The 66,003-nt window shown below is 63.0% G+C and overlaps 4 protein-coding genes across 6 annotated transcripts in view; 2 read left to right on the top strand and 2 right to left on the bottom strand.

Annotated features, from left to right (window-relative positions):
* Nucleotides 1–10,966, top strand: part of DDX54 (DEAD-box helicase 54) — a 12,776-nt gene extending 1,810 nt beyond the window's left edge. Inside the window, exons 2-20 of one of the 2 annotated variants that reach the window (XM_056107243.1) lie at nt 711–840; nt 1,293–1,363; nt 1,592–1,780; nt 1,854–1,903; nt 2,345–2,386; nt 2,478–2,573; nt 3,408–3,529; nt 3,632–3,693; nt 3,775–3,906; nt 4,824–5,034; nt 5,206–5,340; nt 6,083–6,310; nt 6,406–6,479; nt 6,970–7,191; nt 7,808–7,950; nt 8,020–8,133; nt 8,462–8,566; nt 8,762–8,874; nt 10,459–10,966. In XM_056107243.1, the coding sequence (XP_055963218.1) occupies nt 711–840; nt 1,293–1,363; nt 1,592–1,780; nt 1,854–1,903; nt 2,345–2,386; nt 2,478–2,573; nt 3,408–3,529; nt 3,632–3,693; nt 3,775–3,906; nt 4,824–5,034; nt 5,206–5,340; nt 6,083–6,310; nt 6,406–6,479; nt 6,970–7,191; nt 7,808–7,950; nt 8,020–8,133; nt 8,462–8,566; nt 8,762–8,874; nt 10,459–10,694 (2,475 nt within the window). In that variant the 3' untranslated portion in view covers nt 10,695–10,966. Of the gene's footprint in view, nt 1–710; nt 841–1,292; nt 1,364–1,591; nt 1,781–1,853; nt 1,904–2,344; nt 2,387–2,477; nt 2,574–3,407; nt 3,530–3,631; nt 3,694–3,774; nt 3,907–4,823; nt 5,035–5,205; nt 5,341–6,082; nt 6,311–6,405; nt 6,480–6,969; nt 7,198–7,807; nt 7,951–8,019; nt 8,134–8,461; nt 8,567–8,761; nt 8,875–10,458 lie in introns of both variants that reach the window. The other variant, XM_056107241.1, reaches the window with a different exon arrangement.
* A 668-nt stretch (nt 10,967–11,634) lies between these two features.
* CFAP73 (cilia and flagella associated protein 73) lies at nt 11,635–17,010 on the bottom strand. Its single transcript, XM_056107248.1, has 7 exons — nt 16,936–17,010; nt 16,064–16,169; nt 15,147–15,251; nt 14,527–14,727; nt 13,941–14,162; nt 13,067–13,225; nt 11,635–11,738 (listed from the first exon to the last, which is right to left on the bottom strand). Exons 1-7 carry the CDS (start codon nt 16,989–16,991, stop codon nt 11,655–11,657), a joined length of 933 nt encoding a protein of 310 aa, XP_055963223.1. The 5' UTR covers nt 16,992–17,010; the 3' UTR covers nt 11,635–11,654.
* A 9,488-nt stretch (nt 17,011–26,498) lies between these two features.
* Nucleotides 26,499–53,479, top strand: RASAL1 (RAS protein activator like 1). Its single transcript, XM_056107150.1, has 21 exons — nt 26,499–26,611; nt 29,418–29,474; nt 31,545–31,658; nt 31,777–31,838; nt 38,108–38,237; nt 40,043–40,124; nt 40,221–40,352; nt 41,744–41,832; nt 42,780–42,897; nt 43,002–43,155; nt 43,480–43,544; nt 43,642–43,754; nt 44,422–44,614; nt 48,285–48,422; nt 49,189–49,333; nt 50,153–50,325; nt 51,455–51,592; nt 51,669–51,804; nt 52,540–52,660; nt 53,074–53,120; nt 53,281–53,479. Exons 1-21 carry the CDS (start codon nt 26,547–26,549, stop codon nt 53,436–53,438), a joined length of 2,430 nt encoding a protein of 809 aa, XP_055963125.1. The 5' UTR covers nt 26,499–26,546; the 3' UTR covers nt 53,439–53,479.
* A 2,445-nt stretch (nt 53,480–55,924) lies between these two features.
* DTX1 (deltex E3 ubiquitin ligase 1) overlaps nt 55,925–66,003 on the bottom strand; it is a 29,569-nt gene continuing 19,490 nt past the window's right edge. Inside the window, exons 3-9 of one of the 2 annotated variants that reach the window (XM_056107140.1) lie at nt 59,189–59,250; nt 58,538–58,699; nt 58,264–58,325; nt 57,743–57,901; nt 57,488–57,664; nt 57,307–57,396; nt 55,925–56,471 (exon numbers count right to left, since the gene is read on the bottom strand). In XM_056107140.1, the coding sequence (XP_055963115.1) occupies nt 56,247–56,471; nt 57,307–57,396; nt 57,488–57,664; nt 57,743–57,901; nt 58,264–58,325; nt 58,538–58,699; nt 59,189–59,250 (937 nt within the window). In that variant the 3' untranslated portion in view covers nt 55,925–56,246. The remainder of the gene's footprint in view (nt 56,472–57,306; nt 57,397–57,487; nt 57,665–57,742; nt 57,902–58,263; nt 58,326–58,537; nt 58,700–59,188; nt 59,251–66,003) is intronic. The other variant, XM_056107141.1, reaches the window with a different exon arrangement.

Here is a 66,003-nt window from a genome sequence, read left to right as displayed (position 1 = left end):
CCCGGAGGAGGTGTTGGGATTTATCCGTCAGTTCTACAGAGGAGAGGACCAAGGGGAGCGGAGGACCAAGAGAGCCCAGAGTTTTGGGGGGGGGGGGGAATGTGTCAGAAAGGAGATGGGGTCTGGGGGTGTGGCTTAGTAGTCGAGCCCTTGCCTTTCATTTCCGAGGCCCCGGGTTTGGTACCCCAGCACCACCACAACAAAAGGAAGAGGAAACGAAAGGAAAGGGGGTGGGGGCCGGGGCGGGGCCATGACGGTTTGGAAAGGCCTCGCTTTTCGCGTGGGGTAGAGCCGGGTAGCAGCGCTGGTGCTGATGATGAGGAGGATGGCGTTGCTGGTGGTGATGGGGATGAAGGTGATGGGGATGATGGGGATGATGGGGGTGGAGGTGATGGGGATGATGGGGGTGGAGGTGATGGGGATGATGGGGGTGGAGGTGATGGGGTGTCCCCACCATGATGAGGATGACGGTGATGGGAGCCGAAATGGCGGTGCCTTCCGGCTCCTCTGGTCCTCCCCTGGCCCACAGGGCAAGGCCCTCGTCACGCCGTTCCAGCTGTGCCGATGCAGGCTGCAGGAGATGCAGGCCCGGGGCTCGGCTGGGCTGAGACCTGGCGGTCTGGGGGCAGCGCCTGCTGGCCTCTGGGGAGCCTGGCCGCGGTCAGCCAGGAGACCCGTGTCCCGGAGTGACCCAGGCCTTCCTCCCGCAGCCGGGCCCCGGGCGGCCCCTGCCCTCCTTCCCCTCCTCGGAGTGCACCTCGGACGTGGAGCCGGACACGCGGGAGATGGTGCGGGCCCAGAACAAGAAGAAGAAGAAGTCTGGGGGCTTCCAGTCCATGGGTGGGTGAACTGGGCCCGGGGTCCCACGCCCGCACGGCTGGTCCCCCGCCCCTGGGACCTGACAGGACAGGAAGTGAAGGGCACGGGGTGACATGGGGCAGGAGCGGGCATAGATAGTCGGGAATGGACAGTCGCTGAGAGGCGTGTGGGGCTGTGGCAGAGGGTTGGGGTGGGCGGGGGGTGGGGAGGGACAGCCACACGCTTGCTCTCGTGAAGCGGCTCCTGGAGCGGGAGAGGGCTGTGTCCACGGGGGCCGTGTCCAGCCCAGGAGCCGGCGTCTGTCCCTGACCCGGCCAGCCTGCACTTGGGCCCCGGAGAGAAGGGAGGGACGTGGGTCAGGGCACGTTGCTGCCACCTTTGCCGTGTGCCTCGGGCAGAGGGCCGCCGTCTGCCCCACTCGCGGTGGGGGGCTCAGGGGCGCCCCCAGCCCCAGCCAGCCTGTGTCTCCCCAGGCCTGAGCTACCCCGTGTTCAAGGGCATCATGAAGAAGGGCTACAAGGTGCCGACACCCATCCAGAGGAAGGTACTGGCACGGCGCGAGGGGAGACGCTGCTTCTCTGGCTCTCTTCTGACGCCCCCGCGCAGGGCTCGGGGACTCTCCCAGCCCTGTGCTCGGGGGGGACACAGCGGGGCCAGGCTCCGAGCCCTGCCCCGGGGAGGGTCGCCAGCAGCTCGTCCCTCCGGCCAGGGGTCCGGGCTGGGCGGCCCTTTCCCCTCCCCAGCGCCCCCTCCCTCCCTCCCTCCCCTGCAGACCATCCCCGTCATCCTGGACGGCAAGGACGTGGTGGCCATGGCCCGGACGGGCAGCGGCAAGACGGCCTGCTTCCTCATCCCCCTGTTCGAGCGGCTCAAGGCCCACAGCGCCCAGAGCGGGGCCCGCGCCCTGGTCCTCTCGCCCACCCGCGAGCTGGCGCTGCAGACCATGAAATTCACCAAAGAGGTGAGGGGGGCCGGGGCCGGGGAGGGGGTGTAGGGGGAGCCGTGGCTGAGGCCTCTCCCGCTGTCCCCCACAGCTGGGCAAGTTCACAGGCCTCAAGACCGCCCTGATCCTCGGTGGGGACAGGTAAGAGACCAGCCCTGGGCCTGCACCCTCAGGCTGGCCCAGCCTCTCCTCCCGGCAGGAGGGAGAGACCCCGGCATGTCCCACCCTGGCCAGGCCCCTCCCCCTCCCCCCAGCTGCCCTACCCTGCAGTGCTCAGGGGCCGTTCCAGGCTAGAGGCGAGACCGTGGGTTCCTTCGGGCCCTGGTCACGCCCCAGCGGATGCCCTGAATTCTGGCCCCTGCAGCTGTCCCCAGGGTGATCCAGAGGACAGCCGGGGTAGGGGCCTGTGCCCCAGCCTCTGCCCAGCCTGGCCTGTGCACGCTGCCTGCAGTTCCAGGATGGGCACTAGGTGGCGCCGCGAGTCCATCCTCCCTCTCAGGGCAGCCTGGTCCCTCAGCTGCGGGTGTGGGGTGGGAGGGGGCCCCAAGGCCACGTGTGCCCGCCACTGTCTCCTCTCCCTAGGATGGAAGACCAGTTTGCGGCGCTCCATGAGAACCCGGACATGTGAGCTGGGGGGGCTGCAGGAGGGGGGTGGCGTCACCTGCCGGCGGCCCTGGCGCTGGCCTGGAGTGACCCGGCCACGCCCCCCTTCCAGAATCATCGCCACCCCCGGGCGCCTGGTGCACGTGGCCGTGGAGATGAACCTCAAGCTGCAGAGTGTGGAGTACGTGGTGTTCGACGAGGCGGACAGGTGAGGCTGCCAGGGCGCTGGCGGGCAGGTGGGCACCAGACTGGCCCCTGATCGGCCTGGTGGGGTTTGGCTTCCCCGAGCCCGGGCCCCACGGTGCCCGGCGCCAGCCTGCCCGCAGCCCCTCCTGTAGCGTTCCTTCGGTAGCTGCTGTCAGGGACAGCGAGAGGACGCTCAGGGGACTGCTGGCAGAGAACTTGCTCAGGTTCCAGCTCCGGCCCCCCCCCCCCCCCCCCAGGGTCCCTTGAGCACTGAGCCAGGAATGAGCCCTGAGCACTGCCGGGTGTGGCCTCCAAACAGAAAAAAAAAACAGACCCTGAACGCTTGGTTCCCTGCGGTGGGCGGGGCCTTGATGGCTCCACCCACTTTCCCCAAATCTGGGTTTTTGTTTTTTGTTTTTTTTTTTTCTTTTTTCTGTATTTTTGGCTTTTTGGATCTCATCTGGCGATGCTCAGGAATTCTTCTGGGTGTTGCTCAGGGGACCCTATTGGATGCCGGGGTTGCCTGGGTTGCCACGTGCAAGACATACACCCTCTGCACCGGGCTGTTGCTCTGGCCTTATTCCCCTGCCCCCAACCTCTGGGCGGCCCTGAGGTTTGGTGGCCATCCAGGGAAAGTGGGGGTGGGAGAGGCACCCGCCCATCTCCAGGGCTGATATCCGTGGACCCCTTGGGCCAGGGCTTAGCACCCAGAGGGTATCCGGGTCTCCCTCCCTCTCCAGCGGCCTCTCCCTCTGCCTGGGGGGTTCGCCAGCCGGGAGGAGGTGAGCCGATTGCGGGGGACTCAGGCTCTCGGGGAGCGAGGCCCCGCTGGCCCTGACCTGCCCCCCACCCCCAGGCTCTTCGAAATGGGCTTTGCAGAGCAGCTGCAGGAAATCATCGGGCGCCTGCCCGGGGGCCAGCAGACGGTGCTCTTCTCCGCCACGCTGCCCAAGCTGCTGGTGGAGTTCGCCCGCGCAGGTCAGTGGTCCTGGGGGGGCCGCAGTCCCCGGGGGAGGGTTTCTGTTGGGTGCCTGGGGGCTGCCTCCTCTCAGACCCACACCCCCACCACCCCTTTTGCAGGCCTCACGGAGCCTGTGCTCATCCGGCTGGACGTGGACTCCAAGCTCAACGAACAACTCAAGGTGAGGCCTGACCCAGCCCCTCCTGGCCGCTGCAGTGACCGGGGCCCCCCAAGCCGCCACGCATGACCCCTCTCCCCACAGACCTCCTTCTTCCTGGTGCGCGAGGACGCCAAGGCCGCCGTGCTCCTGCACCTGCTGCGCAGCGTGCTACGGCCCCAGGACCAGACGGTGGTCTTCGTGGCCACCAAGCACCATGCGGAGTACCTCAGCGAGGTGAGGCCCCCTCCCCCCCCACCTGCAAGGCAGGCGCGGAGCCGCAGGTCCACGTGCGGCCACCAGAGGGCGGCACACGCCCGCAGTACACAAGCCCGGTTTTTCTGAAAATATTTTGAGATGAGTAAATAACGAAAGAGCCAGGCGCTGGGCAGAGAGTTCTGTGGGCTCAGTGGGTGCTTTGCACGGGGAGGTCCAGTTCCCGCTGCTGGCAACCCCTGCTCCCTTGCATGCCACAGAGAGTGCTCCCTGAGCACCCCCAGGTGTGCCTCCACCCACCAAAGAAGTAAATGGTAAAAATCTCAAGCAGATACTGAAGCCAGAAGCAGCACCTCGAGCTCCCAGGGGCTCCCCCTGCATTGGGGGCGACATTTGAAGGGTCCTAGCCAGCACCCCCCCACCCCGCTTTCCATGGGTTTGCCCGGCTGCTCCCCACCGGACATGACAGATCTCACACACACACACGCTGGGCATGAGCAGGCGGATGCAGCCAGGCCTGGACCCCCGGGGGCCTCTTCTCAGCAGCCCGCCCAGCCCTGGCGTCCCTGACACGAGTCCCCGAGTCTCCTTCCGCCCTGGCACTGCCTCGCACAGCTGCAGGCCCAGGCTGCCGGCCCCTCTGGGCTCCCTGTGTGTGTTCTGGGTCTGCTTGGACCCCGGGGCCCCCTGAGCTGCAGGCCAGCCTGGGAGGGCGGTTAGGGCTGAGGCAGGGTCTGGGCACCCCTGCCAGGCCTTCTGGTACCAGGTGTTCTGCAGAGGTGGGAGGTAAAACCACACCCCCCTCCACCCCCCCCCCCCCCCCGGCCCCAGCCAGCTGGGTTTCACGTGGGTGTGGACCCCAGGGCCCTGGGCCTCCCCATCAGCTGTCCCCCTGCCCTCACCTTCTCACTCGTGCCCCCTCCCCTCCACTCCGGCAGCTGCTGACGACCCAGGGGGTGAGCTGCACCCACATTTACAGCGCCCTGGACCAGACAGCCCGCAAGATCAACCTCGCCAAGTTCACACACAGCAAGTGCTCTGTGCTCCTTGTCACCGACCTGGCGGCCCGGGGCCTGGACATCCCGCTGCTGGACAACGTGGTCAACTACAGCTTCCCCGCCAAGGGCAAGCTCTTCCTGCACCGCGTGGGTGAGCCTGGCCCCTGCGAGTGCCGGTGTCCTGTCCTGCCTTGCCGTGGCTCCGCGCGGGCTTCGGCCTGCAGAAGGGGGCGGGGGGGTGGCGGGGGTGGTGGACTTTGACAGGAGAGGCCGCTCGGCCAGCATGCCGGGCACTGGGTCCAGCTCACTGTCCTCCCCACAGGCCGCGTGGCCCGGGCCGGCCGGAGCGGCACTGCCTACTCTCTGGTGGCCCCTGACGAGCTCCCCTACCTGCTGGACCTGCACCTGTTCCTGGGCCGCGCCCTCAGCCTCGCCTGCCCCGGGGACGCGCCCTCGGGTGAGTGGGCCGTGGGCTGCCAGGGGGGCTCGATCCCAGGAAGATCCTGCGCTTTAACTGGCCTTTCACCTGCAGGTCCTGCTGCCTGGGGGAGTGGTCGGGTGGGGGAGGGGCCCCGGAAGGTGGGGCTCCTGTTAAGAGTGGCCCCCCTTTCCAAATTTGTGTGACCCGCCCAGGCCCTGGGTGCTGGGGGGGTGCAGGGAGGGAGAGGGGCGCGTCCACAGGACTCCCCAGCTCGGGCAGGACGGCCTCAGCCAGGTCCTGCAGGCAGGGTCCGCGTGTCTGTCTGTCTTTGTGTGTGTGTCTGTCGGGGCAGGCTTTGCACATCCATCCTGTGTGTGTGTGTGTGTCCGTCCATGCAGGGTCTGCCTGTCTGTCATGCAGGATCTGTGTATCCATCTATGCAGGGTCCATGTGTCTGTTGTGCATGTGGGGTCCGTGTGTCCATCCATATAGCATCTGCATGTCTGTCTGTGCAGGGTCTGTCTGTCCGTCAGTCTGCAGCCCGGCAAAGGGTTTTTCCCACAGGCCTCCCTCTGCCAGTGACCCGAGGCCCCGGGGAGGGCGGGACTGTGTGGCCGGGCCCCCAGGAGAACCGGCTGCGGGTCCCTCGGCCCCCCAGGTCGTACCCAGACATCTGCCCCAGGCTGGCAGGGTCCCGAGGCCCGCCCTGCCCGGGACGGCGGGAATCACCCAACACGGCTGCTGTGGTGCTGACCAGGGCTCGGGGGCCATCCCACAGCGGGGGGCGCAGACGGCGTGCTGGGCCGGGTGCCGCAGACTGTGGTGGACGACGAGGACGGCGGCCTGCGGACCGCGCTGGAGGCCTCGCAGGAGCTGCAGGGCCTGGGCCGCGTGGCCGGCAACGCGCAGCAGCAGTACGTGCGCTCGCGGCCCGCGCCCTCGCCAGAGTCCATCAAGAGGGCCAAGGAGCTGGACGTGGCCGGGCTGGGCCTGCACCCGCTCTTCAGTGAGTCCCCGTCCCCCGGGCGGGCGGGGCGCTGATGGGGGGCGGGGCAAGGGGCTGGGGGGGGGCCTGGCCTCGCTCAACGCCCCTGCCCGCAGGCTCACGCTGCGAGGAGCAGGAGCTGCAGCGCCAGCAGCTGGTGGACAGGATCCGGGGCTACCGGGCGCGGGCGGTAAGTGGCCGTCCCCAAGACAGAGCAACTCGCCGGTGCCCGAGCCCAGCTTGGAGAAGCTTGGGAAGCCGGAGGGCTCTGGAAGGCTCGAGAAGGCAGCCCTGGGGAGTGGCAGGATGCAGGGTCCTGGGGCCATGATGGTGGCGCGGACTGGAAGCCCAGCTTGGCCTGGCCACCGGGCCTGGGCTGTTGGGTTTCAAGTTTTGGTTTTTGGGGTCATACCTGGTGATGCTCAGGGCTTACTCCTGGCTCACCGCACTCCTGGTCACCCTGATGGGCTCGGGGGACCCCGTGGGATGTTGGGAATCGAACCCAGGTTGGCCGCATGCAGGGCAAACGCCCTCCCTGCTGCACGATCGCTCCGGCCCCTGGACAGTGGGAGCCCACTCTGGTCACCCCTGGGAGGGCAGATGAGTGTCCTCCACCCCGCGGAGTGGAGGGCCCAGAGCGGAGTGGAGGGCCCAGAGGTGACCCTCGCCCCCACACACAGACCATCTTCGAGATCGGCGCCTCCAGCCGTGACCCGGGCGGCGAGGTCATGCGCGCCAAGCGGCAGCGGCACTGCGGGGCCATCGCCAGCTTCCAGCGGGACCTGCAGGCGCGGCAGCGGGAGCAGCGGCGGCGGGAGGCGCCCGTGGGCCCGGCAGCACGGGAGGAACAGCCGCAGCCGCGGGAGGAGGAGGAAGGAGAGGAAGAGGAGGGTGGTCCGAGCGTGGAGGTGCGGCCCAGGGACCCTGAAGGCCGGGAGGGCTGGGGGTGGGGCTGTCCTGGGGGCTCTCCCCTGGGGTCTCAGTCTCCTTGCCTGCAGAGTGGGGACGAGGCCCCCCCCACCCTAGTGCCAGCCAGGACCAGAGCCGGCAGGACCGAGAACCGAAATCGGGGTCTGAGCGGTCACTGCCTGTCCGCGTGCCAGGGCTCCCTGGTGGGCCTGGCTGCGTGGCCGCTGTGTGGCCTTAGGAAAGCCCCTTGGCAGGCGGGTTCAGGCGTGGGTGGATCCAGCCCCGCGGTGGCTCATGTCAGCATCTGCGTCTGTCCCTCGAGGTCCGAGACAGGCAGACGTGGCCGAGCACATCGCTGGGCTGCTTTGGGGTGCTCCCACCCGCTCCCTCCGTCCATGGGGTGTCCTGGGTTTGGTGTGTGTGTCCCCCTCCCCCCCGCCCCTGTGTTTCCTGTGGGTGAGTCCAGCCTGAGCCAAGAGCCCGGGACTGGGTGTCACGTGCGGCCCGTGGCGTCTGCCCCACACCGGCGCTGTCTGTCCTGCGTCTGCTCGTGCTGCGGGGTTGGTGGGCTCCCAGGCAGCGGTGTGACGCTGGCCCTGGGTCTCTCAGGACGTCTTCACCGAGGTGGTGGGCCGGAAGAGGTGGCAGCCGGGACCCGGCGGCAGAGCCAAGAGGCGGCGGGGGGAGGCGCAGCCGCGGGACCCGCAGTTCTACGTGCCCTACAGACCCAAGGACTTCGACAGCGAGCGGGGGTGAGCGGCTGGCCTGGCTGTGGGGGCGGCGGGGGACCACAGCCCCCTCACCTCTCCTGCCCCCTGCAGCCTGAGCGTCGGTGGGGACGGTGGTGCCTTCGAGCAGCAGGCGGCCGGCGCCGTCCTGGACCTAATGGGGGACGAAGCCCAGAACCTCACCCGCGGCCGGCAGCAGCTCAAATGGTGAGTGGGTGCGTGGGGCTCTTCCTGTCTGCCCGTGGCCCCTGTGCCCCCGAGAGCAGGGCCTTTGCCCCCCCCCATGGTCCTGCCCGCGTGTGGCCGGGGGTCCCGGGTGCCCACAGTCTGGGCCTCGTGCCATCGGTGGAGCGCCGTGGCTTTCCCCCGGAGAGGGCCGGCGGGACTGGACCCCTCCCTCCCTGGAAGGGCTTCACCCGGCAGGTGGGGGCGCGCCTGATCCAAACGGGTCAGAGCGTCATGGTGTGGGGGGTGGGGGGGGACCCGCCTGCCCAGGCCATCTCCCTCCATGGCAACCCAACCCCATGCCCTGCAGGGACCGCAAGAAGAAGCGCTTTGTGGGACAGACGGGACAGGAAGACAAGAAGAAAATCAAAACGGAGAGTGGGCGCTACATCAGCAGTTCCTACAAGAGAGACCTGGATCCTTGGAGGCGGGGCCGGGGCCTGGGTGGGCGTGGCCACAGGCAGGCTGGGGGTGGGGGGCGGGAGCAGCCTCCCCTCCCATCTCACAGCGCCCCCCATCCCCATCGGATGGCCCTGTCTGCTGAGGTGGGGACCAGGGCCCTGGCCTGATTTCTCCAGCCGTGCGCAGCTTCCTTGACACAGTGTCCTAGCTACCAGAAGTGGAAGCAGAAGCAGAAGATCGATGACCGGGACTCGGAGGACGAAGGACCCTCTGACCGGCGAGCCCCCGAGCACAGGGGAGGAAGGCGGGGCCGAGGCCAAGGTGAGAGCCGCCCCCGGGCTTCCCCCAGAGCCCGCCCAGAAAGCGAGCGGGGCCTTTGGTCTTCGGAGGACCTGCAGGACCTGCAGGTGACCGGGTCCTCACCCCAGTCCCTCTGCCTGTGGGGTGCCGCAGCTGAGCATGCAGCCAGGGAGGGGTGTCGGGACAGGCTGGACGCTGAGCACCTTCGGGGGGAAACTGACTGCCCAGTCTATGGTCAGGGATGGCCCGGGGCACCCAGCCACTGGCGCATACCCTGCCCCAGTGTGCTGGTCCCCCCTCTGCGGGGCTGGTTGCTGCCTCTTCTGTGGCTGAGTCTGTCCAGCAACCTGTCCCTTGCCTGCCCTCGCCCCACTCTGCTCCATTCCGCTCACTCGTCCAGCCACGTCCCTCTGCCCTCCTGACCCCATCCCTCCATCCTCCTGGCCCCGCCTCTCTGCCTCCTGGCCCCGCCCCTCCACCCTCCTGGCTCCGCCTTTCTGCCTCCTGGCCCCACCCCTCCACCCTTCTGGCTCCACCCCTGACCCCGCCTCTCCGCCCCTGACCCCCCCACCCCTGGCTCTGCCCTTCTGACCCCGCCTCTCTGCCTCCTGACCCCGCCCCTCCGCCCTCCTGGCTCCGCCCCTTCACCCTCCTGGCCTCTCTCCCACCGAGACCCATCCGGGCCCTGTGTGTCGGCTTCACCCCCATTTGCTCCGTTGGGGTTTTCTCTGCGTGTTTGCGTTTTCGACACTTTCCAGGCCGCTCTCTCTGGGTCTGTTTCCCACCTCTCACGCTGGCCCTGTCCCACCCTCCTGTATCTCCCCTCTGATCACTTCCTGCCTCTGCCCCTCTGCGTCGGCTCTCAGACATGATGCACACCATGCACACGAGTTCACACACACATGTGCTCACAGATTCTCCTGGTTTGCCCCGGGCTGCTGGCGAGGGCAGCGGGGACAGCAGCTGTGTGTCCTGTGCTGTCCTTGCCGGGGGTAGTGGACCCGTCACTCAGGCTGCCGTGGACACACTGGGGCCGCCTTAATGACCAGCTGTGCCAGACAGACAAAGTCACTTGCTGAGGGTGGGGAGGGGAGCATGGAAGGGGGGCCACGGTGCACAGGGCAGGCAGGAAATGCTGTCCAGCCCAGGGATGGCAGGCAGGACAGGGCCTTCCCCTCCTGCTTGCTGCTGACCGGAGCTGACTGGCCCGTGGGACGGGAACTGATCTCTCTGGTGCTCAGGTACCCAGGGCCAGCCTCAGAGGAGGTGCTCATCAAACCACACTGAGTGACGTGACCCTCACAGTCACTCCTGGGTGGGCCTGCTGGTGGCCAGGCCGTTAGGGCTGGCACGGGAGGTCCATCACTCAGTCAGGGGGCGGGCAAACAGAATGAGAAGTCAGTGACTGGCCCAGGGTCCGAGAGGCCGCAGCTTATCTTCCGGCTCTCGGCCCCATGTGCTGACCACTGCTCTGGGCTGCCTGGGCTTTATTAAGCACCTACTGTGTGCAGCTGTTGGGGCTGGCGCTGTGAACCCAGCCAGGCTGCAGGGAGGAGGAGACTCAGGCATCATGCCCAAGGCTTGACCCCGCTCCCATCCCGGCAGGTGCCTCTCAGCCCCGCACCCCAGGGCCCCCTGCCGGCCGCGTGCGTTCCGAGCTGAAGACCAAGCAGCAGATCCTGAAACAACGACGCCGCGCGCAGAAGATGCGCTTCCTGCAGCGCGGAGGCCTCAAGCAGCTCTCGGCCCGCAACTGCCGCCGGGTGCAGGAGCTGAAGAAGGGCGCCTTCGGCCGGGGCGGCCCCTTCAACAAGAAGGGCAAGATGAGGAAGAAGATGTGAGGGAGGCGGCTGGACCTCCTGAAGTGCGCCCTGCAGGACCTTTGTCCTTGGCAAGCAACACTGCACAGCCGGTCAGAGACAGTCTGCAGAGATGGGAGCATTTGAGCAGGGTCTTGAAGGATGCATGGGAGTGTGCCAGGCAGGCCACGACCCGAGTTGGTGATTTGCTGCTGCTTCCCGATGTTTGGGGTTCTGAGGTCGTTGCCCACCCGGTCTGAGCCCCGAATGTCTAAGGCCCGATGGAGTCTTTTTAATAAACCTTATCAGTCACACCTCCTGTCCCCCGAGTGCACTCTCCAACTAGGGCTTCGAGGGGCTGGGCAGTGTCTCGACCCATCTTAGTTGCCGGTGATGGGCACCGTGTGAGGGAGTCCCACGTGACCCACAGGCCCCTTGAGGGTGGCTTCCACACTCCTTCCTACAGAGGAGAAGGGGGGCTCACACGTGACACATGCCTGAACCCAGAACCCACCTCCCTGGTTCTGCTCCATCACTTGGCACAGTGCACAGTGGGGGGGTGTGGCAGCGGGTGCCACGGGAGGATCTGCCACGTGGCCCCCTCACCACTACTATTCATCTTCTTGCCCTCCGGAAGTCACGGTGCTGGGCTTGCTTCCAAGCACCTGCAGTCCCTGGGGACGTCGACCCCGCTGCCAGGAGGGCTGGGGCCGGGGTGGGTGTGAGATCAGGGCCCCCCATGTTTCCTGAGCACAGGTCGGCCTGGAGCAAGTACGGGTCTGAACTGCACCCGGGTAATTTTCGCTCCCAGGGTCCCCAGGGCGAACCACAACACTCAAGAAACGCAGATAGTCCGCTGGGGTGGGAGACAGGTGGCACGCTGGACCCATTACGTTCACAGTTCCACTGCCCTTGATGGCCCTCACACAGACCCCGGCAGCCTCCCAGCCTCACGTCCACATGGTACCCCCTCTCTGGGGCCCCTGTCCACACTCACCGTGGTCAATGCGGGGCGGTGGGGGTCGCAGGCTCAGCCTGGTGAAGGCCGCGCAGTGTGGCGCCGAGGTCCAAGATGAACAGCCTCACCTGTGGGAACCGCAGGCCAGTCGCCTCCCTGCCCCTGCACCCCAGCTCCTGGGGGGCTAGGAAACCCGCTTAAAAGGCAACAAAAATACGGGTTCCCAGGACAGCGTGTCCAGGCCTCTCACCAAACAGTCTCCAGCCCCTCAAGGCCTCTGAATCAGACCAGCCTCTCCACTCCCCGGTCCGGCGTGTTTAGTTTCCTCCTAATTGGATCCGTCACTCCCCGGTGGAGGACCTATTCGCGTCCTCACTGTGGGGGGCCTTCCCTATTTTGTTTGAATTAACTGAATATTGACATGAACTTGAATGCCTCATGGGTCCACTGCCAAGCACGCAAACCTTGGGCATCGGGGGTCGTGGGAAACCCACAGCGCAGTGAGGCGGAACAGCTGTCTCTGGGCAGTGGGGAGTGAGTCCCAGATAGGAGGGGGCAGCTACTGGCTGAGTTGCCCCCTGCAGCACCTCAGGAGGCTCATCTAATAGCTTCTATCAAAGGGTACTATCCTGTGTCCTTCTAGAGTCATCCACGGTCTCAGGGTCTGCAGCCACACTGGGGCTCCAGGGGCCCATTTCCTGGCACTGGGTGGAATCATGACTGTTGCATGCAGGAGGGGAGTGGATTGGTGGGGTGTGTGTGTGGGGGGGGGGGGGGAATCTCCCTTTGTCTCTGCTTCTGAAAGGGGCCACTGAAGCTACAGGACTGTCACAAGTCCAGCCCCCTCTGGAGCCTGAAGCACAGTGAGCCTGGCTCACAGGGTCACTGAGCAGGGCCATGATCAGGGACCACCGCCTGCCCTTCGGAAGGAAGCCAGGCCTGTCCGTGGGGTCAGAGGTTATTACAAGGACCCTCCACCTACTGGATCCTTATCAGTACTTGCCACTTGGGGCCCCAGAAGATAGTACAGCAGGTAGGATGATTGCCCTGCGCGCTGCCAACCTGGGTTCTATCCCCAGCACCCCAAACAGTCCTCAGAGCACTGCCAAGAGTGACCCCTGGCCCTGAGCACAGAGCCAGGAGTGACCCTTGAGGACTTCTGGGTGTGGCCCCAAAACAAAATACCTGTCAACTTGTGCTTGATCAAGGAGCAAGACCAGACACATGGGGGCGGCCAGCACTCACCCTGGCCCTCAGGAGAGCCTCTTCCGCCGGCCACTTAGCAGATGCCAGTCAGGGCTGAGGCCAGTCCAGGACTCCCAAGCAGGGTGCCTGCCCCCGAGCAGCAATGGAGTCCAGACCCTGGGGGCGAGGGTCAACCCACAGAAGGCAGGATCTCCCGCAGCTGGAGTGTCCCTGGGTTTGGTGGGCGGGATGACGTCAAGAGAGGGCTCACCTGCTCCAGCTGCCCCTCCGTGTCACAGATGTCCAGGATCGGAGGCTGCTTCCGGTGCTGGCACACCAGCTGGAACATGTTGAGCACTGACATCCGGGTGCGGCCCAGAAGCAGCGTCTTCTCAGACGCCGTGTTCTGGATCTGGACCCACTGGGATTCCTGGAGGACACCCCGCTTCCGGATTAGTGTGCAGGAGGTGTCCAGACCCGTCCACCTGCCAGTCAGGTGTGCAGAAGCACTCCCGAGGACTCAGAACAGGCGCCAAGTTCTGATCAGTGCCCAAAGGTGCCTTCCGGTGCCGGAAATCCCTGGGGCGGGGCGCAGTCACCTCTCTCGGGTGAGCAACTCTGGGTGAATTCCCGAGACCCCGGCAAGGGGGCGGGGCGTAAACTCGATGGGCGGGGCCTTTGGGCGTGGTCTCGGTGGGTGGGTGTGTCCTTGGTGGGCGGAGCCTGAACCAGGCCTGGTCCCCGTGGGCGGGGCGAGGTGTGGTCTCGGTGGGCGGGGCTCGGCTGAGCGATGGAGCGGGCGTGGGTTCGGTGGGCGGGGCGTGTGGCCCGTTGGCGGGGAGGAACTTCGGTGGGTGGGGCCCTGTGGGGCGGGGCATGCTATCGGTGGGCTGGGCGGGGTCTGGGGCGAGGTGTGGTCTCTGGAGGGCGCGGACATGGTGGGCAGTGTGTTTTGTGGGGTGGGGACTGGGCGGGGCGGGATATCTGTGGGCGGGACGAGGTCTCGGCGGGCGGGGTCTGGGCGGGGCTATGTCTCGGCGGGCGGGGACTGGGCGGGGCGCCGTCTCGGTGGGCGGGGACTGGGCGGGGCGCCGTCTCGGTGGGCGGGGACTGGGCGGGGCGCCGTCTCGGTGGGCGGGGCGTACCCGGCGCAGCGTCTCCTCCCGGGCCGCCTCCAGGCGCTCCAGCAGCTCCGCTCGCCGCTGGCCCTGCCGCAGCAGCTCGTCCTGCTCCGCTTCCCGGAGCCGCTTCAGCCCCGCGCGCGCCTCCTCCAGCCGGGCGCCCTGCTGGCGCTCCGTGAGCTGCAACTCTGCCAGCGTGTCGGCCAGGCAGCCGTAGCGCGCCACCAGCTCGGAGACCTCCTGGAACTGGGAGGGGGTCGCCGCGTGGTCGGAGACTTGGGGGGCACTCTCCGGAGATGCCGTCTCTGCCCTCCCCAAGACCCTTGGCCCTCGGCTCCTCCGCCGCAGTCAGCCCCACTGTGAAATGGGGGCGTCGTGCAGACAGCCCCTGTCGACAGGGAACTTCCTCCCGCCCTTCTCCTCCCCGGCAAGCCTAGCTCCAGTCCCTATTGGTCCACTGTTTCAATCAGCTTATTTATTGTGTGCCCGCATCTCCCCGGTCCGCGTCCCGGAGGCAGCCTCAGTTTCCCCAACAGAGCAGAGCCCGTCCGTGGCACGCAGCCTGCGCGCAGGCCGCGACCCTGCCCGGTTCCCTGCGCGGGGCGCTCACCTCGGGCCGCTGCTCCAGCACCCGGCCCAGCAGGCGCGCGCAGGGCTCCAGGCGCTGCAGCCGGCGCCGCAGCCGCGCGCGCTCCTCCTGCAGCCCGGCCAGCTGGGCCCGCAGCCGCTGCGCCTCGGCCTCCTGGCGCTGGGCGCGGCGCCGCTCCTCGGCCGCCCTCCGCAGGGTGCGGCTGCGCCGGGCCTCGGCGTCCTGGGCACGGAGAGAAGCGACCACCCGGGACACACCCAACACTCCCACCCGCCAGGGGCCGCAGGCTCAGGGACACCTCGCTCCTCTCCACCCACCCCTCCAAACCCCAACTTGGAATTTTTTTGGTTCTTGGGCCACACGTGACGATGCTCAGGGCTTGCTCCTGGCTCTGCGCTCAGGAATCACTCCTGGGATGGAACCCGGGTTGGCGGTGTGCAAGACAAGCGCCCTACCCACTGTACTATCATGCCAGCCTCTCCAAACCCGAACTTCTAAGACTCAGTCCTGAGACTCAGTGAGTGCCTGCCTATCCCCCGCCAACCCCTTTGGTACTTGTGAACTTTTTGAAACTTTCCCTGAAGCCGTTAGGTGTGAATTGTCCAGGCAGGTCATCCACGGCCTGGGCGACTTCCAGGTACCTGCAAGAACTTGTCAAAGCACACGAAGGACCCCTTCAGCGCCTGCTCCTTCCGAGCCAGCTCCTGCCAGCGCTGCCTCAGGGCGGCCATGGTCGCCTGGAATGCCTGCAGGGACAGACACTGGCCTTCAGTTCACCCAGCACCTTCCCGTCCACTCTTACTAGCTCTTCTTTTTTTTTTTTTCCTTTTGGGTCACACCCAGCAATGCTCAGGGTTTACTCCTGGCTTTGCACTGAGGAATTAACTCCTGGCAGTGCTCAGGGGACCATATGGGATGCCGAGGATCGAACCTGGCTTGGCCGTGTGCAAGGCAAATGCCCAACCCGCTGTGCTATAGCTCCGGTTCCCTTAGAAACTCTTTGACCTGGTCTTGTCCAGGGACTTCTGCTTAGCTCGTTCCCTGCCCCTCACCCCCTCCGACCCTGATTCCCAGAGCTCCTGCTCGCCAATTCCCCGCCCTGCCACTGGGCCTCCTGGTACCCTCTGGCTTCCCAACACATCACCGCTATCTTCCTTGCCTTCCAGTCTGTTTATGCGGGTGCTCAGGTTTTGTTTATGCGGGTACGTCCATTTCTCCCTCCTTGCCCTGTCCCGCCTTGGCTGGGAAAGCTGACCTGCCCTCCAGTTAGGACCTCGCTTCCTCCGGGAAGTCCTTCCTGACCACCCCAGGTAGAGGGGTGGGCTTCCTCTGGGTCCCTGCTCTGGGCAGCTCCACCTGAGCCTTGGCATCTTCTAAGCCCCCTAGATTGCAAGGCCCTGCATCAGGGGTCGTGGTGGAACTCTGTCTCTCATCTAACCCCCGTCTCACAGAAGGAGAGACCAAGTCGAGAGCAGCGAATCGGCCTGTCTCTGACCTGGTGGGCCTCTCTCTCCCAGCACCTATGTCTGGGGGCCCCTGAAGTCCCGGTGGGCCTCACCTTCTTCTGATCCTGCAGGCCCCGATCTGCATCTTCCACCTCCTGCTTCTTCTCCAGGAGGCTCAGCACAGGGGGTGAACGGTCCCCAGCTGGCCTTGGGGCCCTCCTGTGGGGACTCAAGGAGACAGTGTCCGTCAAGAGTCAGGGTCTGCCTTGGGGCTGGAGCGATAGCACAGCGGGAGGGCATTTGCCTTGCACACGCCCAACCCAGGTTTGATTCCCGGATCCCATATAGTCCCCGGAGCACCGCCAGGAATGATTCTTGAGTGCAGAGCCAGGAGGAACCCCTGAGCAGTCGGGGGTGGCCCTCGCCAAAAAAGAGTCAGGGCTGAGGCCGGAGTGATGATAGTACAGCAGGAAGGGCGTTTGCCTTACACACAGCCAGCCCAAGTTCGATCCCCGGCATCTCAGATGGTCCCCCGAGCACCGCCAGGGGTGATTCCTGAGTGCAAAGCCCGGAGAAACCCCTGAGCATTGCTAGGTGTGACCCAAAAAGAAAAATAAAAGAGCATCAGGGCCCCCCAACTCCTCACTGGGACTCTTCCCCCTCCCCTGCCCCCGAACTATAGAACTCAGGGGTGGGAGTGGGGATGGGACCTGGACTGAGCAGAGAAGAAATCCCAGGACAAGACCCACAAATCAGACCTAGGTCAGCCACATTCAACGCCTCCCAGCGGCTGGGGCTGCAGAGCTGGCCAGGGACCCACACTGCCTGAGCTAGCCTGGCTGCGGCGTCTCTCTGAGCCTCAGTCCCTCCATCTATGACGTGGGTGCAGGAAGTCCCCCGCCCCCTCCAGGAGCTGCCTCTGGTCAGGCAGGGTCCCAACGGGTCTTCCTTCCCCCCCGCCCTCCGGGCCACGCCGGCCACGCACCGGGGCAGCTTCTCCCGCCGTGCCAGTCGGAAGTTGCCCTCCCAGGGCGTCGCCATGCTCGGGGCTCTGCTTCTCCTTCTTCCCCACCAGCTGGGGTTTTGCACAGATCTAGGGGGCCCCCGGGGGGCTCTGCTGGAGGGAGGCACAGCTTTCTCCCTGCTCCCGTGGCAGCGAGGCTCGGCACGCAGACCTCGGTTGTCTGGGCAACCACCAACACAACATTCCAGTGCCTGGCAGAGCCCGAATCTATCCGCTCCAGAGGGGGCTGGGTGGGGAGGTTTTAATGCCTTTCTAAAAGGAAAGAAATCTGTTTTCTTATTGAGTTATTTCTCGGGGGGGGGGGGCGCAGCATAAGGGGCCCTGGGATCCCCCTCCCGTGTTCTCTCTGATGATCATTTATTCAGACCTGATGATGCAGAGCTGGGACTTAGCTCTGCAAGGCCTGGGCTCTGTTTGTTTGCCTCCACCTGACTAACACTATTTTTTTAGAGTCACACCTGGCAGGAGTTGGGAGCTACTCCCGCCACAGTGCTCTGGGGTTGCTCCCAGTGGAGCCCGGGATTAAACTGGGGGTGGCCACAAGCTTAACCCCAGATTACTTCTCAGGTCCCCGCGAGCTGTGTTTCCAAAAATTAGCTGTAGTTCCTCCGGTGCCAGAAGCCTCCTCAGCGCTTTGTCAGAACATCATGAGGAGAGGAAGTAGGGCGGAAGCTAGATCTGTCTCTAAACGCTTTCATGCAGTCGCACACACCAGCTTTCCACATCCATTGAGAGGGCGTTCCAAGAAACTCGGGCAAAGTGTTTCTGGATGTGAAAACACTGATCAAGACCTAATTTGCATCAAGTGCAATTAATTTGCCTCACATCCAGTTCTGTGGGTGTGGCAGCGCGTTCGTGAGGTGGTATGGGCCAGTCAGCCCATTCTTCATCACTGACTACACGACTTGTGCGCTGTAATTTGTACGTTCCTTCTCCCATTGTGATTCCAGTTCTGGGAAATTTCCAAAATCTGCTCTGTGTGTGTGTGTGTGTGTGTGTGTGTGTGTGTGTGTGTGTGTGTGTAAGTTTAGAAGTAATAATTCAGGGGCCGGACTGGTACTACAGCAGGGAAGGTGTTTGCCTTGCACGCAGCCAATCTGGGTTTGATCCCCAGCATCCCATATGATCTCCCAAGTATCTTCAGGAGTAATTCCTGAGTGCAGAGCCAGGAATAAGCCCTGAGCATCATCGGATGTGCCCCCAAAAGAAAAAATTTCAAATCATATCTTGCGGGACTTTGGATAACACCTCACGGTGCTAATAGTTGAGGTTGTTGCTGGCTCTGTGCTCAGGAGTTACTCTTGGTGGTGCTCAGGGGACCGTGTGTGGTCCCAGGGACTTAGGCAGCCAGCCTACGTGCAAGGCCAGCACCCTCTCCTGCCGTCCTGCCTCCCCAGCTCCCTGTGCAGGCTTTTGGACGGCTCTCAGCTTCCGCTTGGCCTGAGTCAGTGCATGGGTTCAGGATGGCTGAGCGGGGCAGTAAGCAGGTTTGACCACGTCCAACCCCAACCTGGCTTCTTAGGCAGGTTTGAATCTCAGATGAGCCACTTCCAGTTGCTCTGTGTCTGTGCTGACTGCTGATGCTGCCAGCTTTTTAAAAATCATCCCCCCGGCTGGAACAATAGTCCAGCAGGTAGGGCATGTGCCTTGCACGTGGCCGATCCGGGTTTCATCCCCGGCATCCTATATGGTCCCCTGAACCCCACCAGGAGCAATTTCTGACAGCAGAGGCTGGAGTAACCCCTGAGCACCAGGTGTGGCCCCAAATTAAAACAAAACAGAAATCATTCCAAGAGATGTGGAGTTGTATGGATTTCGCTTCACAAATCTTCTGTGTGTGTGTCCGTGTGTGTGCATGGGTGTGCGTGTGTGTGAACTTGTGTGCATGTGTGGGTGCATGTGTGAGTGAATGCATGTGTGCACCTGCATGCATTCACGTACACGTGCATGCATGTGCACGATGTGCATGCATGCGTGTGTGTGCCGTGTGTGTACGTGTGTGTGAGTGCATGTACCCAGGCGTCATACATGCCTGACTTGCGTCCTGCTCTGAGCTGCAACCCCAGCCTGGAAGAACTCCTCCTGCTCAGGAGATCATAGTAGACTCGTACACACTCTAAGAGCCAGCACCTCCCTGCTCTCCCGGCGGCATTGTCCCCAGCGATGAACGTAGCAGGTATTCCAGCTGGGAAACGGGCACAGGCACAACCCGCAGATGCAACCCACGGACCGTGTTCAGCTCTCAGCGACGCTTGCGCTCACACAAACAAGCGCTTGTGGGGCTGGAGCGACAGCACAGCGGGGAGGGCGTCTGCCTTGCATGCGGCCGACCCGGGTTCGATTCCCCGCATCCCATATGGTCCCCTGAGCACCGCCAGGGGTGATTCCTGAGTGCAGGGCCAGGAGGAACCCCTGAGCATGGCTGGGTGTGACCCAAAAAGCAAAACAAACAACAACAACAACAAAAACAAGCTTGTGCACTCAGCTGGGTTTCATCATGAGGTTTCCCGTGCCCGCAGCCAAGATGCAGCACACACCCCACAAGGGTGCTCTGTGCCACCTTGTCCGAACCACGACCCACCTGCCTTTCGCCTCCCTAAGCCCCTGCAGTCACTCCTCTATCCTCGTGGTGAGTTTGGTGGCACGAGCCTCTGCATCCGGATCCCTGGCCTCTAACCTTTGGGGTCAGTTGGTTTCCCTCTGCCTCGTCCACCTGAGAGCTGTAACACGTACCGGTCACTGGGCTTTGGCACACAGACGATCCAGGATCCTAGCTGACCCCAGTTGAACCATCTGGGTTCAAGGACATTCGGGTTGTTTCCTGCTCTGGGCTTTTATGAATAAAGCCTCTGTGAAAGGCACGTCCTGGTTTTAAGCCCTTCATTCCGTAGGGCTGATGGAAGTTCATACTCAGGTGTTTGGGGATGGGATCGAACCCAAGGGCTCTCGTATGCCAGGCATGTGCCCCAGCCCTGGTAAGAAAGGGCTGTTTTCTGGAGGATGAGGACAAATTAAAGTGCTCGTCTGGCGCGAGGCTGACCCTGGTTTGATTCCTGGCATCCTGAGCACTGTTCAGTGCCGTCCCTGAGCACAGAGTCAGGAGTAATCCCTGAGCACTTCTGTCCCATCAGAGAAAGAGAGGAGAGAGAGAGAGAGAGAGAGAGAGAGAGAGAGAGAGAGAGAGAGAGAGAGAGAGGAGAGAGAAAGATAGGGAGAGTCAGAAAGGGCTTTTCCCGGCACAATTGGACTGTTTGCCCCCAGCATGCCTGAGTGACCCACCCTCCTCACGGCCCCTGGCCTGGCTTGAGCCCCCGAGAGGTGGGTGTGCCCCTGCCAGCCCTCACTTGGGTCTCTGGACCCCACAGCTCACTCTTTTCCTCTGGCTCTGTTTGGGAACTGTTCTGAGTTTTTTATTCCCGAGCTAGGGGTCGAGTGGGGCTAGCTGGTCCTTGGGGGGCGCCCCCAGCCTGTCTCGCCTCCCCCTCTGTCAGGCACCAGCACAGGCTCACAGGGCCGTGCGGCTCGAACCCTCTGGGTGCGGCATTTGCCGTCTCGCCAGGTGCTCTGGAGAGAGCTGAGAGGTCTTGGTGCTGTCTTGGGGGGGGTGCACCCCTGTCCCTGGCTCTCCCTGAAGCAGAATTGGGGGGGAAGGGTTCTGCCAACACTGACTCAGCATCTGAGGCGGCATCATCCGTGCTGAAGACGAAGCCTGTCCTGGAGGAGCTGCCAGCCCCCTGGTCTTTGGTACCCCCGGAGATGGGGACATGCTTGGTAGGGTGGGGAGGAGAGGCTGGTTGGTTTGCCTTTCTGCTGACACGCCCAGTGATGCTGGGTTGACTCCTGGCGGTGCCCAGGGAACCCAACGGCCTCCCAGGAATAGAACCCCTAGCTCAGGTGAACCGAGTGGAAGGCCAGCGGGGGCGTCCCCGCAGGGCTGTCTCAGTGACGGAGGGGAGGTCTGAGGAGCAGGGCAGGGAGGACGAGGAGGGGTGGGGAGAGGAGAAAAGCAATGCTAGCAGAGAGGAGGGCCGTGCAAGGGTCCTGAGGCAGAATCACGGGGCCCTGCCTTGTGAGCAGCGAGCCTGGAGGTGGGCTGGCGGGGTGCAAGGCTGCTTGGGATGGGGGCGCCCAGGAAGAGGCGGAGCGGGAAGCAGGGGACGTGAGAGGTGACGCCACCTTGGGGGCTGCTCTCAGTCAGGTGCACAGAGACTCTGGGCGCCCGCAGCCTTCAGCTCCGCTCTCTGCTAAGGGGGGCTGCCCCAAGCCCTCTGCCTCCGTGCACTTGGGGAGGGGCGCTGAGCTCCATCGGGACGCCCCTCTTCTCGAGGCCTGGCCCTGGGTCACCAACCCTCTGGAAATCTCCGCCGTCCCTGCAGCCACCCGAGGGCCACGCTTGACCGTTTTCCCCTTCCCACTTCTCCATTCCAAGGCGGGGTGCGGGTGGGAGCTGCTCCCGGGAAGGAGGGGGCGGGCTGTGGACAGGCAGAGGGACACCTGGATTCCGGCGGTGGGCGGAGACTGACAGGCCCATGCCTTGCGCCCACGGGGAGCTGGGAGGTCTGCCCACGCCTCCCACCGCGGCCTCCTGTCCCCGTGGCTCCCTGCCCGGATCCTGCCGCACAAACAGGGCTTTGTTTTCCGGGACAAAGTACACCTTTCCCCTCCCGCCCGGACGGCCCAGGCCGGCAGCCTCTCCCGGGCCCACTCGGGTCTCGCGGGCGGGGAAACTGAGGCTCTGGAGAGGGTCTGTGAGAGGCACGTGGTCTGCATCCTGGTGGGGCACAGGGTGTGTGTGGGGGGAGGGGGCGCTGCCATCTGGAGCACGGGGAGAGGAGTAAGAATGCGAATGAGTCTTCCAGACACCGCCCAGGGCGGGCCCGAGTCCTCTGACGCCCAGAGCCAGTGAGTTGAGAGTCCGGGGTGCCAAGCAGTGTGGGAGGCGCCGCCTGAATCAGACCTTCCCTGACATTTACGAGGGAAGACAGAGCTGTGACAATGACAGCAGCAGAGAACAGAGACTGGGGGCAGGGGGGAGGGGGGGAGGTGGCAGGGAGGAGGGAGGAGGGGGGAATGGGAGGGGGCAGGGAAGAGGGGGAGGGGGCAGGGAGGAGGGAGGAAGGGGCAGGGAGGAGGGAGGAGGCAAGGAGGAGGGAGGAAGGGGGAGTGGGAGGGGCCAGGGAGGAGGGGGGAGGGGGCAGGGAAAAGGGAGGGAGGAGGGCGAGGGGGCAGGGAGGAGGCAGGGAGGAGGGAGGAGGGAAGAGGGGGGAGGGGTCAGGGAGGAGGGGGAAGGGGAGGAGGGAGGGTGTAGGGAGGATGGGGGAGGAGGAGGGAGAGGGGAGGCTGGTTCTGTCTCCCCAGGTTCTTGGCTGGGTTTCCGAGAGGCCCCGGCTCTGTTGGTTAGGAAGTGACTGCATCAGGGCCTGAAGGTCGGGCCGGCCTCCAGCAGTCAGTCTGTGCCTGCCCTGGGGTCCCGGGTCACCGTGTCTCTGTTGGCCCTAGTTTGTCCCCACCCCAGCTCCTATGGGCTGGTGCATCCTTCCTGGCCAACCCAAGGATGTGGTGCTTGGGGGGATGCTGGGCCGCCTTGGCGGGACTTGGGGGCTCCACGGCTGCACCCGGTGGTGCCCGGGGGACTGTGAGGTGTCAGGGCTGGAACCCGGGCCAGGTGTACAAGGCCCTAAGAGCTGCCTGGGTCCTCAGCACTTTGCTAAACCCCACCCCCCACCACCAACCCACTGCGGGGGGCTGTTCACTCTGCAGGAAAGAGGCAGAGGAAGGGACGGAGGGGGCGAAGGCAGTGTGGGAGGGTGGTAGGAGCACCACCTAGGGAGCACTCGGGAGTGGGACAGTGTGTGGCAGGATTCCCCACACCCGGGGGCATGTGGTCAGACGGGTCCCCCTTCCCCAAAACAGTGACCCTTGGTTGTGATGAATCTCTGGCCGGGGAAGGCCCGGGCTCCACAGGGACAGACTCAGCAGTGCCCAGCCCGAGGCCCTGTCCATGACGGGTCAGTGCTCCCGCTGGCCCTGGGCCCGGCGGCTCAGAGGAAGGCAGGGCCCAGCCGGCGCTGGGCAGCGGGGAGGGCGCCTTCGGGTGAGGGAGTCTGATCTTGTAATCTCCGATCAGATTTCTCGGTGCGCGTGTAAACGCCCAGATGCCCGCAGTTCAGCTGTCCGGAGCCAGCCCGCCCACTGACGGGGTGACCTTTCCATCGGGCCTGGCGCTCCAGGCCAGCCGTGTCCACCCCGGGGCCCAGCCTCGTCCGGCCCTGTCCTCACCCCCATCCTCTGAGGTGGGTGCAGCAGGAGGGGAGGGAACCGAGGCCCACACGGGTGCTTTCCCGGACACTCAGCCCTGGGTGTGTGATGCAGGAGGCGACCGGATGAGAAAACCTCTGCCGTTTGTGAAAAAAATTACTATAAAAATGTTATTTGTTTGGGGCTGGAGCGATAGCACAGTGGGGAGGGCGTTTGCCTTGCACGTGGCCGACCCAGGTTCGATTCCCAGCATCCCATATGGACCACTGCCAGGAGTAATTCCTGAGTCCAGAGCCAGGAATAAGCCCTGAGCATCGCCGGGTGTGACCCAAAAAGAAAAAAAAAATATTTGTTTGTTTTTGAGTCACAGCCAGTGGTGGTTATTCTGCTCAGGGGTCACTCCTGGTGGGCTTCGGGGGAAACTATGGGGTGCTGGGGATCGAAATCAGGCCTGCCAGGTGCCAGGCAAGTGCCCACCCCCGGCCGAGGCCTGAGTTTCACTGCAGAACCACAACCATTAAAAGCTGTTCTTGATTGTTGCTTTTGTCTTTCATTTTAAGGCTGCACCTGACTGTACTCAGAGTTGACTCCTAGCTCTGTGCTCCAGGGTCGTGCCTGGAGGGGTGTGGGGGACCATGTGTGGTGCCGGCCACATGCCCGGGGAGGCACCTTCCTTACTCCTGAGTGCTCTGGCTCTGAAATCTCTGTCCTTTATTTATTTATATTTTTGGGGGGTCGTACCTGGTGATAGTCAGGGGTTACTCCTGCCTTTGTACTCAGGAATTAGGCCTGGTGGTCCTAGGGTGGTGGGGCATACAGGATTCGAGGATTGAACCTGGGTGGGCTGCATGCAAGACAAGCTCCCTCCCCACTCGACTATGGCTCCAGCCCCCCGAACTTCTGCTCTTAAGCCCCGAGCTCTGCTGCCCTTCGTGTAAGGCACTAGGAAGCTGGGCGTTGAGTCTGGGGGTACCAGACTGTGGATGGCGGCCAGGAGGTGAGTAGGGGGCTTGTTTTGAAGACAACAGGGAGGGGACTAGGTGTCCTCGAACTCCGACCTGGTGCTAGGCACATCCAGTTGAGTCCCCCTTTCCCCCCACCTCCAAGAGCCCAGCCTGGGGGGCTCAGGGACTGGCCCTTCCAGCCTGGGTTGGCCTCCAGCAAGTGACCCTCCTTCTCTTGGCCACCCTTTCCCCTCTGGTCCCTGGACAGGAGTACCTCCCAGCCCGTGCCCGTTTCCGGTCAGAACAACAGGAAGCGGTCTGTCTGGGGATGGTGACCATGGCCGCAGGTGGACAGCAGGGCCAGAGGCCGGACACTGGACAGACGACATCCAGGCTCCCTGACCTGTGGCCCTCTGAGGAGGCAGCTTGGGCTTGGGGCTTCTGGCTCAGCCATTGGCTGGACCCACCCCCCACAGCTCAGCCAGGGGTCTCTGGGTGGGCGAGAGAGCCCAGTTGAGGTCTAGGGATCTCAGGAAAAAAAGTGCAGCTGAAAACCAACCACTGAGAGGGGCGGGGACCAGGCCCCCATCAGGGCATCACTTTCCACTGACCAAGGCTTTCATGGCCCATGACCCAAGCCTGCCTGCATCACTCCTGCCTCGCCCCGGAAGATGGAGCAAGGCCGCTGAGCCCAGTGCCAGGCCAGCTGCACCCATGTTCCAGATGAAAACATTGAGGCCCCGCCTGGGGCAGCCGGAGGGCTCCTCGGAGAGTGGACACCAGGACAAGACCCAGGAGTCTCAAGCCCTCTCCAGCCTGCCGGGTGCTGGGTGGGGGTCACTGACGGGAACAACTGGGGGTAGGTGGGGGGGCTCCTCGGCCCCCCTCACTCCGCCCCACAAGTGCCGCCCCCCTGGCCTGTGGGCTGTGGTTCTCACACTCATCAGTGAGTGTGTGTGGCCTGGGGGCGTGCTCCAGGCAACCTAGGACCTCCTGAGCTCCCTCCTGGAAGGAACAGTACCAGCTAGTGTTTGTCCTGCGCCAGGCCCTTCCGCGCATTATCTTAGTTAAAATTTGAAAAGTCTACAAACCAGGAGCTGATGGGAGTGGTGTGAAAAAGAGGGAGGGCACCCTGGAAGACTTCCCAGGGGAGGTGGCCTTCGGACCAAGTCTAGAAGGGCAGTAATAATAATGATAATAATAATAATAATAATGTAGCACTGTCCTCCCGTTGTTCATGGATTTGCTCGAGTGGGCACCAGTAACGTCTCCAGTGTGAGAGTTGTTACTGTGTCTGGCATACCGAATATGCCACGGGGAGCTTGCCAGGCTTTGCCGTGCGGGCGGGATACTCTCGGGCTCCCCGAGAGGGACAGTAATAATAATAATAATAATAATAACAATAATAATAAAGAGCATTTCTCCCCTCCTCCTGCACTCCAGCCCCTCCCTTCCGGCCCCAGCAAACGCTCTTTGAAAGCGGCTTTTGTGTCTTCCCCCCCACCCCCAAATCTCATGGGATTCTCTCGAAACCTGCAAGATTCTATTTTGAACAGACAGGAAAACCAAAGCAAGGGCCCGAGAGCCAGACGCGACCGCAGGGCTGGGGGAAGGGGCGGAGGGGGACTCGCGCCTCGACCCCTGAGCACTGAACCCCGCGGAGCCTGTTGCTTTTCTCTCGGCTTTGGGCTCACACCCAGCCGTGCTCAGGCGATGCTCCGGGGACCCTACGGGATGCGGGAGATCGAACCCGGGCCGGCTGCGTGCCTGGGTGCGCCCCGCGGGCCGTGCGACCCCCAGCCCCCGCGAGCCTCGGGTTGGTTGGTCCCCCAAAAGGGGCTCCGAGCTCGACAGCCCGACGCGCGGGCGCCTGGGCCGGTTCCCAGGGTCCCCTCCCCCGGCCGCGGCTTCCTCCCCCGCAGCGCCGGGCGCGTTTGCGGGGAGCTGCGGGGCGCCGGGCCAGGCTCGACTCGGAAACTCCGCGGAGGAGCCGGCGGGTGCGGGGTGCGGGGTGCTCGCGGCGCTTCCCCGGACGCGGGGACCGGCCCGGCGCCCCCCGTCGCCCCGCGCGCCGTGCGCCCCTCCCGGCCCGCGCGCGGCGGAGGCGGGACCGCGTCGGGGAGGCGCGCGGGCAGGTGGCGCGGGTGTCGGGGCGCCCGGCGGGCCCTCGCGGGGCGCCAGGCCACGCCCAGCGGCGGGGGGCGCGGGGGACCCCGCGGCGGGCCGTGGGCTCGGGCCGCGCCTACCTGTGGAGCCGGCGCCCGCCGCGCGGACCCCGCGCCAGGTGGCCGCGTCCCCGCCCCGCGCCGCGCCGCGCCCCGCCGGGAGCCGCGCGCTCCGGCCCGGAAAGTTTGGGGCTCGCTCGGCGCCATGGCCAGGAGCAGCTCCCTGAACGTCCGCGTGCTGGAGGGCCGGGCGCTGCCCGCCAAGGACGTGTGAGTACCGGGTCCGGCGGGGACGGGGCCGCGGGGCCGCGGGGGACCGGGCGTCCCGCCGCCAGCCCGGCTCTGCTCCGCGCGCGCGGGGGTCCCCGGGGTCTGCCCGAGAGCGGGAGGGCCGGCCCGTTCACCCCGCTGCACGGAGGGGGCGCCGACGTCCAAGAGGGCCCTGACCGGTGGCCCCTCCTGCGGGGGCGTCCGGCGCTCGGGGGCGTGGGGTGTCACAGGCCTCCTGGGAAGCCGGGGTCCTCTTGGCCCCGGGCCGGGAACTCCGCGCTCGGTGCTCTTCCCGGCGCCCCTCCGCGGCCAGGTACCTGCCCCCCGCTCCTCGTTGCCGGCTGAATCAGCTGGCCTGGAGCCAGACAGGGGCTCCCCCGCCCCCCGCGACCGCGACGTCAGCACCTGGGCAGGTGGGGGGTCCTCAGCGCCCTTGAGCCTGGCGCTATGGGGTCTCGCTCCCCGCCGGGCAGGCAGCCTGGTGGGCTCTGCGTGGGGGCACCAGCCTGCGGAGACTGGGCTTTGGGCGCCTTTGCCTGGGGGGCGTCTGGGAGCCCCCCCCCCCAGTAAACAGGGAGAGCAGAAGCACCAAGCAGACACAGCCTCTGGGTAAGCCCCCCTCCCCCATTTGAGATGCCCACTCCCAAGTCAGGGATTTGGAAACTGCTCAGGGCTTTAGGGGGTCTCTCCAGAAACCAGGTTCCCCGGGAACTTAGTGCTCCATCCTGGGGGGCACCCAAGCAGGACTGCCCACCCCCAGCCCCCACGCAGAGCTGAGCCCGGCTGCTCTCCAGGCCCTGGGCTCCGACTTGCCCACCCTGTCCCACGGAGCCACACATGGCAGAGCCTCAGTTTCCCCCCCACTGATGCCTTCAGAGGGCTCTCTCCCCGAGTCAGGGCACCCTACAGGCTTCCTGAAGCCTCATCATGCCTGAGAGGGTCCCACCTGGCCGGGGGTGGCCTTGGGGAGGATTTTCCGTTGTGACTTTCTGAAAACACGAGCTCACCGCCCAGGCTGCCGTGGTGGGCCAGGCCCTGGGCATTTCAGTTTTTCCATTTCCACCTATTATTATTGTTATTATTATTATTACTACAGGGGACCACACCTTTTGGTGCTCGGGGGGGCTTTTCCCGGTGGCTCTGTGCTCAGGAGTGACCCCTGGCAGGACGCGGCCGGGACATATGTGGTGCCCAGGATTTGAACCGGCCTTCGCAGAAGCACGGCCGGTGCCTTGCTCTGTCCTGTCTTCCCAGCACAGCACTTTCGTTTCCGATGGGGGTCCCAGGCCCGGAGCACCCACACCTTCACAGGCCCCCCCTGCACCTCCCCCTGTGATTCAAACCCACCCCCGCCAGGCGGGCAGGGCTGCGGGCTCCTCTCCCAGGTTCGCCCTGGGCCATGGGAGAGGCCAGGGCTGAGAGGAGGTGTGGGGGGGGGGCAGTCACCCCTGGCTGATGGGCGGCTGATAAGGGCTGATAAGGGCTGTGCCCGCGTCAGTGCCCTGGGCTGACGTCCTGAGCGCAGCTCCCAGGAGGCCGGGGGCAGCTGGAGGACCGGGCAGGACATGACCCCAGCCCCGTGTGCCTGGAGCAGGGGTGGGAACCCCAGGGGGAAATCAGATCGAGGGGGTCACCCGGTTTCAGGGGCTCGGATGGGAAATGGGCTTCACACCCCTGCCTCCCGGGCTTGGGGTAGTTACTGAAGGGGAAACTGCGGCAGGGGCCACTAGGCAGGACCCCAGAGAGGAACGTGGAGGTCCAGGACGTTTGAGGGGCCGGGGTGGGGAAGGGAGGCATCGGGGCACCCAGGCTGGAGCTGAGGGAAGGAGCCAGAGTGGAGACTGAGGCACGGGGCAGGCCCACCTACAGAGCTGGGTCCAGGTGGGTGTCCTGTTCCCGTCCAGGAAGCCCGAGGGCAACAAAACAGAACCAGGGAGGCATCGTGGGGACAGGGGCGCTGGGGTGTGGAGAGGGGACGGAGATTGGTTCAGAGTTGTTGCCCCAAAAGTCAGAGACCTGGGTTCGAATTTTCACTCTGCAGGTGTGGGGAGAGGTAGACAGATACCGCCCGTCCCCCCAGAAGCTCCCAGTCTGGAAGTTGTGGGGTGTCAGGGAGTCAGACACGACCCAGAGACAGAGGGAGTGGGGTGGTGTGAGGCAGATCCGAGTGTGACTTCAGCCAGGCCGGCAGTCAGGGGCAGCTTCTCTGAGGAGGTGCCTCTTGTGTGTTTGCTTGGCATGAAGGAGCCACTCACGGCATGGTGTGACCTGGGCCAGTGCAAAGACCCAGAGGCTGGAGGGCGTTGGGGTGCGGGGATGGATGGGGGAACCGGGGGCCTGAGGCACTACTTGGGTGAGACTCTTATTCTGAAGGGGCGTGCAATAAATCCCGTATTGTGAAGGGGGGATGTGGCACATCTGTGCCCTGAGCTTCCACCCAGGAGGTCCTGGTGCAGGACACTCTCCTGCCCCGCCATGGGGAGCCCCCATAGAGAGGAAGGCAGCAGCTGAGGGCACACGCCCAGGGTGCACTGTCCCCTCGGCCCCTCTGGGGACCCCAGTGCGCCTGTGCCGCAGAGCAGAGAAACTGAGGCCGGGAGGAAGCATCTCCTGCAGCCACGGGCCCCTGAGGTGGGCGCTCCTTCTTCCTGCTGCGTCCTGGGGGCCCAGAGAGGGGTGGGGTGGGGGCAGGTGGGCCCCTGGGGTGCCCCATGGAGCTGTGAGAGGCCCCGGCCGGTCCCTGCCTCTGGGGCGCTGCCCGCTGCTGACCGCCCCTGCTGCCCTCTCCCCCACCCCGGCCCTGCAGGTCGGGGAGCAGCGACCCCTACTGCATCGTGAAGGTGGATGACGAGGTGGTGGCCAGGTGAGGTCCAGGGTCCACAGTACCCGAGGGTGGGGCCGACGGTGCTTCGTGCTTGGGGCTGCGGGTCCTCTCCCCATCCTGCCGCTGATGGTCACTGCAGCCCCCAGGCCTGACTCAGTGGTCATTGGTCCGTGGCTGTGGCTGTTGCCTCCCCCGGGGTGGGCAGCTGGCGCCTGGCTGGGCTGGCTGGTTCCCAGCCTGAGGGGTGCTTCAGGGTGTGTGTGTGTGTGTGTGTGTGTGTGTGTGTGTGTGTTCATAAACGTGAGTGTATACGAATGTCTGTGAGTGTGTGTGCGTATGAATGCACGTGTGTATGTGTGTGAGTGTAGGTGGGTGTGTGTAGGAATGTGTTTGCACACATGTGTATGTGTGTATGATTGTGTGTGGCCGAGCCTACCTTGGGTCTGCATAGGGACACTTGGGGGCTGGTGTGAGTGCCAGGGAGGAGCCAGAGAGAGGAGGTGTGTGTCCCTGGGGGTGTGCTCACATCGGGTACCTGTGCATATGTGCACATGTGCGTGTATGCGTGTATTTGTGCATATGCATGTATGTGCATGGGTGTGTGTGCATGTGTGCTTGCGTGTGTGCATGTGTGTAAGCATATGTGCATGTGTGTGCATGTGAGCTTGCATGTGTGCATGCATATGTTGCATGTTTGTGCGTGTGCATGTGTGCATGTGTGTGTTGCCTGTGTGTACGCGCACTCCACTGTTGATTTGGGGTGCGGGCGCTGCGGTGGACGTGCGTGACCATGTTGGGGTGACGCTCCTGCTCAGGGCCCTGCGTGACTCCCGCCCCTCCAGGCCGTTGGAGGGGCCGGTGGGCGGGCAGCGGAGGCCTCGGTTCCCATGGAGACGGCAAGAGGCTGGAGGCGCCTCCTGACGGTTCTGGTCCAGATGGGCCAGGCGGCAGGGGTGGGGAACCTGCCCAGGGGAGGGCCAGCCCGCTGCACCCCGCTGACCGTCCTCCCTGCCCGCCCTGTGCCCTGGAGCCCCTGAACCCCCTTTGACCCTGCCCGAGGCTGCAGGGGTCCTGTGTCCCAGGCGTCCTGGGTCCCAGGCTGCCGTTCTGTCTCTGGGGAGCCCCCAGCGCACGGGTACTTCTGTGGAGCAAGCCTTGGGTCAGGGGCAGAGCGGTCTGGGGGGGTGCTCAAGGCCGCTGGGTGTGTCTCACGCTCTGGCCCACCGGGAGTGTGGGCAGAGCAGAGGAGGACATTTCTCCTCAGGAGGAGCAGAGCAGATTTTGTTCCTTGGTGGGTGAGAGGAAGTGGCCTCCTACACTTGGGGTGCAGATGCTTCCTTTGTCCTGAACCCCTTGGGGTCCCCCATTGCTGACAGGGCTCTGGTTAGTAGTCCCATTTCCCATCATCACCTTCCTGTTCCTCCAACTCCTCAAGCTCCTTCCTGCCCCAGGGCCTTTGCACATGCCACACCAGACCTCTGGAGCCCTGGTCCGTCTCTCTCCTCACTCTCCCTTTACCTGACACCCTCACCGAAAGCCTCCCCTGGCCCCTCTGACCCCCACCCAGACCCTGCCAGGTCTGCTTGTCGCAGGCCTTCTCCTTGGGTGATGAGCGTTGGTGGTGGGGGCAGTGCTGGAGACAGGGCCTCAGTGCTCCTTCTGAGGACTCCAGAAGCCCTAGAGGCTTGGAACGCTGCGTGCTGGTGGCGTGAGTGGGTGGATGGATGAATGAAAGGATGGGTGGATGGACGGGGGGTGGGCAGATGGTTGGGGGATGGGTGATGGATGGATGCGTGAATTGCGGGTGGGTGGATGGGTGATGGGTGGGTGAATGAACGATAGGCGCTGGGACGCCGTCATCTCGCGCGCGCATGTGCGTGTGGTCATTTCCTGTGTGTCTGTGTATGTGTGTGTGTGTGTGTGCGAGTGTGAGCTTGTGATTGTGTCTCTGTGATGATCATGTCTCTGCGTGTCTGCTTCTCGGCACGCAGGCGTCTGCTGCTCTCTGCATGTCTCTGGCCGTGACGTGCCCCCGTGGGCGTGGCTGGCTCGCCAGGTCCCAGCAGCCGTGTGGCCCCTCAGCCCCCCACCCCCCGCGCCCCTTTGCAGGACCGCGACGGTCTGGCGGAGCCTGAGCCCCTTCTGGGGGGAGGAGTACACGGTGCACCTGCCCCTGGACTTCCACCACCTGGCCTTCTACGTGCTGGACGAGGACACCGTGGGGTGTGTGAGCGCCGGGCGCCCCTCCCACCCCAGCAGCCCTGGAAGCTGTGCCCCCTGCTGGTGGGAGGGACGGGCCCCTGGTGGGACCCCCAGCCCCTCACCCGCTCACTCTCCACAGGCACGATGACATCATTGGCAAGATCTCGCTGAGCAAGGAGGAGATCACGGCTGACCCCCGAGGTGAGTGTGCCCACCCCCCACCGGGCCCAGGGCAGTGGACGCTCACAGGTGGGAGCTCCACAGTGGGGAACGGTCTCTGGGGTCTGGGTGGTTCATGAGCACTGCTGGGAGCTCCAGGCCGTCTCAGGGTGCCGTGAGAAACAGGGGGAGACCCCAGGCCTCCTGGACTGTCCCGCTGGCCCCGATTTCTGTTGTGTCTATTTTATTTGGGGGGGCCACAGCCGGCCTTGCTCAGGGCTGACTCCTGGCTCTGTGCCCAGGGATCACTCCTGGCAGGGCTTGAGGGGTGCCGGGGATCGAACTTGGGTCAGCCGCGTGCAAGACCAGCGCCCTACCTGCCGAATTATTTCTCCGTTCCCTGTTTCTGTTTTAAATTTTAATTGAGTTTATGAAATAGTTCGTGGGCTGGAGTGATAGGGCTTTTGCCTTGCACGCAGCCAACATGGCCGACCCGAGTTCGATTCCTCTACCCCTCTCGGAGAGCCCGGCAAGCTACCCAGAGTATCTCGCCTGCATGGCAAAGCCTGGCAAGCTCCCCGTGACGTATTCGATATGCCAAACACAGTAACAAGTCTCACAATGGAGACGTTACTGGGCCCGCTTGAGTGACTCGATGAACAACAGGAGGACAGTGACAGTAACAGTGACATAGTTTGTGCATTCATGCAGTTGTCGGCCCTTTTGTCGTGGTGGTTGCTGGGGGTTTTGCCCTCTCTGTGGTGCTCACACACATCAGGCTGCAGTGCGGCTGCAAATTCCTTGCAGTGCCGGGATTGCAGAGCTGCTTAGGCTGTCACACGGGAGACCCCAGGGGCTTGAACTGGTGACCACACGCTCGCATGGCAGGTGTTTTAGGCCTCCTGCCCCGTGTGACTCTCAGCCCAGCTCTCCTTGCTCATCCTCTCTGTGGTCAGGTTTTTTTTTTCTTTTTTAGTTTTTGGGCCCCACTCAGCGGTGCTCAGGGCTTACTCCTGGCTCTGTGCTCAGGGACCACTTTTGGTGGGACTCGGGGGACTGGGTGGGATGCCGGGGGTGGAGCCTGGTTGGTCACATGCAAGACAAGTGTCAGAGTGTATTATCACCTGGGCTCTGTTGTCAGTCTCTTGGCAAAGTCTTTTGGGAGGGTTTCAGATAGACCCAAGGCAGGACAAAGAACATCAGCGACCATGGTCTGTGTGTGGCGCCTTTTCCTCTCACTTAATCAACAACCCCCCCATGAGGCCGGAGCAATAGTACAGCGGGTAGGGTGTTTGCCTTGGGTTCGATACCCGGCATCCCATATTGTCCCCCGAACACCACCAGGAGTAATTCCTGATTCCACACATAGGCGGAGGGTGGCCACCAGACCCAGGTTCCTAGAGGTGCATTTGACGGATCAAAGAAGGCCCAGATGAGCCCGGGAGATGGTTCTGGCTGCATCGCCGTCTGTGGGGAAGGGGCTGGTTGATCTGTGGGGACCCTTGCGACAGTGCTCTGGCCTTTCAGTCCAAGATCTGATAGGTTAAAAATTGCCTCTTGGACTGAGAGAGAGTACGGGGGTTCGGGCGCTTGCTGTGTGCGTGGCTGACCCTGGTTCATTTCCCAGCACGACACATGGTCCCCCGAGCACGCCAGGAGTGATCCTGAATGCAGCGCCAGGAGTCAGCCCTGAGCAGCGCTGGTGTGGCCCAAACACTTTTATCCCCTCTCCTCCAAAATTGCCTCTTGATGTAGTTTATTTTGCATTTACTTCTTCTTCTTTCTCCCGCCCCCGAGGATAAAAACCATTTTATGTATTTGAGTCTCTTTATTTCCGTTTTCTTCTCTGCTTTTTGGGCCATACCTGGTGGTGCTTAGGGGCTCAAGGGACCATATGGGATGCCAGGGATTGAACCTGGGTCATCTGCCTGCAAGGCAAGTGCCCCCTATCACTTGGACAAGGCCAACCTGGCTTCGATCCCCAACACCCCATATGGCCCCATAGTGACACCGCGTGTCATTCCAGTCCCAACTTAGTTCCTTGTTGTCTCTTCACACTGTAAGTGCGTTTTTCTCTGAATGGGTTGCTTGCCCTTTCTTCTTAATTACTAGAAGAATTCTTTATTTATTTGCTTGGTTTGGACCACTTCTGGTGATTCTTGGCTCTGTGCTCAGGAATCACTCCTGGCAGTGCTCGGGGGACCATGGGGGGGTTCTGGGGATCGAACCCGGATTGGCCGTGTGTGAGGCGAGCGTCCTACGTGCTGTGCTATGGCTCCGGCCCCACAGCTCTTTCTGTATTGGGGGAAATGGTTCTTCCGGATCAGCCAAGGCTCTCTCGGGTGGTCGCAGGGAACCGAGAGCATCACACAGGTTGCCCCAGCCACACCCAGCCCACCCCACCCGCACCCCCACAAACAAACCCCCACCAGTGTGACCGGCAGCACCCTGCAAGGGAGGGAAGGAAGGTTTTGGGGAGAATCTGAATCTCCAGCCAGCAGAGAGGCTCCGTCTCAGGCTGGGGCATTGCTGATGTCAGGTGGAGCCTGAGGGTGACCCGTGGGACAGGGAACAGCTGGCGCCCCCGGGACAAGCAGCCTCACCCCTGTCCAGGAGCGAGCAGATGCCCGGCCTCATTCCTCTGTCATTTCCAACCCATGTGACTTCTTTTTAAAAAATTTAGTTTTATAAATCAGACCTATTCCGGGGCCGGAGCGATAGCACAGCGGGTAGGGCGTTTGCCTTGCACGCAGCCGACCCAGGTTCGATTCCCAGCATCCCATAGGGTCCCCCGAGCATTGCCAGGAGTAATTCCTGAGTGCAGAGCCAGGAGTGACCCCTGAGCATTGCTGGGTGTGACCCAAAAAGCAAATAAATAAATAAATCAATAAATCAGTCCTATTCCTGCAACTGTGGATTAGTTTAAACTACAGTATAGTCTAGTTACCATAATATGCTTCAGCCGTTAAATTAAACCCACCAGCTTATCCTACTAAAAAAGATTCATTTTAAGAATCAGAACTCTTTTTTATGCATTATGTTGATTGGAATGTATTAGTAGAAACATCTTTTATATTTTCTAATAAAATAAAAATTATGTAAAAAAATTTAATTTTATTTTTATCAAGTTGTTCACAATCTTGCTCGAGCGGGCCCAGTAACGTCTCCATTGGAGACTTTGTTGTTACTGTGTCTGGCATATCGAATACTCTCGGTAGCTTGCCGGGCTCTCCGAGAGGGGCGGAGGAATCGAACTCGGGTCGGCCATGTTGGCCGCATGTAAGGCGAACGCCCTACCCGCTGTGCTATCGCTCCAAATTATATTCAAACACCAATCCCACCACCGTGGTCTTTCCTGCCACCATAAGAGGAAAGTGTGTGAAGATTGATGTATTTTGGGGGTTGGATTGACAGTCCAGCGTGTGGGGAGTTTTCTTTGTATGTGGCCGATCACTGTTTGATCCCCGGCACCCCCTATGGTCCCCTGAGCACCACCAGGAGTAATTCCTGAGTGCAGAGCCAGGAGTGACCCCTGAGCATCACTGGGTGTGACCCAAAGAGCAAAAAAAAAATGTATTTTTTGTATTTTTTGCTGGAGCCATTTAAACCCTTGTATGAGAGATTACAGGCATGTGTATTAAACCCAAACACACGTGTGCTACTCTTGGTACATCAGTGGGCTAGCGTGTAAGAGGCTGTGTGGCAGCATTTGCGGCCACTTGCTCCAGGACTCTCTATAAGCTTGATCTCGTGGTCTCTGGATCTCGGCTGCTGATGAGATTACCTGGCACCAGAGGCAGTTTGTGGGTGTGGCTGCCGAGCTACTGGAGAACTGGGGAGCTGGGGGGAGGGGGCCCAGTCCCGATCTGAGTGAGCTTGGGGATCTCAGTCACGGGTCCCGCACACCTGGGTTTTTCTGCAGGTTCCCGCAAAGGTGAGGCTCATCCAAGCCTGTGTGGAGAGCGGCCTTGAGCTGCGCAGTTGGGTTCTGGAGGTTTTCGGCTGCCGGGGTTCTGCTGGGGCGGGGACAGAAAGTCAACCCCCTTCACGTTGCCCGGGTGAAGACAGCCTGGCGCGGGGTCAGGATGTTCTGTGAGCCACGTGACCTTTATCAGAGATCACTGCCCAGCCAGGAAATGTCACCTTCACCTTGAACGAGAGTGGCAGAAACTGGGGCCGAGCACGGGACCGTGGGAGGGCGCTTGCCTTGCACGCAGCTCACCAGGGTTCGATCCCTGGCACCCATTGGGTCCCCTGAGCTCTACCAGGAATGATCTCTGGGCACAGAGGCAGGAGTCAGCCCTGAGCACTGCCAGGGAGTGATTCATTCAAAAACCAGGAAAAGAGGAGGAGGAAGTGGAGAAGGAGGGGGAGGAGAAGGAGGAAGGGAAGGAGAGAAGTTGTTTAATAAACACAAAAGGAGTGCTAGTAAGGGCCAGTAATCAGTCAAACCAGGCCTTGAAGAAAGACTCGTGGAAAACAGCCAAGCCAGACCTTTTCAGGTACTGAGCTTAATTGCGGAAATTGGAACTAAATGGTTGAGTTCAACAGATCATTCAGAGCTAAAGGGAAAATATTTTTTTTTCTCTTTTGGGTCACACCTGGCGATGCTCAGGGGTTACTCCTGGCTCTGCACTCAGGAGTTACTCCTGGCGGTGCTCAGGGGACCATATGGGATGCTGGGAATTGAACCCGGGTCAGGCGTGTGCAAGGCAAGCGCCCTACCCATTTTCCAGCCCCTAAAAGGAAAATTATTGAAGGGAGAGAGGCAATATAATTATTCAGGGTTTAGCCCAGGGACACAAGAAATATATTATCTATATAATAATATATAATATATTAATAATATATTATATATAAGTATATAATAATATATAACATGTCACTGTCATTGTCCTCCCGTTGTTCATTGATTTGCTCGAGCGGGTCCAGTAACGTCTCCACTGCAGACTTTGTTGTTACTGTGTTTGGCATATCGAATACGTCACAGGGAGCTTGCCAGGCTTTGCCGTGCGGGCGAGATACTCTCGGTAGCTTGCCAGGCTCTCCAAGAGGGGCGGAGGAATCAAACCTGGGTCGTCAGGTCAACTGCATGCAAGGCAAATGCCTTACCCACTGTGCTATCGCTCCACATAGTATAATTCATAATTTTAAAATTTTAGAGACATACCAAATAATAGAGATACACTCAAATATCATCAATTTAATTGGAGTACTAGGGGAAAAAAATGACAAAAGAGGGAGAGAAAAAGTCCTAATTGGCCAGAAAGTTAGTTCAGGGTTAAGGTGTGCGTCCTGCGTGCGGCCGACCCCAGCTCTGTGCCCAGGACCACATGTCCCCTGAGCCTTGCTGGGGCCTAGATACACGGTGGGAATACCCAGCATCTCATCCCGGGCCCTGCGTGAAACCACACACCCACTTGTCTGAGCTCTACTTGAGAGGCACCGCCCCTCCCTCATTATTTTAATTGGGAAGAGGAAGTGGTTAAGAACACTGATGACCCAGAATTTTCAAAGACTCAAGGAAGGATTTGATTTCACAAATACTTGTTCAGTCTGTGCCGAGCAGGATAAGCCGGTGTCCTCACCCAGGGGCCTCCTGTTGAAATAGTTGGACGCAAAGGCACAGTCCTTCAGACAGCAGGAAGAGATCAATCTGCTTCTGGAAGTTGACGTCCCAACAGCTATAATGGAAGTTCTGTGTCAGGGGAGTAATCATGTCAGAAATAATCATTTCAGGGGCTGGAGCGATAGCACAGCAGGGAGGGCGTTTGCCTTGCACGCAGCTGACCGGGGTTCGATCCCCAGCATCCCATATGGTCCCCTGAGCACTGCCAGGGGTAATTCCTGAGTGCAGAGCCAGATCACAAGCCCTGAGCATCATTGGATGTGACCCCCCCCCCAAAAAAAAGAAATAATCATTTCAGAGAGGGCAGGGAAGGTTTGGGGGGAGCCTTTGGAAGGGTGACTCATAGAAGCTTTTGATCTTTTGCACGGAGTCGCCTGTGGTTTAAACGCCACATGTGGGACCAGATTCAGTCCAGCGGGTTGGGTGTTTGCCTTGCACGCAGCCGACAAGGGTTCAATCCCCAGCATCCCGTATGGTCCCCTGAGCACCGGCAGGAGTAATTCCTGAGTGCAGAGTCAGGAGTAACCCCTGAGCATCTCTGGGTGTGACCCAAATAGCAAGACGAAAACAAAAACAAAAAAAAAACCCTAAAAACAAACAAACAAATTTAAAACCAGCCACATGCATAACAAGTGGCCTCCTGGCCGCAGCAGCCGCTCCAGTTGGCCCCTGTGTCCCGCAGGAATCGACAGCTGGATCGACCTGAGCCGCGTGGACCCCGACGCCGAGGTGCAGGGCGAGGTCTGCCTGTCCGTGCAGCTGCGGGAGGATGGGCGTGGCCGCTGTCTGCGCTGTCACGTGCTGCAGGCCAGGTAAGGTGGTGGACTGTGTCCTCCCAGCCTGCCCACTTCCCGGGCGCTTCCTGCTCCACAGCCAGGAGCCCTTCCAGATACGCAGTCCAGACCCCCTGGGGTTTGAATTCCTGGAGGTAAAGCACTGCCACCGAAGCTTGCTGCATCCCCAGGGACCCGCCTCAGAGCCCAGACGCCCGGCAGCAAGGGACGGCTGGGCGCGGAGGCGTCTGTGTCAGACTGTCTTGCTGGCTCAAGCAGCTCCGGGTGACAGACGGCTTCAGGCATGGCTGCCTCAAGGTGCTCAGTGCTCCCAGGCATCCTTAGAGACAGGGTCCTGGGCTGTTCTTTGTGTCTGCCTCTATCCCGCGTGGGGGCAGACAACAGGCATTTTCCCAGCCTGGCAGCTCTGAGTGTTTCTTTTTTTTTTCTTTTTGGGTCACACCCGGCGATGCACAGGGGTTCCTCCTGGCTCTGCACTAAGGAATTACTCCTGGCGGTGCTCGGGGGACCCTATGGGATGCTGGGAATCGAACCTGGGTTGGCCATGTGCAAAGCAGACGCCCTCCCCACTGTGCTATCGCTCCAGCCCCTCTGAGTGTCTGGACGTGTTCCCGGGGCATGTGCCCATCTCAGCCCCTTTCCCTGACTCATGGGTCAGACCTGATCACGAGCCCATCCCCAGCACAGGCTCAGACCTTGAGGACCCCTGAGGACCCCTGAGGACCCCTGAGGACCCCTGAGGACTCAGGTGCCCCAGCGCCCAGAATGCCAGCGCCCCTCACGCCTTGCCCACTGCCCTCGGCCCCCCTTCCTCATTCTGCTCCCTGAAACACACCTTCCCTCTGCCCCTCGGGTCTCCCATCTGTATCTCTCCTCTTGTGGGGGCGTGTGCATTGCACCTCTCGCCTTCAGCCCCCAACCCCCACCACCATTCCGGCTGCTCTGGGCCATCTGGATCTTCCAGCGGTGTGACTTTAGATCCTGTCTTGCCCTCTCTGTTCCTCTCCGACCTCTCCCAGGGTTTCTGCCCCTGGTGTCCAGATGCAGGGGACCAGGGAGTGGGGCACTGGCGGTGGCAGTGATCGGCGAGGGGCGGGGCTCGCTCACCTGCCTGGTTGCCATGGCTCCCCGCACCCGCTTGTGAGCAGGAGAGGAACTAAGTGCTGTCGCTTAGCAACCAGGCTGGCTCCTAGGAAACCGCCAGGGCTGCCTGCCAGCGAGGCAGGAGCGGAGCCGCCCTGGGGGTGTGGCCTGACTGGGGGGTGCTGACTGAGACTTTGGGGTTGTCACGGCAACCGGAGGCCTCGGAGGGTCCGGGCCTCTGCCTTCCCCTGCCAGCGTGAGCCCGTGATGGAGTGAAGCCACTTCTCACACACCCGCCCCTCCCCCGTGCGGGCGGGACAGCTGCAGCTGCTCCCATTTTCCAGATGTGGAGACTGAGGCTGGAGCACCACTCTGGCCCTTCTCTCCGCCAGCCAGGCCCTTGCCCTCGGCCCTGCGCTTCCTCTTGGGGTGCCCTTCTCTGCGCCTGACCCTTGCCTGGGGGCTGGGCAGCTGGGCCTGGGGAGGGCGCCCCTTGCCGGCCCCTCCATGTTGGGGCTCGGGAGCCTCAGAGTAGCCCAGCCCGAGTCCCGCCTCCCCAGTCCTGCCTGAGGGCTGGAGCGTAGGACAGCGGGAGGGCGTCTGCTTGGCCGGGTTCGAATCCCGGCGCTCCGAGGTTCCTCCTGAGTCTAATCCGGAGGGGCTCCTGAGCACCACCGGGACAAAAACCCACGTCCTGCGCACGTGGCCTGTCCCTCATGCCTGTCCCGGTCTGTCCCCAGGGACCTGGCGCCCCGGGACATCTCTGGCACCTCTGACCCTTTCGCGCGTGTGTTCTGGGGCAACCAGAGCCTGGAGACTGCGGTGAGTTTGCCACCGAGGGGGACCCGGGGCGGGGGAGGGGGCGCCCCCGGGGAGGCTTGGGGAGCACTCCCATGCGCCCCTCTCCCTCTGCCCCAGACCATCAAGAAGACCCGCTTCCCGCACTGGGATCAAGTGCTGGAGCTCCGGGAGCCCCCGGGGCCGCCCGCCCCGCTGAGGGTGGAACTCTGGGACTGGGACATGGTGGGCAAGAACGACTTCCTGGGCATGGTGAGTGCTCCCCACACCCCTCCCCCACACTCCTCCAGGCGCCCACGAGGGGACAGAGGCTTTTGGTAAGCCACACTGACCCGGGTGAGTGCTCCTGCTCCCCTGCTGCCCTCACGCTCACTCTTGCCCTGTGGCGCTGCGCCCATTCCACAGACTGGCAGGTAGAGGCCAGGGACCGGAAGTGGCTCTTCCGGGCCAGGCCTTGAGTCTGGAAGCTAAGCCCAGCGAGCGTCCACTCCTGCCCCTTTGCTCGCGGCGGCACTGGCTGCACAGACTGGCCACTCTCCCCAGGGGAAGGCTTGGACCAGGTCAGAGGGACGCTGGGCATGTCAGCAGGGGCCCTGGCTCCGGGGAACAGTCCGGAAGGTTCTCCAGGCAGAGGGGTCACGGGGCCCAAGCAGTTCCACTCCTTGGAAGGTGCTGGAGAGAAACAGCCAATGTGTGTCCACGGGGGCTGGAGCGAGAACACAGCGTGGAGGGCGCTTGCCTTGCACGTGGCCAGCCGGGGTTCAATCCCGGCATCCCCTGCGGGCCCCTGAGCATCGCTGGGTGTGGCCCCCAAAACGAGCAAACACAAACCTGTGTGCATGCGACGGCCCGCGTGTGGAAGCTCCCGGCAGCCCCCTTCGCGGTCACCGGCCGGGAAGCCGCCCCCGGACGGCACTGGCCCATCCTGGGCTGTCCATGCCGCGGAGGACCCGGCCCACGGAGCACGGCCCTGAGCCTGGGCCGCTCAGGGAAAGACACGAGTCCGAGAGTCCAGATGGGCCGTGATTTCACAGCGCAGCACAGCGCACGCGGTCAGCGGAAAGAGGGCGAGCAGTTTCCAGGCCGGGGGCTGCCCGGGGGCCTTGGGGGCGCGAGGCCGCCCTGTGATGGGTGAGGTGGTCGCTCTGCCTGGCAGACACACCAAGGCCACTGACTTGGGCCGCGAGCCGGACTCGGTCTGATGCCCCCACGCCGCATCTGGTTCCCCACACAGCCAGGAGCGAGCCCCCCCAAATAAGGCAAAACCCCACCAAAATAAGGCAAAACCCCACCAAACAAAACCCACTGAGTGACACACTTTGAATGGGTGGATTGGTGTGGTGTGGACGCTCAGTTCAGAGCCCCTGGCCGTGCCGGTAAACCTTTGGATACATGTGATCTCTGCCCCAAAGTGGAGCCCAAATACACCCCCTCCCCTGTCTCCAACCGCTGTGTGATCTCAGGCAAGTCACTCCACCTCTCTGAGCCTCAGTTTCCTCACTGCCATGTCCCCCGGAGGCCTGAAGTTCCCTGCCCGGACCTAGTGACCTGGGCCTCAGCATTGCTGTCCGTGGTGGGTAGGGGGCTGCCAGGTGGCTGCGGCCGCCCTCCCTGGCCGGGCTCAGCTGCCGTCTGTCCCGCAGGTGGAGTTCACCCCACAGGTCCTGCACCGAGACCCTCCCCACGGCTGGTTCCGCCTCCTGCCCCTCCCCAGAGCTGACCAGGATGTCCGGTAAGGGGCGGCGGAACCATGCTGGGCTCCAGCTCTAGCGTGCTCAGAGCATGGCGTCCTTCCACACCTGCTCACACCTGCCCACACCTGCCTTTACCTGTTCTTACCTGCCCACACCTGCCCACACCTGCCTATACCCGTTCTTACCTATCCACACCTGCCCACACCTTCCTGTAGTGTCCATACCTGTCCATACCTGCCCACACCTGTCCTCACCTGCCCACATCTGCCCACACCTGCCTATACCTGTTCATACCTGCCCACACCTGCCCACACCTGCCCACACCTGCCTATACCCGTTCTTACCTATCCACACCTGCCCACACCTTCCTGTAGTGTCCATACCTGTCCATACCTGCCCACACCTGTCCTCACCTGCCCACATCTGCCCACACCTGCCTATACCTGTTCATACCTGCCCACACCTGCCTATAGTGTTCATATCTGCCCAGACCTGTCCATACCAGCCCAAACCTGCTTATATGGTTCATACCTGCCTACACCTGTCCTCACCTGTCCACACCTGCCCATACCTGCCTTTACATGTTCATGCCTGCCCAGCCCATACTTGTCTACCCCTACCCTACCCACACCTGCCTATACGTGTTCGTACCTGCCCACACCTGTGCGCACCTGTCCGCATCTGCTTACACCTGTCTACACCTGTCTACACCTACCCGCCCCTGTTCATGCCTGCCTGCACCAGTTCGCACCTGCCTCCACCTGCCCACGCCGCTCTTTCCTGACACATCTGTTCACAATAGCCACGTCCCTGCACTGTCAGCCTGTCCACCTGCCTGCCCACACCTGCCCACGCTGCCCTGTCGCCTACGCATTTGTTCACACGAGCCGCGTCTGTGCACACTCTCGGCCCGTCCACTCCCGTCTGTCCACTCCTGCCATCCGCCCGGCGCTGTCCCGGCCTCTGACCGGGGCTCTGCCCGCAGGGGGAGCCTAGGCGCCCTGCGGCTGAAGTTGCGCCTGTCGGAGGACCGAGTCCTGCCCTCCCAGCACTATCAGCCGCTGGCCCAGCTGCTCACCGAGTCGGTGCTGCGTCCCGCAGAGGTGGGTGCGCCCGGGGGCTGGAGCGTGGCCGCGCCCCCAGAGGCCCGTCTGGGCTCTCCTGCCCGGGTGTCGGGCCCCAGCCCCGTGTGTCCTTCCCTGCCCAGGAGGACGTGGCCAGCCCCCTGGCTGTGCTGGAGGAGGTGACGTCGGGGGACTGCCGCCAGGACCTCGCCACCAAGCTGGTGAAGCTCTTCCTGGGCCAGGGCCTGGCCGTGCCCTTCCTGGACTACCTCACCCGGCGGGAGGTCGCCCGCACCAGTGCGTCACCCACTCGGCCCCTCTGACGGGCCCCGGGGGAGGACGGTGGGCCTCAGCAGAGAGCAGGGGCTCGTGTGTGTGTGTGTGTGTGTGTGTGTGTGTGTGTGTGTGTGTGTGTCCCCCTCACCCGCCTAAGCGTGCAGTCCTGCTTCAGGCCGTGGCTTTGCTGCTGTGAGCTGTGTGGTCTCAGGCAGCTCGCTTAACCTCTCTGGGCCGGTGGACTGTGGATTGGGGAATTCCCAAGGCTGGAGTCGTGCCGCTCCGCCCTGGGTGAGGGGGACCTGGGTCCCTGCTCCCAGCAGATGCTCCCCTCTGTCCTCCCAGCCGACCCCAACACCCTCTTCCGCTCCAACTCCCTGGCCTCCAAGTCAATGGAGCAGTTCATGAAGGTGAGTGGATGGCGGCGGGGGCAGCGGGGAGGGTACTGGGGCGCTGGCGCCGGCCCCTGCCCTGCCTGACGCCCAGCCCGCCCCCCCCCCCCCCCAGCTCGTGGGCATGCCCTACCTGCACGAGGTCCTGAAGCCCACGGTCACCCGCGTCTTCGACGAGAAGCGCTACATGGAGCTGGACCCCAGCAAGATGGACCTGGGCCGCACGCGGTCAGTCAGCACGGGGTCCCTCCCTGGCCTGGGGTGGCCGTCTCTCCTGCAGGGCCCAGCACTGGGCTTTCAAGGTCCAAACCCAGCTCTGCCACTATGGGGGGCCCTTAGGCCCCCCGGAGCTGTGATGGACAGAGCTGGGAGAAGCACCATCCCCCTTCCTGGGGCTGCCGCCCACCAGGGAGCCCTCCTGTCGGTTGCTAGGCAACCATCAGTCTCCTGAGTGGGGTGGGAGGGCTGTCCCCACCCCCTTGCACCAGGCCCCTGTGTCTTTGTGGAGGCTGGGGCTTGATCGGGGGAGTCCTTCTGGGACTCGGACCCAACCCTGGTGAGGATGGAGCCCGTGTGAATGCCCTCGAGGGGCAGGGAGGAGGCCTGCACGCGCCCTGTCACATGGGCACCTGTTCTGAGAGGGGACTGGCCGCAGGGAGCGAAAGGACCCAAGTCCCCTCTTTTGGTCTGGACTAAAGTCACTGTAGGGGGTGGGCAGGGGTGAGGCTGGTGTGGTCACTGGAAGGTGGGGCTGGAAGGCAGGTGTTGAGGGCAGCACATGCAAAGGCCCTGAGGTCGGGGGTGTGACAGCCCTGCAGGAATGGCTGCGGGGGTGCGGCCTAGTGGGGACAGGAGGGTCGGGACTCTGACTCCCACCTGTTCCCTCGACCCCCAGGAGAATTTCCTTCAAGGGCGCCCCCTCGGAGGACCAAGTGCGCGAGGCCAGCCTGGGGCTGCTCAAGGGCTACCTGGGCCCCCTCCTGGATGCCATCGTGGGCTCTGTGGAGCGCTGCCCGCCCACCATGCGCCTCGTCTTCAAGCGCCTGCAGCAGCGGGTGGAGGCACGCTTCCCCCAGGCAGAGCACCAGGTGGGCTGGGTGCTCCTCACGGGGGTGGGGGGTGGGCAGGGCAACTGAGGCCGGGGAGGGGTTGGCAAGGCGACATGTCGCGCAGAGCAGGCAGAGCTGTGCCAGGACCGGCTGCCCACGCTGGACTGTGCAGTGTCCTGGCAGGCCGGGGTCAGCTAGCCCCCTCCCCCACCCACCCCCGCTCACATCCAGGGCCCAAGGGCGGTGGTCATGACGGTGACACAGAAAACGCTGCTGCTGCCGCTGCCGGGTAAACCCGCTCACAGCCCTGCATGCCCCTGACCTGCTTCAGGGGCCTCAGCGGGCACGCACCTGCATCCTTATCTGACTCTTGGCGTTGGGGCCACACCTGGCTTCCGCCTGTCTCTGCACTCAGGAATCAATAGCAAGCTTGGAGGACTGTATGGGGTGCCGCGGATCGAACCCGGGTCACTCGCATGCAAAGCAAACTCCCGACCAGCTGTACTATCACTCCCGTCCTTATTTGATTATTATTATATTATTATTATTATTATTATTATTCACCGTCACCGTCCTCCCGTTGTTCATTGATTTGCTCTAGTCGGCCCAGTAACATCTCCATCATGACAATTGTTACTGTGTCTGGCATATCGAATACGTCACGGGGAGCTTGCCAGGCTCTGCCGTGCGGGTGAGATACTCTCGGTAGCTTGCTGGGCTCTCCGAGAGGGGCGGAGGAATCGAACTCGGGTCGGCCATGTTGGCCGCTTGTAAGGCAAATGCCTACCCACTGTGCTATCGCTCCAGCCCATTTTCATTTCATTTCATTTCATCATCCTGTTAATCGTCGATTGCCTCGAGCAGGCCCCAGTAATGTCTCTTTCATCCTAACCCTGAGATTATATTCAAGGCTCTTTAGGAGAATGAGACCCATCATTGTTACTGGTATTTGGCATATTGGGTACTCCACGGGGAGTTTGCCAGACTCTGCCCTGTGGGCAGGCTACATTCGATAGCCTGCAAGTTTGTCCAAAGTAGGAATGAGATAATAAGATGTCGCGGCCGCGCGGTTCCGGGATCTGGATTTTATAGTCTCTGAGTCTTGGCCGCTGATGGGATTACACGGCGCCAGGGGGCCAACCCATTATTATTATTATTATTATTATTTAACATTTGGCTTTTTGGATCACACCCAGCGATGCTCAGGGGTTACGCCTGGCTCTGCACTCAGGAATCACTCCTGGCGGTGCTCGGGGGACCCTATGGGATGCTGGGGATCGAACCTGGGTTAGCCGCGTGCAAGGCAAATGATATCCTGATACCCGCTGTGATATCGCTCCAGCTCCTATTTTATTTTAAATCTGAGGATTTGACTTCATCTCACAGTTGGATCTCCCTAACAGCACTTGGGGGCCGCGAGGTGCCGGGGAAGAGCTCAGGCCAGGCTTGCCAGATCTTCGGACATTTTCTTTTTGGTTTTTGGGCCACACCTGGTGGAATTCAGATGCTACTCCGAGCTTGGTGCTCTGGGGTCAATTCTGGCCGTGCTCAGGGGACCATGCAGTGTCAGGGATCAGGGCCTGGCACCCCCAACCCCGAGCCATCTCCAGAGACACGCCTGGCAGTGCTTAGAAGTGACATCTGGCAGTGCTCAGGGGAACCTCGATGATGCTAGGATTTGAACCAGGGCTGGTGGAATGCGGGGCGGGCATTTGCCCCCTGTCCTCTCTCCAGCCCCCCCAAATTTTGGTCAAGCCAATATTCGGATTCCACTGAGAGTTGCCACTAAGAACGTGTGGGCACAAATTTACCCCCACCGGGGTTGGAGCGATAGCACAGCGGGTAGGGCGTTTGCCTTGCACGCAGCCGACCCGGGTTCGATTCCCAGCTTCCCATATGGTCCCCCGAGCACGGCCAGGAGTAATTCCTGAGTGCATGAGCCAGGAGTATCCCCTGTGCATCGCCGGGTGTGACCCAAAAAGCAAAAAAAAAAAAAAAAACCCACAAATTTACCCCCCTCTCCCCCCTCCCTCCATGCTTTAGGCCGATCCGCCCATCCATTCTTCCCCTGGGGAGGCTGGGCACACGCCCTGCCCCCAGGTGGCTGTCACACCCGCAGGGAGGTGACATTGAGCCAGGCTCCCTCCTGCAAACCCCGTGTAGGAGAGGCCTGGGGCTGACAGGCTCCCGCTTTAGGCCTCCCCTCTCCCCACTTCCTCTCTGCGGATGGGGGAAACTGAGGCCCAGAGAGCTGTGACTCAGGGCATCTCCATCCCGGCCGGGTGGGGGGGGTCCTCTCCCCCCACCCTCCTCCTCCCATTCCCCAAGGAGGGCTGAGCCCCGAGCCGCCAAACTGGGGCACGGCGGCTCGACTCTGCCAGGCTCGCGCCCTTCTGGCTGCAGAAGTGCTAAGTGGGGCACAGCTGGGGTGGTGAGGCGCGGTGGGGGAGGGGTTGGGCCAGCTCCCCAGCAGCCCAGCCTGTGGGGTGGGCAAGAGCCGGTGGCAGCCACCCAAGGGGCCCGGTACACAGGACTCAGGTAGGAGACAGACTTTCTGGCTCTGGAGGGCGGGCGGGGTGGGGGCCCCTTTCTCTGCCTCTCTGACACCTGCCCTTCCCCCAGGACGGGGGCAGCTGTGAGCTGTGAGTGAGGGGAGCAGGTAAAATCACCCTGTGACACGGTGCTGGGTGGCCGTGGGGCGTGGGACCCTCCTTCCGGGTGGGGGAGGGCAGGAAAGGGGTCCGGGCGGGGCCCAGGAAGTAGGGGCGCCCAGGGGAGGCATTGTGTGCGGTGTGAAGATAACTCTGAATAAACACGGCACATTCCGGCTAAATATAGCGGCGCCTGTGAAAGGTGGGTGGGAGTGGCTGGCTGCACCCCTCCTCGGCTCCCCCTCCTGGAGCCCCGGCTGCTGCGGGGGGCCGGCTGGGGCTCCCCAAGACCGACGCACACCTGGGGGTCTGGGGAGTGGAGCTGGGGCCGGTCAGCTGCTCACCGAACTGGGCTGAGGGGCCGGAACCATAGCACAGTGGGGAGGGTGTTTGCCTGGCATGCAGCCAGACCCGGGTTCGATCCCTGGCATCCCTTATGGTCCCCTGAGCAGCACCAGGAGGGATTCCTGAGCTCAGGGCCGGGAGTCAGCCCTGAGCATCGCTGGGCGTGGCCCAACAAGCAAAGCAAAAAAACTGGGGGGAGCAGGTCACGGGGTGCGGGGGGTGGGGTCAGTGTAGCGTGTGTGGGCGGACAGAGCTCAGGTCCCGTCTGTGGTCACAGCCGGCCTGACACTGGCAGCTGTGCGGCCTGGGCAGAGTGACTCTCCCTCTCTGGGCTCCCGTGGGCCCCGCTGTGAAACGGGGCCGGCACCTCCCTGAGGGGGGCTGTGCTGTGGATGTGGGTCTGGAGCCCGCGCCAGCTTCTGCTGTGGCCTTGGGCGAGTCACTCAGCCCCTCTGAGCATGCGCGTCCCACGGCGCCTCCTGCGGGGGGTGCCCTGCGCCCAGTGCCCGGTGCCCTCCGAGGATGCGCTTTGGCAGCTGCTCCCTTTTCCAGATGGGGAAACTGAGGGCCTGCACAGACCCTGTCTATCTCCTGGGTATCCAGATATGTTCCCGTGCCCCATCTTCCCCCGGCACTTCCCCTGGCACTGCCACTCTGTCGTCCTCGCTGACTCGGTTTCCCCAGCTGGGAAAACTTGGCCGTGCCTCTTGCAGGATGTGAAGTACCTGGCCGTCAGTGGCTTCCTCTTCCTGCGCTTCTTCGCACCCGCCATCCTCACCCCGAAGCTCTTTGACCTGCGGGAGCAGCACGCGGACCCCCAGACCAGCCGCTCGCTGCTGCTGCTGGCCAAGGTGAGGGTCAGGGCCCCTGCTGGGCGGAGCAGTGTGTGTACATGTGTGTGCCACAGAGAGTGTACCACAGAGTGTGTGCCATGGAGAGGATACCACAGAGAGTGTGCTACAAAGTGTGTGCCAGAGTGCGTGCCACTGAGAGTGTACCACAGAATGTGCGCCATAGAGTGTGTGCCACGGAGTGTGTGCCACAGAGTGTACCACAGTGTGTGCCACAGAATGTATACCACAGAGAATGTGCACCAGAGAATATGCCACAGAGAGTGTATACCAAAGAGTGTGTGCCGTAGAGTAAGTGTGCCAGAGGGTGTGCACCACAGAGTGTGTACCACAGAGAGTGTGTCACAGAGATTGTGTGCCGCATAGTGTATATGCCACAAAATGTGTGTGCCACAGAGCGTGTGCCATAGAAAGTTCCACAGAGTATGTACCACAGAGAGTGCGTGTGTGTGACCTTCTGTTTGGAGTGTGGACACTCGCTGCCTCTTCCCGAGAGGACGTTCAGTCCTTAGCAGAGGAGTGTGCGATGGCAGCGGGCGGCTGGTCTGCAGCGTGGCCGCGTGGGGACCCGGTGGATTTCCGAGTGTGTGTGACAGGGTCACCCAGGCGGGCCTGGACCTGGAGGAAGCAGAGTGGGACCCGGGGGGAGGCCCGAAGCAGGCGCCGCTGTAGACCCCTGGGGCTGCGCTGGGGTCCCTTCCGGGGCCCACGGAAGCCACCCCGCGCCTGCGCCCCGAACCCGCCACCTCCTTCTCGTCTGCCCCAGGCCACGCAGAGCATCGGCAACCTGGGCCAGCAGCTGGGCCAGGGCAAGGAGCTGTGGCTCGCGCCCCTGCACCCGTTCCTGCTGCAGAGTATCTCGCGGGTGAGGGACTTCCTGGACCAGCTGGTGGACGTGGATGGGGAGCAGGGTGAGTCCCCCGGGCCCCGCCACTCCCAGCCTGTCACGCCCCTAGGAGCCCGCCCTCCTCCATCACTCAGACGTGGGTGGGGTCCTGCGAGGCCTCTGTGAATGGCGGGGGGACCGGGACCGAGCATAGGGAGTGTCACTGCCTGGCCTCAGTGAGGCCCTGGGTGCGGACACAAGGCAGACACTGAGGTGTTGGGACAGCAACGCCGAGGACTGGAGAAACACTCTTCTCTGTGGGCGACACGCTAGAGGGACCAGCACACACTGGTGTGTGGGGGTGCTGGCCGCGATCCAGGAATGGCCAGAGCCAGTCGTGAGGGAAAACTGGCCCAGGCCGGAATCAGTGTGTGCAAAGGTCCTGGGGTGCACGAGGGGAGCACAAAGCCTTAGGCTTCGACTTGGCATTATGGGTGGAGCTATGGGATGGGTTGGTGTGGAGGAGGTGGGGTGTCCAGATCACAAAGGGGCGCAGGTCAGGAGGGAATTGGGACAAACCAAGTCACAGAAAAGCTGCCTGCCCAGACGCAGAGCCCCAGAGGTACTGAGGAGTTTGTGTCTGGGGCCCGGGACAGGCTAGGCCGGAGCACTGACTCACTGGGTGGAGTCCCTCCTGCTGACGGCCGCCCACGCTGCCTGCCCCTCCTCGAGAACCCAGGGAGCATAAAGTTCACTCTTCTATGCAGCCCTCCAGGATTGCAACCAGACAAGAGGGTCTGGATTTGTCCTGGTCTTTTGCACGGAGGGGAGTGGAGACGCCCCTGTGGGCCCCTTCCTGGGCATCTGCCGAGAGAGTTCACTGTCTCCCCTCTGCCCTCCCCAGAAGCTGGGGGCGCCGCCCGGGCCCTCGTGCCGCCCTCTGTGACCGTCCGGGAAGGTTACCTGCTCAAGCGCAAGGAGGAGCCGGCCGGCCTGGCCACCCGCTTCGCCTTCCAGAAGCGCTATTTCTGGCTCAGTGGGGAGACCCTGTCCTATTCCAAGAGTCCTGAGTGCCAGGTGGGTGCCCGCCGCAGTGGAGAAGCTTCCAGGGGTGGTCCCTCATCCGGAAACCACCTTGCATGAGGGGAAACTGAGGCCCAGCAGGGGGCAAGTCCCAACAGCTTGGGAGCAAGTGCCGAACCCAGGCCCAGGTTCTCATGGGCCAGGCCTCTGGAGTCGCCATCAAGTGGCCATCATTTGTCCCAGTCTGGATGCCCCCTCCCAGACGTGGACACATACAGCGCAAAGCTTAATACCCCTCTGATGCCCACAGAGTGTCCGTCCCCTGGCACAAAACAGGGAAGTGGCCCAGAGGGTGGGACCCCACATCCTGCGGGCAGGGGCCTCGGTCCATCCGGAGAGCCGCCTGGCCCACTCATCTCCCCTGAGCAGAGCACTGAGCTCTGGGCACCGAGGACAGTGGTGGTGAGACAGACCCTTGTCCTCCCGCCGCTAGCACTGGTGTGCGTGTGGCAGGTGTCCACATCCGGGACCGCCTGTCTCTGCGGCCACACCCACCCCTGATGGCCCCGGACAGGGCCCACCCTGGTTTTACAGCGCAGCTTCCTGCCTTCCGGTGCTGCTGGTGGAGTGACTGGGGCCTCAGTTTGCCGACCTGCACATGGGGAGGAATGATTGATGGAGGCTCAGAAATTCTCTGTGACTGGGGGCTGGAGAGGGAGCACAGCGGGTAGGGCATTTGCCTTGCACGCGGCCCAACCTAGGTTCGATTCCCAGCATCCCACAGGGTCCCCTGAGCACCTCCAGGAGTAATTCCTGAGTGCAGATCCAGGAGTCAGCCCTGAGCAAAGTCGGGTGTGACCCAAAAGGCAAAAAAAAGAAAAGAAGTTCTCTGTGACTGTATCTGTTTGCTTTTGGGGACCAGAGGTGCCCAGGGCTGATTCCTGGCTCTGGGCTCAGGTATCACTCCTGGCGGTGCTCGGTGTGGGGGGAGGGACCCGTGGGGCGCGGGGGATGGAACATGGGTCTCTGGGTGCAAGGCCAGCGCCCTCCCCTCTGGCCATCCCCTCTGGTCATCACCATATTCGGTGACTCGGAGAAGCGGTCACCGTCTCCCAGAGACAGGCAGGGCGGGGGGGGGTCGCGGCTGGCCCCCACCTCGCCCACCGGCCCGTCCTCCCCCCAGACGCGCGCGTCCATCGCCGTGCCGGACATCCGCGCCGTGGAGCGCGTGGACGAGGGCGCCTTCCAGCTGCCGCACGTGATGCAGGTGGTGACTCGGCGCGGCGCGGGCGCGCTGCACACCGTCTACCTGCAGTGCAAGGTGCGCGGGACCGCGGGGGGCGCGGGGGTCTCCGGCTCCGCGGCCGCTCACCGCCGCCCTCCCGCTCGCCCCGCAGAACGTGAACGACCTCAACCACTGGCTGTCGGCCCTGCGCAAGGCCAGCGCCCCGAACCCCGACAAGCTGGCCTCCTGCCACCCGGGCGCTTTCCGGGGCGCGCGCTGGACCTGCTGCCTCCGGGCCGAGCGCTCAGGTGAGGGCGCGCCCCCCGCCTGTCAATCAGCGCCGCCCCACCTCTGCCCGGCGGGCTGGGCCACTTTGGGCAGGTGGCCTAACCTCTCTGGGTCCCTTGGATTGCGAGGAGGGGTTGATGCCGGTGGACGGGAGTTGGGAGATTTAAATGGGTGGGTCCGGAAAGGGCCGAGGTCGCTGCCTCGCCCGGTGGGCTGCTGAAGTCCAAGCCTGTATCATAATGATTATTGGTATTGGGGATTGAACTCGGCCCCACACATGCAAGCCTCAGCTCTGGCCCTATTCTTATCGTTGGTTGTTGTTGAGCACCTACTATGGGCCGGGAGGCTTCTGGCACCCACCAGACGTTAGAGCACTCTCAGAGCAGATGAGTGAAAAAAGGGCGATGGTAATCCAGGTACCAGATGAGGCTTTGGAGACCCCAGAGGATGCCTTTGACCCGGCCTCAGGGGGAGTGCGAGGAGGGCTTCCTGGAGGAGGTGGGGCTTGAAAGTGACTCCAGGAGAGTGAGGGTTAAGGGATGGGGCAGGGATGGGCTAGGCAGAGTGTGTCAGGCTCAGAGGTGAGACGGGGCTCAGGAGAGGGGGCTGGCGGGAAGAACCTTCCGGAGGTGGAGGGACCCCGAAGGATGGCGGTTTGGAGTGAGTTTTTGTGCGTGAGAGGCAGGGCTGGTGGCTGCCGGGCCTTGGGGCTTCTGGAAGGGGGACAGGCGGTCACGGACCCCCCTTGCCCCCAGCTGTTGGCTGCAGCCGCACACACTCGGCTGTCACTCTGGGGGACTGGAGTGACCCCTTGGACCCGGATGCAGAGACGCAGATGGTGTATCGGCAGCTGCTGCTGGGCCGAGACCAGCTCAGGTGGGGGCTGCTGGGAAAGTCACTTCTCTGATCCCCCTTTTCTCATCTGGAAAATGGGGATGGTGGTCAGGTCTTGGGAGCCCTGAGGTGGTGTTTCCTGGGGGCATCCCGAGGGTCCCGTGAGCGGCTACAGTTCATGCTCGTGGTAGACGCTGTCAGTCCGAGTCATGACCTTTATGCTGTGCAGCCTCAGGTGAGTCACTGTATTTCTCTGTGCCTGTGAGCCCCCACTTGACGGAGTTCGCTAATAAGGGTCTGCTTCATTTCTGGGGTGGGGTGTGTGTGTGTGTGTGTGTGTAATTAAACGCCTCGAGGCCTGGGAAGAGCTTAGACGGACCCTCTGCAGTGCTTAGGGAGGAATGGCGAGGGCCAGGCGTTCTTATTCATGCGACTTCCTCCTCCCTCTGGTGCAGGATGAAACTCCTGGAGACCAGTGAGGACGCAGAGCCAGGCAAGGAGTGCGCCGTGGAGGGGTCAGGCTGCCTCTGCCTCGCCTCTTCCCTCCCCTCCCCACACCTGCCAGCCCCCCTCTCTCCTCTCCGCCCACCCTTCCCAATTTCCAGCCCAGCGGGTGGGGGAGGGGCTCCAGTGTCCTTGGGGCGTCTCCGTGGCCGGCTCAGCTCCTGTCCCCCTCCCAGGGGCCTGTCCGGCTGCCCTGGACCTGCAGAGAGAGGCAGCCGCCCGCCTGCTGGACGTGCTCGCCGACCTGGACCAAGCCCACGAGGAGTTCGAGCGGCAGGAGCGGGTGAAGGCCGCTCCCAAGCCCTTGGGGTCCTGAGCACTGCGGGCGCTGACTTGGAAGGAAGAGCAGAGGCCCTTCCGCTGGTCCGTGAGTCACCGGGTGGTGCTCCAGAGCACTGTGGAGGCTGTGGCCCCTGGGGCTCTCGGACCCTGTGCTTTCAGCCCCGGCAGGAGGTGCGTCAGCTGGAAGCAGAAGGCCAACCTTGCGCCCACTCTGGATGGAGCCATCCCGGAGCGGATGGACTCAGGAGTCCCCCTCATTCGGCCCCACCTGAGCTTCCTGTCTCTCTCGGTAGTCCTGGACTCACACCAGCAAGGCCGGCCTGGCCTTCGAGCTGCTGGATACAGCAGTGCCTGAATTCCTGGTGTGGCTCTGTTACCCCAGGCACCAAGCAGGCTTAGCCCTCTCTGTTTTCACGTCTGCTAGGCTGTGTCATTGCACCGTCTCTCCTGAGCCCCGGCCGCAAGCTTCTACCAAGATCTGACACCAACAGGAAGAACGGAGGCTGGGAGCCCAGGAGGACGGACTCGAACTCGACTCTTGGATCCCGAGGGCCAGGAGCTCCCCACCCCCGACTCCTTTCTGAGCCTGTTTTACTCTGTATAAAATGAGCAATGATGGATGTTTGGTTTCAAAACTGTTCCTTGGGAACCAGGGATGAAGGGCCCCTGTCCCTCTGATCATCCAGATGCCCCCAGCTCCACTGCATCAGAATTTGGGGGAGAATTTGCTTTTTCCTTGCCTGGGGGCCCCATCTGGCAGTGCTCAGGGGCTACTCCCGACTCTGTGCTCTAGGCTTTTCCCCAGTGACATCCTAGAGGGCCATGTGGTGCCAGAGATCGAACCCAGGATTCAATGTGTGCTTCCGTTTTGGGGCACATCTGGAAGGGATGGAGGTCAGACCGCCTGTTAGGCGCACTCGTTGGTCCCCGGGTCAGCTTTTTCCGGGGGTTTGAGCTACTCATGAATGAGCTCAGAGTTTACTCCTGGTGTGCTCAGGATCGCTCCTGGAGGGGTGTAGGGAACAAGACGGGGTGCTGGGGATGGAACCAGGGTTGGCCGCGTGCAAGGCGATCGCCCTGCCCACTGAACTCTCTCCAGTCCCTTTAACCCATGCGTGTGCAGTAATACTGATTATGGGTCCGGGTGATTTTGTTGATGAACTGTGATCTCTTGTCTAAGAAGGAATACGGGAGGATAAAATTCGGCAGCACTGGAAGGGACTCGAAGGACTCGAATCTAGTGTCAGGTGACTTGGGCTGGGACCCAAAGTCGCCAGCCAGGCCCACCCTGAACAGGGCGGCGCTATCCTGAAGGTGGGCAGCAGGGGGCGCCTGGACCCGCCACATCCTGGAATGATGCAGCGGCTGTTAGGTTCTTGCAGGTTCTGGAACCTCTCCTGCTGGACCTATCACAGCGTCTCCCAGGTCCTCCTAGTTTTCCAGGTCCTCCAAGCGGGTCACTATGCTAGAGCCGCAGTAGGCTCTGCCTCATGGCCAAGCTTGAAAGTCACTTTTTTTTTTTTTTTTTTTGGCTTTTGGGTCACACCCAGCTATGCTCAGGGCTTCCTCCTGGCTCTGCACTCAGGCATCATTCCTGGCGGTGCTGGGGACCCTATGAGATGCCGGGATTCCAGCCCCAATCAGCTGCGTGCAGGGCCCTCCGGAGGATTAGGCGTGAGAGGGCCGGCCTTTGCCTCAGCGCCTCTGCCTGCCCCAGGACCAGAGAATGATGAGGGGCCCGCAGCTCCACCTGCCCGAAGCAGAGAGGGCTGGCTGGCGATCCCTCGGTGTTTTGTTGCCAAGCTAATCCTTCGGTGCAAACTGAAGCCCTCCCCACTCCCCACCCCCTCCCCGCAAACCCCCGACCTCCGCGTCTTGGCGGGTTTAGAAAAAAAAAGGGGGCGAGGAGGAGAAAGGCCGTTTACTCTCCACCCACAGTGGGAATGGTAGGTTCTCCAAAGAGCGGTCGCCGGCGCTGGCCGTGCCTTTAAATCTTGGCCGGTTGCCACGGCGCCAGCCAATCCACAGAGGCGGAGCTGGTGCGTTGCCTGGGCAACGGGCCCCCGGTTGGCCGAGACCGGCAGCCGCCCCGGGAAGAGGCAAAGGGACTCTTCGCTGTCCAGTCTGCTTTTAAACCTGCTGGCCTCGGCCGGGCGTCCCCGGCGGGCTCCTGGGGCCAGGATCCGCGGCGACGTGGGGGAGGGGCGGGCGGGGGGGACACAGCGCGGGGCCTTGATGGGGCAGACGTAAGGCCTGGGATGGGAGGGGGGCGGAGACCCGGGCCCCCAGGGTGCAAGAGACAAGCACAAAAGAAGAGAGTCGGGGTGGGAGGGAACGGGGTCCCTCTCCCTGGTCCACCCCTTTGCAAAGCTGCGGGATGGTCTGGGCACTCGCCCCCCGCGCCCACAGCTGCCCATCAGTGGCTGGAGGCGACTGGGGGGACTGAACTTCACAGTGCCCCCTCCCCAGGGTCCCTCCACAGGTCCCTAAGCTTGACCTGAATCCTGCTGCGAGCAAGCCAAGCCCGTAGAGATGCGACAGCGACAGCGACGCGGGCGCGCACCCGCCGCGGGCATCAAGGGGTCTTTCTGTCGCTCCCCCAGTTGGGGGGTAAGTAGAGGCACGTGGGTGTGCGTGCATGTGTTCAACAGGGCACTGCGCAGAGGGGGGCACCCTCTCTCTCCGCCTTCTCCGGGCCGCGGTCAGAGCCGCTGGCCCTGCTGGCCTCCCGGCAGGCTCCTTCCAGCAAACAGCCTGGGCTCCCGGGCACACCTGGCGCAGGGAGGCGTGTGCTCCGCGGGTCAGGGGCGAAAGAGGAGGGCGGGCGGGCAGCCCCGGGCGCTCAGGCCTTGGCCGCGGCCTCGGACACTCCCTGCGCGGTGAGCTCGGCCAGCACGTTGTCCAGGTAGCTGGCGTCCGGGTAGCCGTGGCCCGTGAGGTTGGAGCCGAACTCGGTCTTGTGGTGGATCTCGTTCCACACGACGGTGTCCGACTCGCCCGTGGTGTTGGACGTGCCGATGGTGAAGATGAGCCGGCGCTCCCAGGCGGTGATGAGCAGCCTCAGCACCTGCGGGGGCGGGGCCAAGATGGGGCGGGGCCAAGATGGGGCGGGGCCAGGCGGGAGGGGAGGGGCCAGGCGGGAGGGGCGGGGCCAAGATGGGGCGGGGCCAGTCGGGAGGGGCGGGGCCAGCCCGTCCCGGTGCTTTTCTAGCGGAACCCCACCCCCACTCCAAGCTTCCCCCTCCTCCCAAAAATCCCCTTCCAAGTCTGTTCCTTTTCTTTCTTTCTTTCTTTCTTTCTTTCTTTCCTTCCTTCCTTCCTTCCTTCCTTCCTTCCTTCCTTCCTTCCTTCCTTCCTTCCTTCCTTCCTTCCTTCCTTCCTTCCTTCCTTTTGCTTTTTGGGCCACACCTGGCAACGCTCAGGGGTTCCTCCTGGCGCTGCACTCAGGAATCACTCCTGATGATGCTCAGAGGACCATAACAGGGGATTTGGAAAATGAACCTAGGTCGGCAGCAGCGCAAGGCAAACGCCCTGCCCGCTGTCCCATCTGCCAGCTTCTTGCGGAGTGATGGGATGGTCACAACTGACAGCCCTTGGCTGTTTTAGGTTCGGATCCCGGGAATCCCTTGGTAAGATTCAAAGACCTGGAGATTTCCCCCCAATATGGGAGCGTCTGGCTTTTTGCTGGAAAAGCAGAAAAGAAAGCCAACTGTCCAGTGTCGTGGTGAGGAGCGTGGCGGTTTGGGCCCCGATTAGCTGTGCGCCCTGGGGCAAGTGGCTGCCCTCGGAGGGCGAGTGTCCCCCTCTGCACCGTGCCACAGAGACCTGGGCTCAGCAGTGCTGATCCGGGTAGGAAGGTGCGCGCTGGGGGCTGGGGGCTGGGGTCCCGCTCCTGCACCCACCTTCCGGCCCTTCTCGTTGTTGGGCAGGTAGCAGTGCCGCGGGAAGCCTCTCGCCGTGAACTTCTTGCCTGGGTTGGGGTGCTCTGGGCCCTGTGGGAAGGAGCAGCAGGGGGCTAGAATCCCGGGAGTGGGGCCTCTGGAGGGCCAGGGGTGGGTGGGTGGGTGGGTGGGGAGAGCCCACCTGGATGCCCGTGGGGATGTCGTAGACGATGCGGATGGTCTGGGTGTCGGCGAAGCCGGGCAGCGAGTGGGGGATGAGGTGGAACGCCATCTTCCCGGGGGGCTGGGTGCCCGTCTTCTCCCCGTAGATGGCCTTGCAGGTGGGGCACTGCAGGCTGCCATCCTGGGGCGGGGCGGGCTGGCAGTGAGGGCCCTCAGCGTCCCCGCCCGCCCGGCGCCCCTGCCTGCTCCCCGCCCGGGGCCCCTCGCCGCCCACCTTGTTGCCATTGGAGTACATGGCCAGGAGGCACAGGAGGTGGTACATGTGGCCGCAGCGGCCCAGGCGGCCCACCAGCTCTGGCCGCATGCCCTTGTACCGCAGCACGCCCTCGTAGCCCGATGCAGTGACCAGCCGCTCCATGCAGATGGTGCAATCCTGGGGGCGCAGAAGGGACACTCAGGCTGGGAAGGGCGAGACTCCAGGGGCTCCAGGACGCGTCCCCCCACCCCCGACGTCCACTTGCCAAGGGAAAGGGCACCTCAGAGGCTGAATTCAAATACAGGGAGCCTTGCCCTCTCCCAAAAGGGGGCGCTTCACCCCCTGCCCCCGCGAAAGCTGGGCGCCCGTGAAAATACAGGCTCGAGGGCAGCCCTGCCCACCACCAGGTGATTGACAGCTGGGCTCTACCAATGGTTTCCGCCCACCAAGAGCGGGGCGGGAGGCTGGGGAAAGCCAGCGGGCAAACTGGGAGCAGGGCAAGGGAGAGGATGCCCGGAACGCCCCTCCCTCCCGCTCACCTCGTCCGGGGGGTTCTTCACCTTGTGCGTGTACCTCCGAACCACGTCCTCGGGGTTCTTACCTGCAAGGACACAGCGGGGCGGCGGGGCGGCCGGGCTCAGGACAGGGCGGGGGGCCAGGGGCGGGTCACAGGGCTGGGGGTTGGATGTGATGGGGCTGGGGGCGGCGAGGAGGCCAGGGGGAAGGGGCAGGGCTGATCAGAGTCCTAAGAACAAGTCGGAGGGGCTGCCACCCAGGGTGACGGGGTCAACGATCGGGGGTCGGAAGCCCTACTCTTCTTAAGGTGCTTCTTCTTGGTCTTGCGGCACACGCCGGGCACCCCGGGCACCGGCTTCACGTCGCTCTTGCTGACGGGCGGCGGGTGCAGGATGGGCTTGGGGGCCCGGGTCAGGCACACGGGCAGGCCGGCAGCACAGAGCAGGATCCCAGTCATCCCTGGGGACGCCGTGAGAAGGGGGTAGTCAGATGCCAAAGTGCCTCTAGACCCTGCCCACCCGACCACGTGCCCCTTTCAGCCCCGCTCAGGTTGAAGCCCAGTGGCTCGCCTTCTGCGGCCCCGCCCACCCCACGTTCTGGCCCAATGGCGAAGGAGCGCTTCCCTCGGGTCCCACCCACTCAACCCAACCATCTCGAAGCCCAGTGGCTGGCCTCCTCTGGCACCGCCCACTGCATGATTCGACCCAATGGCGAAGGAGTGTCTCCTTTGAGTCCCACCCACTCATTTCAACGATGTTGAAGCCCAATGGCTCTCGGCTTCTGTGGTCCCGCCCACCTCGCATTCCGACCCAATGGCGAAGCAGTGTTTCCCTTGGGGTCCACCCACTCATCCCACCCTCTATGTTCATCAAGGGGTGGGGCCACGGGGCCAAAGACTGCTGCTTTCTGGGGTCCTGCCCTTCTGCCCTGACTTGAGCGGGATCTCACCTGCCAGGGCCGGGTGGACGGGCCCAGTACCGTTCAAGTTCTTCACCGGGAGTGCAGGGACCCTGAGGGGAGAGAGAAAGAGGTTGCAGCTGGACTCCAGCCCTCTAGCACCCAGAGTCAGGGGGTCCTGCTGGCCTTCTGACTTTGGTTCCTGGGCATTGGCTAATGTGTGTCTGTCTGTCCGGCACACGCCCAAGTTGTCCGGGGGCTGGACCCCAAGACTGAGCTTTTCCCAAATCCTTGGCTGTCCACTTCCCGAGAGAACGCGCTGAGCGTCCAGATGTTCCCTTTCACTGACCACTGGCCGGAAGCCCACACATCAGTGATTTCGCCATCCTAGCACGCCAGGGTTTGCGATATGAAGCTCTAATTCCCAGAAGCAGATCTGGGGAACGGTTCAGGGATCAACTAAATGAAACCCTTCTCTGGGATTCTTGGAAATTCACATCGCGAGCACATCTAGTGGGTGATCCGTTTCTGCACAGGGGTAAAGTAAGGCAAAGAGGTTTTCCAAAGACAAGGGTTCTAGGAAAATGTGCCTGTTTCCCTTCCCACCACTTCCCCTGAGGGCTCTGGCTTTGGGACTCGGCCAAAGCTGCTCTCGCACCTCAGCCAGCCTGCCAGGCAGGTGACAGGGGCCCCCGGCATGCCTGTTGCCCGCTCTGTCTGTTGGCACTTTCCGTTAGCTGTGAGTGGTTGGGAATTCCACACAAGGGCCGTTCCCAGGGGCTGGGAAGGACTGCCTGGCTGACCCATGGTCATCACGTGGTCATCAGTGTGTTGTGCTGGCGGAGGGACCTCACCCCCTGCTCTGCAGCTCACCAATGGCTGAGGGGGATGGAGGAGCCATGCCAGAGCGGGAGCACCAGAGCTGGAGCGATGGCACAGCGGGTAGGGCATTTGCCTTCCACACGGCCGACCCGGGTTTGATTCCCAGCAATCAATATGGACCCCTGAGCACCGCCAGGGGTAATTCCTGAGTGTATGAGCCAGGAGGAACCCCAGGTGTGACCCAAAAAGCAAAAAAAAAGCAGGAGCACCAAGCTCAAGTCAGCCGTGGAAGCTCTGTGATGTGAGCTGTGCGGGCTTCCGTGCCTGGAAAATGGGGTGACGAGGCAGCACCTGGGAGCTGACTGAGGAAGCTTGGTGAGACCTGTACAGGAGTCTGCCTGGGCTTTCTGGACCTCAAGTTATGAGGGGTGGGGCCTGCGTGCTTGCTGTGGATGCTTCTAGAACCCTGGACAGGTTTCAGGGGAGATGCGCCTCCCCCAGGAACACACCTCTGCACACACCTGTGAACACCCAGAAGGACTCCGCCTCATACAAATTAAGTATGAACTTTATACGCCTCGTACAAATAAACATACAACAGGGGCTGGAGAGGTAGCACAGCGGGTGGGGCGTTTGCCTTGCACGCGGCCGACCCGGGTTCGATTCCCAGCATCCCATATGGTCCCCTGAGCACCGCCAGGAGTAACTCTTGAGTGCAGAGCCAGGAGTAACCCCTGTGCATCGCCGGGTGTGACCCCAAAAGCAAAAGTAAATAAATAAATAAATAAATACAAATAAACGTACAACATCTGGAGGCCACGCCACATGTGTTGGCATGAAAACACACAACATATACACAAACACACACACTCACACTCTCCAGGGACAGGCCACACTGCAGAGACACACAGCACATACTGTAAAAATGCTCACAGGGAGAGATCTGCGTGGGGGTGCGGATAGAATGGGAGCCCGGCTGAGGTGCTCTCCAGACACACGGATGCCAGGGGGAAGCCGAGAATAAGTTCAGACGGAAACACCTTCTCCTGCATGAGCACCAGCACTGAAGCCTGCGAGGGGCCTTTCCTATCCCCAGGGCACACGGGACCCACGGGCACACACACAGGGCCCACAGAGATGCCGACACACAGGGACCCACAGAGATGCCCACACACAGGGCATATGGGACCCGCGGCCATGTCCATGCGGACAGCAGCAGTACCCGTCTGGGTGGCATGTGGGTGAAGAGAGATGCTCAGACTGTCCCCCACGATGACACAGCCCCCCCCTGTTGAGCCCACCGGGTCACACTGCATCTCCTGGGGGCTCCTCCCAGGCCCGCTAGGGCTAGAGTTCGGGGTGAGGCTGCCCAGAGCAGATACCGGGTCACGGAGCACAACTCCGGGGGATGCAACAGGAAGGCGTGCACCTCCGAGCTCCCGAGGCCTGCGCAGGGTGCCTCAGTTTCCCCATCTGCGAAAGGGAGAGCCGGGTTCCACGAGCTCAGATGCGGGGAGCTCAGCCTGGCACAGGGCTGGGAGTGGAGCATCCTGATATTCTCCGAGCAGCCCGTGGGACTCAGGAGATGGGCGATGACCAGGCCCCTTTCTCAGGCCTGTGATAACGGGCCTGGGGGTCGCAGCACCCTCTGCACCCCTCCCCAAGCCCCTGAGGAAGGTTCGGAGGCTTGCACCTCGGTGTCCCCCCTTTCCTGACCTTCCAGACACTTCCAGGGTGGATTCATGGCTCACTGCCCCCCACACCAAGATCCCCCCACTTCGTTCCTGCCCTTCCGCCTCGTGAGAACACGTCTTTGCTGGTCTCCTGGGATGTCTGTTCAGAAAACTCTTCCGCAGGTCAGTCCCGCCTGGACCGTCACGGGTCAGCGGCAGCGTTCCTCTCGGCCACCCTGACCCCAGCCCCCATGACCGGTTGAGCTCCTGAGCCCTGCAGCGGGGGAGGGTTTGGATCTCAGCTGCCCTGACGCTCCTGCGAAACCACAGAGCCCCGAGTCACAGAGGGGGCCCGGTGGGGTGTGACAAAACCCCGTTTTTTATTTACCCACCAGTGAGTTGGGGGACAGTCCCGAGGCAGCCCCAGCCCTTCTCGACCTGCAGGTCCCCCGCGAGAACGCAGGGGAGCAGAGTTCCCACGACGCCAGAGCGTGGGAGCCACCGGGCCCCTTTTGATGTGGGGCGTGCTGCTTCCTCCGAGGCACTGAGAACATCCTCTTGCCTGGACAGGAGGCCGCTGCCCGCAGACCTCCCGGAAGCACGGGGCTCCGCCCAGTGCCAGGCCTTGCTGCCACAAGGCCAGGCTTGGGCAGCGGTGCCACACTGTCCTTCCAGTTGCCTCTCCCGGCCCTGCATCAGTCTTGCCTCCCGCTGCCCTGAGCCAAGTCTGACGACCTCTTCCCGATGCAGGAGGAAGTCAGTCCCTGCCCCCTCAGAGGACTCAGTATTCCCTGAGCTTGCCCCAGGGCCTTTGCACGTGCTGTCTCCCTCCTAGACCGTTCCCCACCTTGACCCAGAGACTTCCTGACGCTGCTCTTGAGAAGCCCTGCCTCTCCCTTGCCTGTTTTCTCTGTTGGCCTCTGGGAACGCAACCTCACCCCACCCTCCATCTCCCGGCCCCGGCCACCTGCTGCTGCTCTGAGAGGCTGGCCCTGGTGACCCCAGGAAAGTCTCCCTGCCCCTATCTCTGACTGTACTGCCATCTCAGCTGAAATGCTGCCTCGTCACATCCAGGGAGCAGGTGTCCTAGAGACCCTACCCCTTAGCTTTTCTGCCTATGATCACCCTAAAGGCACCTCACTCCGGGGCGTCCTGTGAGGGCCCCAAAACACTTTCTCTAAGGACCCTCCCAGACCTGTCCCCACATCAGGCCGAGAGAGAGAGAGAGAGAGAGAGAGAGAGAGAGAGAGAGAAGTGGGGGGAGGTTTCTGAGTTTCTGTTCCTCACACCGTTCCCTGCCTTTTCCCATCCTGGGGTACGGTACCAAGTCCCCCTGCCTGTCCATCTCTCTGTCTGCAGCGCGCACCTGCTCTGTGAGGTCAGCCCACTGCGCCTCCCTGGGGAGAAATCAAGTGGTCCCCTTGCCCCCACAAAGGACTGTGCTGACCTCTGAGGGAGCCGTGCCCCATGTGTTTGCGAGTGGCTGTGCCCACCACCGCTGGGCCGGGCAGCTCGTCACCCCAGGATGGAGGACGAGGCTGGTGTGAGTCGGCCGAGAAGTGCAGAAGTGGGCTGCCCCATCTGTGGTGTCTCTGCTGACCCCCGGGGTCCCCTCACCCAGCAAAGCCAGAGCGAGACCCACCCGTCGGTCCCCGCACGCCGCCCCAGGACCCCCGCCCCTTCCTCTGGTCGAGCTGGTGTTGATTTGCCGCGTGTCTGAGGGTGATGGGCCCCAAGCACAGACGGGAAGTGACCTCCCCAAGGGTCGCCCAGCTGGTGGGATGCAGCTGGCTCTGGGTTCGGGAGCTTCTGAGTCAGACGGCCCCCGGCCCCCGGCCCACCTCAGCCTAGCTGCCCTGTGGGCCCCAGCGGGGCTGAGCTGAGGCAGAGTCCCAGCCCTCTGTGCCCTGCTGCCCCCGGCCAGGCCTGCAGCTGGCACGGCCAAGGCTGGGCAGCTCAGAGTGGCATGAGGGGCCACGTGCCAGTTGGTTGGGCACTGGGGGCCGGGGGCATCAGGAGGCAGGAAGCTCTGACACGATTTTGGCCGCAGCTTCGTCCCACCTCCCCGACAGCCCTCAGGACACCCGGCACCTGCCCAGTGGTCCTGGGGGAGCTGGAGCAGTTCTGGTCTCAGTCCAAGTGGGCGAGAAGGGGCAGAAATGAGAGGCGGATCTCAGGAGAAGGAAGCCTCCTCCCGGCAGGCTCCAGGGGTCCAACCCTGGCCCCCTGCGCGGCCCAATCTCCCTCTTCTACCTGAGCTCTGGACCCTACATTCCGGTGGGGGGGCAGTCCAGGTGCCAGGCCGGTCATCCTCCCCCCTTCAGAGCCCTGGGGGACCCCACTTCTCCCACCCTCCCGGTCACACAAAACCCGCAGGCCCCAGAGGCTGCTCCTGGGCTCCCCTCCTCCCCCCTCCTCGCTCTGGTGCCTCCATCTGTCCGGAGAGTTTCCCCTTGGTCCAGGGGGACCCTTCACCCCAGCCCCCATCTGTGTACTCCTTGGGACCCAGGGGGTATGCAAATCCCCAAGGAGGAGCTAGAGGGTGGCTGTCTTTCAGGGGCTCCAGGTCTCCCAGCACCCCCTGCTGCGGGCAGCCCTCCCTGCTTTCCCACACCCTGCGTGTGGTCAGGAGCTTGTGGCCCACCTCCCAGGGAGCGGGCAGGAAGTGCCTGGGGGGAGGAAGGGGAGCTGGCCTGACCTGGTGGGAGTCACCTTCCCTCCGCAGGGAACCGCGGCCAGAAAAGCGGGGAGGGAGGGGCGCCCCCCCACTGTGTTTCTGGGGCCTTTAACGGTACCGGGTCGGGTTCAGTCCACACCCCCACCCCCTAGCAAGTTCCCCAAACACTGAGCCACAAGTGGCAGAGCCTGAGCACCCTCTGCTGAGCCCCAAACGCCCCCACCAAGGAACCACGGCGAGGAATGAATGAAACCGAAGAAGGAAACTCCCTCCCCAGCTGCGTGGGGACGCCTTGGGGCCCTCGTCCCTACAATCTGCCTCAGTTTCTGGGGGTCCCCGGGCACCCAGAGCGAGATGAGACCTTCTGCCTCCCGTCCTGGCCTCTTCCCATCAGAGCAGGGCTCCACCTCCTCGTCCGCCCCAGCGCACAGAGGCGCCTGAATAACTCGGCCCGCCCAACCCCACGTGCCTCTGAAGGGCTGGGGCTATAGGGCCAGCCGCAGGGGGTCCCTGCTGTCCCCCAGACCCCACACAGCGGCGGGCACACGGCTGCATGGAGATGGAACACATTTAGGCGAGAGAAAGTGGGAAATAACCAGCCAGTGGGAGAAGAGAGGGCAGGGAAGGGTTAACTCCCTCCCAGCGGGGATTGACCTCAAGTCAATGGGAGCCAAGGGGACCCTGCAAGCCCCTGGGTGGCCAGGAAATGGGTATGGGGGCGGCGCTGAGGACACAGGGGCATCTGGGGCCGTGACCTTGGCCGTGCTCATGGCCGGGAGGGGGTGAAGGGGGAAGTCTCTGGTCCCGGAGTCTCTGACCTCGGCCTTCAGGTTTCTGTGGCAGCCCCAGCTCACAGGGATTTGGGGAGGGGGCAGTGGCCCAGGTGGGGCCCCCAACTCAGCCTGGACAGGCCCCCCTGGGTCCTGAGCAGCCGTGGGAGGCAGGCTGGGTCTCGGGGACCCAGAGAAAGGTTGGGGAACACCAACGCCCGGGCCGAGAGGGGGCTTCTGAACGGGGCTTCACAGTATTATCCTGAGCCACGGCCGCACTCGGGTCTGGCCCCCAAAGCACAACGGGGCGGCCTGATCCGCTGTCTTGGGCCCTGAGGATGAAAAGATGCCCCACCCCCACGCTGGGTGTGAATCCAGCCTGTGGCCATGGGGCCGGGCACAGGGCGGCAGCTGCTCTCCCGACTCAGGACCCCCTGCCCCCACCCGTGTGCCAGCCCCGGCCGGGACTGGCTCTGTGACCTCAGGCAGGCCCGCATCTTCTCCCATATGGGCTCGGACGCACTAGCTGGGCGGTGAGCACTCTCCAGAGAGTCCACTCTTCCCTAGCACACCCTCATCTGGACGAGCAAGTACGGGCCGGGGGTGGTCCTGGCTGGCAGATGGGGAAACTGAGGCTAGGATTTCTGGACCAACCAGGAAAGGGTTGTTTCCAGGAACTTGAGGGCAGTTTGGGTTTGAGGGGAGAGGGGAGGGCGAGGAGAAGAGGAAGACTGCTGGGGGTCGAAGGGGAGAAGCAGCCTTGGACAGAGCCAGGGCCAGGGCCAGGGGGCCGAGAGGCCGGCACAGGCTGGAGGTGAGAGCTCAGAGAGCCCCAGGGGCGGACCTGTTCCCATGCCGGGAGTCCTCAGGGCTCCGGAGAAGCCCTGTACAGAGGTGACCCGGCGTCCTTGGAGGGGTTGCAGG

This window comes from Sorex fumeus, unplaced genomic scaffold, assembly GCF_029834395.1.
Source record: "Sorex fumeus unplaced genomic scaffold, SorFum_2.1 ptg000155l, whole genome shotgun sequence".
NCBI classification, from domain to species: Eukaryota; Metazoa; Chordata; class Mammalia; order Eulipotyphla; family Soricidae; genus Sorex; species Sorex fumeus.
Note: the sequence above shows the minus strand (reverse complement) of the source record. Positions and strands in the feature narration are given on the sequence as shown.

Coding starts and splice junctions, on each gene's coding strand:
- CFAP73 (XM_056107248.1), bottom strand. CDS start 16,991: ATGGCGACGCCCTGGGAGGGCAACTTCCGACTGGCACGGCGGGAGAAG. Junction 16,170..16,935: donor CGGCGGGAGAAGCTGCCCCG/GTGCGTGGCCGG, acceptor GAGTCCCCACAG/GAGGGCCCCAAGGCCAGCTG. Junction 11,739..13,066: donor CGGAGGGGCAGCTGGAGCAG/GTGAGCCCTCTC, acceptor CGGTTCCCACAG/GTGAGGCTGTTCATCTTGGA.
- RASAL1 (XM_056107150.1), top strand. CDS start 26,547: ATGGCCAGGAGCAGCTCCCTGAACGTCCGCGTGCTGGAGGGCCGGGCG. Junction 29,475..31,544: donor GATGACGAGGTGGTGGCCAG/GTGAGGTCCAGG, acceptor GCCCCTTTGCAG/GACCGCGACGGTCTGGCGGA. Junction 31,659..31,776: donor CTGGACGAGGACACCGTGGG/GTGTGTGAGCGC, acceptor CACTCTCCACAG/GCACGATGACATCATTGGCA.